We start from the raw sequence: 72,089 nt of genomic DNA on the forward strand, positions 1-72,089 counted from the left end.
GGGTGGTGGGGTGGTGGTGGCCCGGTGGTGGTGTGGGGGGTGGCGGGGCGGAAGGTCCGGTCGCGGGCATTTTAGTCCGATAGCTGTGTGACCAAGGTTGTATCTTAGTTGGTTGCCATGCCTCCAGACTGGCCCCAAATCTGCTCTGCTCATGACTGCCTAATGACCACTTCAGGACTGCCTCACAACCGGTCATGGCGTCCTCAAGAATGCGACAAGATCATGAGGCGACCACGAGGCGACGAAGCTACGAGTCTTCAAATGTGAAATTTAATGAATTTTTGTCAGCCACGACCGTGACATGACTGCCCACGAACGCAAGACGACTGCGTGATGCGTTTGGGGAATGCATCCCAACCCCCCCCACGACACCCCTACAACCGACCCATGGGGCAGGGCATCACACCTGAACCACCAATGACACCCAGCGCATCACCACAGACCAGGGATGTTTGGTGTATGATAATTATCGTATTTGTACGATAATTTGGGAGTTGTACAATAGCATTTTGTAGAAATAAGAAAGTTTTTTATGTAAAATAAGAATAATGAAGTAAAAATAAGAATTTTGATCATTATTTGCATGTAAAAACTTGCTTGTATGATAATTTTAGGGGAAATACGATAATTTTTCATGATACTGTACGATAATTCTGGTCTTTGGGCAGAACATTCCAGTCATGGACCTCTCTTGTTTCTAGTCGGTTGATGAGGGACACGCAGTCATAATGTTTTTTTTGTCGGTGACAGCATCACGACACGCAACGACTGCATCACGACGCATCCAATTGAGCTAAGACTGCTTCACGACCGAAGAACAACACTCCCGACTGTGATGCAACTGTGACACAGCTTTTGGCAAGTTGTGAAGCCCAACGAGTCGTCCCAGCAGCTCATGAGCACCCTAAAGAGTCTGGGCTTTGCCGGCGAATCAAAGGACGATCGATGAAAAAATGCGTTACGACCTTGCGTCATGCTGCGGTCGACCCTTGAGCTGCTTGTGTGTGACAGGGGCTTAAAGGAGTTGCTGGAAACTCCATGATGTCTGTGAGGGTTTCACTCTCAGCACCTGTTGGGAGTGTCGTCTGCGATGTCGACAGGGGAATTGGAACAGGTTGTGGAGTGGCTTCCGGAATTGGGATAGGGTTGGAACCAGATCATGGAGTCGAGACAGGGATCTTCATTGGAGTAGGCATTGCAGAGAGAGAGAGGGACGGGCGGTACGCATTTTACGAGCTGGAGGAGAATGTGAGGGTTTTGTGGAACCCTTGGCATCTGATGCAGTGGAGGGCAGCCCATGTTTGCCAGAGGGAGGCGGACAGCTGGCACCACGCTGTGGCAGAGGGAGTAGTCGTTGGTGGAGAGAAGAGGAAGAGTGAGAGGGAGCAGCAGAACGGGAAAGGTGATGAGGGGAAGAGAGAGGAGTGGACAATAAAGGCGACAGGGAAGAGGTAGGAATGGAAGAGTCTAGAACAGAGAAATTTGTAAAGAGAAACCAGAGGGGTCTGAGAGTAGAAAGCAGAACAAGACGAGGGAGAAGGGGAGGTGGAAGAGGGGAGAACAGAGACAAAGGGAGAGGAGACAACAGTGACAGTTGGAGGGGTAGGTGAGGAGGAGGTATGAGTAGAGACAGGAAAAGAGGTTGAGACACTAGAAGAGCTGGAGACTGGAGATACCAAGGGGGCAGGTGGGTCAGATAGGGATATGATGGCAGAAAAGGAGTTAGAGGTTGTAACAGCTGCAGTGCGACGGGACTGAGAAACGGCAGAGGTAGCGGGGACAGGACAGGCCACTCGAGTATAAGTAATACGGGAAGAGAATCCTAAGTCACGGGCACGGTGACAGGGTGCATGGAGGGAGAGACCTTCTTTCCAGTGAATCCTGGAGATTTCAGATTCAAAAACGTATACTGGACAGTTTTGGGACGAGGCAGCATGAGAGCCTTGAGAGTTCGGGCAGACTTGGATCTCTGCTACGCAGGCTGAGGAGGTGTGGCCGGGTTGGGCGCAGGTAGGGCACACTGCCCCTGACCTGCAGTATTTGGCTGGGTGGCCATAATGCCAACAAGAAGAGCATTGTTGAGGACAAGGTGTGTACTTTTTGACCCGGAGTTGTGTGCCACAAATAATCACAGAGGTGGGAAGATCGCGGTCCTTGAAGATGATTTTGGCAATGTTAGCGGAGTATTTGCGACGCCCCTGAGGGGGAAGCGTGTATCGCTGGACAGAAAGTACTGCAAGGTGTTGGGCAGACAAGATTGCTTGTATGTCAGCAGAACATTCCAAGAAGTTGTGGTCTCCTATGGATATATATGATAAGATCAGAACAGTTATGGTGGTAGAGTTTAGGTGGATATCTGGAACTGCCAAGATAGGGTGACCAGAGGGATCAGTAAGTGACAACGCCTTCTCAGCTTGCGCAGCAGTTTGAACGGTCAAGAGGTGGTCACCATTAGGACTAGATGTGAATGTGACATCCGGACCTATTTGTTGAAGGAGAGAGATGGAGTGTGAGGTTGTATGTCGTCGGCTGGATGTTAAAGTACTCGGGCCACGTCTGGCAACTGAAAATTGATGATAGTGACGGAGGATTCGGAAAGAGGGGAGGAGGAAGGAGGGAGGGGAGGAGAAGAAACAGAAGGATAGAAGGAGGAGGAAAGAGGTGGAAAAGTTGGGGAGGGGGGATCCACCTGACCAGAAGAAGGTTTTAGAGGAGCATCTCCCATTGCTCCTCGGATAAGAGAAGATTCATTACTGGCCATGGTGAGCCTAATTGTATAAAATGGGAATTAAACTGGTCCGCTCCTGAGAGCCCGAGTCAGGAGTAAGGGTGAAAGATACAAGGGCTACTGTGCCCATGGTTCCCTGAGGCCATTCGCAACTGACACAAAAAAGACAGCCTTGCATCCCATTAGCACAGCTCTAACACCTTAGGACGGTGAGAAGAAAAGAAGTTAAAAGAAGAGAAGGGAAGAAAAAGGACCAAGCAAAATTAATAGGGTCAAGGACTGGGACCCAAGGGCAGGGGAAGCAGGGCATAGCAACACCACCCCCTGCATCAGGCCCCAACCCCAGACCCCTGAGCCCCCCCACGACTGCAATGGGCTTGGTATGGGGGGGGGGGGAAGGAGTTAATTGATGTGTAAGTGACCTCTCCCATTCTAAAAGTCTTTCCTGAGCAGAGAAGAATAGCCTAAAGACAACCAAAATAGAGCAAGAGAGACATCCTTTTGGTTAAAAGTTAATGACATAATACCTAGTAAGTTCTTAAACATCACCCAAAATATTTTATCAACAACATGTAATTCTTTAGGGTCCTACTTGACAACACGATATTTATCCCACTATGTTTGATGGATAACAAGCTGAGATGGAATGTACCTCAGCTTCACTGCTATTGCTTAACCAACAACAACCTTACCTTCATGTGGGTTAAGTTAAAGAGGGAAATTGCAGAACTACACATAATTAAGAACTTCATTATTTTTCAGATAAAATACTGTAATATATTACTGAAGAATGTACAGAAAATATATAGTTGAACCAATTAATTCCTTACACAGCCTCTTAGTGTGGTAAAAAATCAAAGTGCCCTTGGCAGATTAATACGCAAAAATCAAGTAGACCGGGATATCACTACATCAGTTCTCTCAGCCATTAAATCAGATGGCATATTTAATTAGCTTACACTGTACCAAAACAGTATCAAAACCTATGAGATACTGGCTAAACTAATCATTTAATAATAATTAAATAATAATAATAATAAATAATAATAAAAATAATAATAATAACAATAATAACAATAATAATAAAAATAATCCATCCATCATCCAATTCAATAATAATTCCATCCAGCCATCCATCATCCAATTCAATAATAATTCCATCCAGCCATCCATCATCCAATTCAATAATAATTCCATCCAGCCATCCATCATCCAATCCTACATTACCCCATGAGAAGCGTAGGAGTCCAGGGCTAGGCAGTTGGTCCTGACATTTCAATATAATAATAATAATAAAATAATAATAATACATTCAAGTTTACTGGAATTTTGCTTCATTAGTTCAGAATCCATTGAATAAAAGGACCACTGACCATGACTGTGCAGATGCAGACAGAAGAAGCATCTTTCAACCAGTTTACCCTGCTGAATCTGTGGCAGTTTGCTGTTGCAGTCACCAACAATGATTTTATTGGTACAGTTCAGAATCCACAGCATGAAGGGATTATTGACCATGACTGTGCAGGTGCAGACATAAGAAACATCTCCCAACCAGTTCATCCTGCTGGATCTGTGGCAGTTTACTGTTGTGGTCATCACCAATCAAGTTACTGGTATATGTCTGACTGTCCTCTATGGTACTTTAGGTCTTCACTTCACAAGTACAACTAAATTTGTACAAAAAGGAATAAATTATATTCAGATACCAAAACTAGGCTAACTGTTATGATGCAGTGGTTATACATGAACAGGATGCAGCAATATACTGGTGAGAGAGAAGAAAGTGGGAGAGAAGTGTTTGAGAGGGTGAGTTGTGTGTGTGTGTGTGTGTATGTGTGTGTGAAGATAAAGTAGCCTTGAGGCAGTTCTGTCATGGTCATCCCCTGCTGGGTGGTTCCAAAGAGAAAGCAAGGCATTAAAGATGATGATGATAGTGAACAGTTTTGGCTTGACTCGTGTCTGCACAATACACACTATTTCAAGTCAGTATGTGAGCATAATTTCATCCAGTTACTTAACTGACAGAAATGCTTATTCCACCACCAGACGAGTGGACTAGTGTGGGTACTTTTCTTCTGCCTGCAGCTGTACATGGATATGTGGATGTGAAGAGCTTGGATATAACTGCCTCCAGAATATAACACACATAGCCAAGAATATCAATGTAAACTATTATATATTTCAATTAATCATTAACAGTATATTAAGGCAGCTTTAAATTTAACTCACACCCGCAATGACACTTGATACTTGCTTGGCTATGTATCAGTAGATAAAAAAGACATTCTTTTCATTATCCAGTCACTACATCGTGACAGAATTATATCGCTGTTAACACTGTAAAATCTAAATTAAAGCTATACTGTACTGATTTTCATCTACTGTACAGTAAACCCCCAAATTAATGGATACCACCCACTTTACTATTTTCACTGCAAGGGGTTCTCCTCAATAAAATATCTAGCAACAAATCACTTAACCATTTGTTAAACTTCACAAGTTTGACATTAACGCAGGCTTCCAGAATACCTTTATTACCATTAGAGCTAAGTTGTATATGCTACATTTAGCGTGAAAACCTTTGTTTGCAAATGCCCATCCTGACAGACACTAGTACAGTATTCTCTATATGTGTGAGGTGAGTGTCAACATTTAACAAATACAATACAGTAGCTTGGCGCCTGGTGGGGCTGGTCACTCTCATCTCAAAAGTCATGACCAACTTGCCTAGCCCCGGGCTCCTACGCTGCTCGTGGGGCAACGAAGGATTGGATGATGAATGAATGAATAAATGAATACAGTAGCTACAGCACAGTAAATATACATCAATAATGTATGTTCTTAAATTCATATGTGCTCTAAATAATGTGTATAAATTTATAGTTTGGTATAAAAGCTGAGTTTCTGTAACACAGTCATTTATTATTGCATTTTGGTATCATGTAATGAACCAAGTCAACTACAGTATATACTAAACGTCATTCACATCTGTGTAAACAGTAATGAACTTTTCAGCTTTAACCCGCGCCGTCCCGGCGACGTGAATTAACGCGGCAACATTGCAAGGTCCCTAATTTGCACAATTTTCAATTTTCGCGAGTGATTTCGCAAGTGATTTTTGGCACGTATACACGGGACACCTTCCTCTATTCCTCTACAAGATGCCAAGCAGGAACAATGCCTTACACTGCATAAGCTCTCCCCCCACCCCTGCATGCCATTGTCTCGGCAATTCACCTGTTACCAGTGACCTGGCCAATAAAGACATTCAGGGCCAGAGTGATTCCCCAATCGATGACAATGTGGAGGACAAACTTTACATAGCATTAGAGGAAGAAACAGTCAGAAGTGATGATCAGGTAATGTGGGAAAAAAAAGGTCATGAATGGTGATGAGTTAGTGAGTGAAACAATGCTTATAATGCCTATATTACTGTTTGAAAACCAATATACTCTTGTACTACATATAAATTCGTACCAAGTAAATAAATAAATACTGTTTATGAGTGGATAAAATAGTTACCCTCCCATAGAACTCATTTTCTTTGGTGCCAGCCTGTTAGAAAACCCAGTCAGGTAAGGAAGTACTCGTACCTAAATCTGGTATTTTAAACCTCAGGTGAGCGATTTCTCTATGAATTTTCGATGTTTCTCACCAAAAGCGGATGTTTGAGCCAAAAAAAAAAAAAAGGTCCAAAAACGTCGGGATGGGGCGGGTTAAAAACAGAATTTCCCTCATATTACTCCACCAGCTATATTGAAGGTTTACTGTAATTAAATTCAACAATGCACCCATCCAAAAGTAGTTCATCTCTTAGTTTTCTGATACTGGCAAAATATACTCCTGAAGCAAGAAATTACTATGGAGGTTGGTAAAATCACAATTGTACAATCAACAAAAACATCTCCAAGCCATCATAATAATGCAACAGTACGTATACTTTATATTCATGCTTCAAACACATACTATCTACTCATATATTATGCAATCAATTCAAAGCTAACATAACTGGAGATATCACAAGGTACATGTTAGATTAAGTGGGAAATCTTGTTTATGGGAACTTCAACAAACAGCAGTCATATAGTGTATATGATGATGCATTAAGTACAGTTGGCTCCAGGGGCCGTGTTACCCCCTGCCATCCCGTTCTCGCTCATGTAGCAATGGCGCACTACTTGTGTGGGTAGGAGGCAGACAGCAGAGATTTCTCTTATGCAGTAATCCCTGTATTATCCGGATGCCCACTATCCGGACTACCCATTTACCAGACATTTTGGGCCTGGGCCTTTGGAACCCCAAAATGGCCAAAAAAAAAAAAATCTGACATTTTTTTCAACCGTACTTTGAAATTGGCGCACTGTGCCAAACAGCTGTGTTTACGCTCGCTGCTTGCTTCCCGCCTTCCCCCATCCCTCCCCAGTTACCACCTAACTACCGTCCTGTCTAGACGCTCATTCAGTGGATGCCACATGTGCTCGTTTATGTGAACAAACAGTGAATAAACTGCAATACCTCGCCACTAGACCACATGGGAATTTACAGTGTTATGCAGTGTTACGAAATCAGAATTCAGAGTGCAAAGATTAAGTGCAGAGTGTAAACTGGGGGTTGAAACTGGAGTGGTGCAATCACAAACAGAACGTGCAGTGTTAAACAATTATAATGCACAGTGCAAAGGATTAAGTGCAGCACAACACTGGACTGCTGTACGTGCTTCAAGAGCATTTTCACCACTGTCAGAGCCTTAGAGGAGGCAGGTTACCCTTTGTAATGAATGGCCACAGACATGTTGTAAGTACCCTGTATACTGCTAAATAGTTTCCATACTCATTTCTAATTCCTCATTCTCTGGTTCCTTTACATTTATTTCATACTTTCTGTCCCTTACTTGTGTGAACAGGGTCTTATGTAGGTGCTATGCATGTCCAGTAGAGAGTTATGTAGGTGGTTTTCTGAGTTAGGCTGGATTAGGGTCCATAAGTACCAGTCCAGGAGGCAGGGGCCCACTATCCAGATGGACCCACTTTCCGGACATGCCTTTGGCTCTATTGCATCGGATAGTGGAGGGAATACTGTTGTTTGATACAATAAATTGACATATTAACGAGTGGTTGAATGATCCACAGAGGATATAATACGGAAACTCTGAAAGGGGATGTGGTATTACTTGCTGTACGGGAAGGGAGAAGGGAGAGAAGTCAGTAGAATGGTAATGCCGAAGTGAGAATGAAGTGGCAAAACAACTGAACTACCAGGATACCAATATCCAATAGTTTATGACTACTAGGGCTTTTAGCGATTTTAGGGCCTGGATGTCCACATAAACTCCTACTCTTCTACCCCTATAGGCATGTAAGACAATGACCAAAAGGAGATGGAATGATATTACTATTACCCATAATAACCCAGTTGAAACATAGGACAGCTTCATTCCCTTTCCCCTCCTCCCTTCGTCTCTCACTCACGATGCTTCGGTTCTTCACCACCATCTTTCACCTTCCCATTCCCCTGACTTTATCCCCTCCCTGTCTTCCTTCCCTTACCTCATCCCCACCATTGCCCTTCCTCGTCCACTCTGCCACCACTTTCTTCTTCAAAGGCAATATTATATACACGTCTCCCCCTCTATTCGACAGGGATGCGTTCCATTAAAAGTGGCTGAACAATGAACTGGTCAAATAACAAACCAATTTTTCTCATAAGATTGTTAAAAAATAGGAGGGTTAGGTTCCTGACCACCTCTGTCATTCGAAAATATTCAATAAAGATGGAAGAAATACCGGTAAATATGAACGAAAGTGACACAGGGAATTGAGCTGTTTTCTTATAGACCTACATTCTCAAGGAAAATTATTTTGGTACTACATAAATTTCAGATGACTGACATTTAATTTTCGATCAAAAAAATATTGGAGAATAAGCTAAATACAGTGTGCCTAGCCTACTTATCGATATTACGGAAAGCTGCCTCAATGCCTCCGACAGCGTGTTTACTGCTGATCTCGCCTGCTGATCTCGCCAACTGGACATGAGGCCGCCACACAAAAACAAATTCAAATAATGTACAGTATACAAGTTAAAACCATAAATAACAGTAGAAGCCTAACTAGAAGCGCTGAAACCTAACTGGGGGGCTTCGCCCTCAAGACCCCCCAATGATTATAACCTACCTAACCTAGTGAAAACTAAGATATGCATTACATAAGACTGGCGTCAAAACAGTATCCTGCATTAAGTGCGTTCGTTAATCACTGATGCAATCTTAACCCGACCATGCAATGGCAACACATTCACTCATGCTGGTGAGCACATGACTCCACCTGATGGGGGTAGAAGTAGGGGTCTTTGGTGGAGCCATGGTGGTGCTGTAGTATTCCACGTGGTCAAACAGAAATACAGTAACCTCTCAAATAACACGAGGGTTAGGTTCCTGGAGAGGTCGTGTTAGTTAAAAACGTGTTAAACATAATTTTCCCATAAGAAACAAAGGTAATATTGGGGGTTACATTCCTGGACTCTGGGAAAGTCTACCCATTTGGGGAGTTATACTACTCTAAACTTAAAAGCAACAATATTAATCTGAAAGAAAATCCACATAAAAAACAAAAACAGTATATTTGGGGAGAAATAAACAACATTTGAGCCCTAGTTGGGCTGAAGCATTGTTTACTTCTCCCCAAATACATACAGTACTGTTTTCGTTTTTGACGTGGATTTTCTTTCAATTCTGCTTCATTCACGGCATTGTGAAAGTTCAACATTATTAATGCATTAGTAGGTCATAAAAACACTACAGTAAAAGCAACATTTTCATTACAGTAAGTAGGTCACAAACAATAACAACACACAGCCTCACTTCATCTATGCATCACTCATCGTCTGCTGCTGTTCCTCCTCACCCCCGCTCCCCCACCTCCCGCTGCTCCCCACCCTAAATTTGTTGTCCCTCCTCGCTCCACTGTCCTTCCTCTTCCTCTTCCCCTTCCTCTGACTCCCGTGCTACTGGTGATGAAGATAACTCCCTAAAGTAATCTGTCTTCTTCATAAAGAACTGCTCTATATTGGTCTGAGTGGTTTTCTACTTTCTGTTCTGCAGCAACAAGTTGTAACAATTTAGATCTGCCATCACTTTTGTGGCCAAATTTTGTCCAAAAATGAGCCAAATTGCTCAGAATGGGGCCGAACTTCATTTTCGAATACCATAGTTCGAATAAAACCAGTTTAAGCAACAGGCAAAAGAAAAAAAAAATGTTCATTCATTCATTCATTGCCAGACACCATGAAAAAAATGTATTTATGCATAAACTGCCACACACGGTCTATTAGCTCAGGACTGTCCAAGGCGCGCGTGGCTAATCTGAAACCACAACGTATGTGTAACGTCACGTTAAATTGAGAAACCCTTGTTAGTTAAACATATCTCCTTAAATATTTGTTTGTGTTAAAACGAAAACGTGTTTTTTAAACTCGAGTTAGTTGAGAGGTTACTGTACAGACAGATGAAGAAGCAACCGATCAGCATGGCAAAGCGCAGGAGACTGAGGCAGCTCAGACGGTCCGTCTGGCGGTGCACAGTCTGAACTGTCGAAATGGCGAGGATAACCATGTCAAACAAAGAAAATAGGTATAGATTTATAAATGTCGAAACAACGAATTGTCGAATAACGATCGACTGAAAAATAAGAGCTTGGTGTACTGTAAATAACACAACATTCCCTTACAGAGATTCCATATCACAGGGTACATTTTATCCTCTGTGGATTATTCAACTGCATGTTAACGTTTTATCGTATCAAACTATAAGAAAAATCTCTGATGTCTGCCTTCTAGCCACACGAGTAATGTGTCGTTGCCACAAAAGCAAGAGTGGAATGGCAAGGGGTAACACGACTCCTGGAGCCGACTGTACATGACTAATTCGTACATGTACAGTATTAAGAAAGAATGCATGAAGAAAGTCTACAGGAACAGAGGGATGTTTATGATGAAACTAAGTAGCATATAGCATGGTCCAGCTGATATGGATTATCCATCCATCCATCATCATTAAAAAGACTATATTTTGAGACTTAAACTATTGTAACATGACCTACCTAAACTAAATTCATTTAATCTAACCCAACCTGACCTACTCTAATCTGAACCACTTTCACTTAATCCAGCCAGATGAAATATACTCTACTTTCACTTGACTTTACCTAAACTAACTTAAAACCTACCCTAACCTACTCTAATCTAAACTGCTTTCATCTGACCTATTGACTCCTATCCTAACCTAACCTTCACCTAACACAAAACAGATAACCAAACCCTTTATCTAAATGCACCTTTCTAAACCCTACCCAAAGCTAATAATAACTCCCTTCAACATGACCATGCTTAACCTAATCTAACCTTCAAACACTTCTTAACCTCTGGTCTAACTTAGAAGAGTAATCTGATTTAACCTAGCCTATGCTATTCCTGTCAAAACTACTCTCATTTCAACTAACTACATCATATCTAACTACTGAACTGAACTTCCTTCTGACCTGAGCTAACATGGTGAGCATGATGTGTATGTGCTGTATGATGAGGCGAGACTGGGGTATCGCAGAGCATAAACACCCCTAACCAAACGTGACAAACCTGAAGTTAGGTAAAAATGTGCTGTATGATGAAGCGAGACTGGGGTATCACAGAGAATAAACACCCCTAACCAAACCTAACAACAGGAACTATGCATCCCTAACCTGAAGCTAGCTAAAAAGGTGAGTGTGATTGTGTGTGTGTGTGTGTGCACACTACATATGACAACTCTAACTACTTCTCCTAACCTGGTGTTGGCTAGCAAGGTGTATGTGATGTAGGTGTCTGTGTATTGCATGCTGAAGCTAGACGGGAGTATCAGAGGTGTTCTCTCCCTGCCCGTAAAACTTCCTCATCCCTCGCACCAACTGGTAGTGACGACGACCATCCAGGTATAACATGGCCTCTGAAATGAAAAACAGAATGTAAAAAAATAAAGGAAATAAATAAATCAGTTCCATCATCATTATCTGCCTAATTCTCACCTGGGAGATGGGGTGCAGTCTCATGCAGAAACAATGAAAGGTAGAGCACACACATACGAGCACGAGCATTCAAAGGACCCATTTAAATGGGCCTCACAGTCATTTACACATCATCCAAGCCTTTGAAATCTTGCCTCCACCTCACATGTGGAAACCCACAACAAAGAAACATTCAAATAAATAATTAATTTCACTCTCTATCTAACTGGACCAATTTGCCTAGCCCCAGGCTCCTATGCTCCTCATGGGGAAACACAGGAATAGATGACGGATGGATGGATGGAATAATAAGATGAAAATAAATAAATAAATAAATAAAACTAAAAAATAAAAAAAAAGCTAATAGCTATTTTTGCATTACCTTTTATGAGTGTAAGAGTCTGGGGCCAGGCTATTGTAGTACAGACATTAGAGGGCAAATACGTAAAATTCAATACAAAATGAAGACAATTACAGTACTGTACATGATAAGGCATACTGGTACAATAATTTAAGTACTGTACATATGCATAAAAATATTGATAGGAAGGCATATAAAATCCACATATTATTGTACATCACTTACAGCATAACAAAATAATGCAAAGAAAACTAGTGAACAATTCTTTCACTACAGCCGCTAAGAAAATCGTGCTGACCATGATATGTGCGAGGTATGGATGCAGTGACGGGTTGGTCAACCTCATAGGTGAAGTGGAAGATGTTGGTGAGGCTGGTAACGGATGTGGCTGCATCCATCACGCTGGCCTTAGTGCTGATCTGAAGGTGGCATCCCTCAGTGTACACAACCTGCAAAAAGACAGGTGCTGGCAAGAGATACCTTCTTGAGATGACAATGACATAGCAATGTACCTCACTTCCTTTCCTAACCCCATGATGAAAAGGTTAGTGCAATGCAGGAGAGGGGCAACACAGCTGCTGTCAACTGGATTCATTTCAGATGTGTCTGAGGCCATACCAACAACTAAATAATAGTACAGTTTGAGTGATGTATATACAGTATCCTTCTAATTACTTAAGCATACAATCATCTTACTCTGTCTCTGCTGACAGAAAGATTCATTAGATGATACCTCTGTCCACCCACCTGTGAGTTTAGATAGAGCAGAGAACCAATTTCAACGGGTCTCCTGAACAGGATGTCATCAATATGCAGGACTCTTGGACGCTGCTTACTGTAGAGATGGTGACAGTGAAAACGGTAAAAAATGAGACAACGATAAAGGTGAAAAATATGGGAAATGGTGAAAGTGAAAGATGTTGTTGATGGTAATGATGAAAAGAATGAGTAATAGTGCAAAGGTGAACAAAAATATATATATATACATGTACAGTAATCCCTCCAAGATCTGACGTAACAGAGCTTAAGCAACGTCCGGGACTTTGTCTTATCTGGGACTTGGGAAAAATGCCCCTGGACAAGTACTTACAGACCCCAACCCAACCTAACTTTCAAAACCACCTAAATAACTCCTTACCGGACATGCACAGCACCTATTTAAGACCCTATTCACATAAATAAGGGACAGAAACCATAAAATAAATTAAAAGTAATGAGAAATTAGAAGTCTATCTATCTATCTATCTATCTATAGCCCGACGCCCTAATCCCGCAAAGGGCGGCCGCAGACAAAACGCCTCCAAGTCGCTCTGTCACCCACCATTTGACTACCCTCCCCCCAGCTCACCCCCCCCCTCCCTCATATACCTCTCAACTCCATCCCTCCACCTCATCCTCCGTCTACCTCTCCCTCTCCCTCCCTCCACCTCACCTACATACACCCTCTTAGTCAGTCTTTCATTCTCCATTCTCTTCACATGTCCAAACCACCTCAGTGTATTTCTCCTAAACTTCTCAACCACATTAGAAGTGAGTAAGGAAAATATTTAGCAGTGTACAAGGTACTTAAGACACATCCCTGGCCATCGCGAAGATTAACCCGCCTCCTCTATGGCTCTGACAGTGGTGAAGGTGCACCTGAAGCACATACAGTAATCCAGTGTTGCGCTGCACTTAATCCTCTGCACTGTGAATTATAACCATTTAACATTGCGCATTCTATTCTTACTTGTGCCACGCCAGTTGCAACATGCCAGTGTTGCACTCTGCACTTAATCCTTTGCACTCTGAATTATAATTTCTGAACACCGCACAACACTGTAAATTCCTATGTGGTCTAGTGGCGAGGTATTGCAATTTATTCACTGCCAGAGCCAGAGCCTGCAGCAGGTAGGGCACCAACACAAAAGCGAGCACGTGGGCTGCCATGGCGACGAGCGTGCAGTCACGATGGTAGGTAGGTAGGAAATGCGGGGGATGCAGGGGCGTTCTAGTGGACGTCACCGGAACTGCGTGCCAAACACAGCAGTTCGTTACCCTCGGCAAATTTAGAGTAGAGATGATTTTTTTTTTTTTTTTTTTTTTTTTTTTTTTTGTCCCAGATGTTCAGATATCTTACGGAATAATCTGAGACTTGGACTAATGGACCCAAGCCCAAAATGTCCGGAACCTGGGGTGTCCGGGTCTTGGGTGTCCAGGTCTTAAAGGGATTACTGTATATGGCCAATGTTGACTGTTAAAAATAATGTAGCAGGTGAGGTTGACACTGCTGGTAACAAACCATACTATAGATATAAAATGTACAGTATGTTAAAACTGTTCATAAAAATCATCAAATTACAGTACAGGCTACAGTCTAAATATCAAATCCCGTGCAAATACAATAACCTAATCTATTGGTCTATCTATTTATAATCAGATGCCATAATCCTGTAAGGGGTGGCCAGCTGACTTTGTGTTATCATAGCTGTTTCATGGGGAAGGGCACTAACTCTCACCCAACCCATGCTGACAGGTAGGGAACAGGTATGGATGGTTATGTGGTTACCACCCAGCACTGTAAATGGTTTCCTGGCTTACTGAAAATGAAAGAAGAGTAATAAAATGTGACAGGAATGATGCAAGAAATAGGAAGAGTGGAGGGCAGACACAGAAAAAGAATGAAAAAGGTGAAGGAAGAAGCAGGCAGCACTACATCAGGTGAGTGGATGATGATGATTACATTGATAACATGATAATTAAATTGTAGAGTATAACACTAACTACAACAAAATGAAAGAGATATCCATGAACTGAAGGTGTTAAGGGTTATGAAACCGTACTGTATCATTAAATAATACTTGTCACTCTACACTGAGTTACAAGCCAAATGATTTCCTGTACACCAGGAAACCATTTACTACACTGGATAGTAACCATATAACTAAATTATGGTGCCTGGTGGTTTAGTGGGTAATTAAGGAGCTCCAATCTGACTGAGCCTGTGTAGGTTTATATCCAACGAGTGGTTGGGGTTCATTGTTCACGTAATGCCACTCAGGGATGAGTGAGGCTGGTCATTCTCATCTTAAATATCAGGACCAACTTGCCTAGCCCCGGGTTCCTATGCTCCTCATGGGGCAACATAGGACTGGATGAATGGATGGATGGTTATCAAAAAAGCATCCCAAGACAGTCTGCTTTCTGACTGCAGTCTGGTTCAGCAGTGAGAGCTGTGCAAAGAATAAAGGTACAAAAAGTAAGAAATCAGAGTTTCATGCATATATATTTTTGATGATAATAATTTGAATGTTATTGCATCATGCAAAATAATATGAATAGCTACCAGTACTGAAGGAAAAAAAAAATAAAATAAATAAAAAGGGTAATTTGTTAGTATACCACAGGTAATAATGGTAAATGCTCAAAACTCTAGGAGATTACATGTGCCAAAAAATACAACCCATGAAACAAAAATTACAGGCATATGTGTATTAAACCTTTGGGAGTTCAATTAGCCACACAAGACTGTGGTATTCAAATTTATCAATCTAATTCTGTGCCGAGAAGAAATGAAAAACATAATATGTAACCAGATAAAGCTGCCCAAAGTAATTAATCCACAGCAAAGACCCATGCAGAGATGTGCTGCACAAACCCAAGCCATTCAGTGGTGTACAGTATGATCCCTTTATTATTACCTACTGATAAATGTATTCTGGTAGGTTATAGTACTCAATTACCCCATCCTTGGAATCTTTCACAATCATCCTATAATATGGATATCTTATTAATTTGACCCTTTCAGTACGACAACATTTATCTTAATCTGCATATTGCCAAAAGATTCCCTGTTATGAAGGCTAACAGTCACACAGAAATTTGAAAGGCATTTATAAATAATAAAGCGAACTATGAAATTACATTTCCAGAGGGCCAGCAAAATGTATACTGGGGATGACAACACTTAAAGGCATGCAGTCAGCAATATAAAATCAAGTCACATGCCACTTTACCTCAAGTCCAGCTAGTGGAATACTTCCTCAGTATTAAGAAAAGAACAAAAGGACCATTACCACAGCCTATTAGTATGCAGTAGAAAATTACGAATATCCCACTACTACATTCATGCACCGAGCCAGCTACTGAGGAGACCATGTACTGACCTAATAACAAAAGCAGTGGCCCAGGACAGCTCAAATGCTTTCCTCATCAAAAACCCACCAAAGATTTTGTTGAAGATATTCCGAGACTGAAAATAAGAGATGCCAGGTGGGAGGTTCTGTGATGCTGGGTACAGGGTTGGATGGGATGAGGGAGGACTACAGATGAGTTAGGACAAGTAATTCTTTTTGGAAGACTTCTTTTTATGGCTACCATGAGTGAAAAACAAGATGCTGTGATAGGAAGACAGACAACTTACCCTACTGTACAAAGACAGAGAGACAGTTTGAAAGCCAAATAGACAGATAGATTGAAAGATAGACAGAGAGAAAGAGATGTACAGACAGACATATATACTGCAGTACTGAGTGCGCGGATGTGAGGTCCATTTCACAGGTCAATCTGTTGATGGTTCTGATAATTCTGTATATTACCTTTCCAGTTTTGAGATCCTGCCGACCCGACCCACAAGACCTGTGTAGCGGAAAACTAGTTACTGATGATGAGGATGATATTCCCGCTTTCTTTAAAATGATCTACCAATTATTATGCAGACTCCATCCATTTCTGTAGTGATGGTACAGCACTGAAGGCTAAGAGAGATATCCCATGTCCCAGTGGCGATCCTGAAATACTGACTCCTGCAATATGATGTTTTATTTCAGATTCATCACCTTCCACACAACTTAGTTAAGCTTTCATAATCCCTCTTGTAATACGGGGGTTAAGACAGCCTACTGTAAAAATGAGAAAATGCCACATCCATTGTCAAGTTCTAACTCATACACTAATAAGGAAAGAGTGGATGTGGATGGAATGAATATTTATGGGTGAGCCATGCCCAAGATGCAAGCTCTCTTTCACACAGTCTTTATGGGGCAAGTTTATGGTGCTGTAATGGTAACAATCAGTGCCACATAAGTTCTGAACTTATCATGTTCCTGCTGGATATGGTCCTTACAGATCTGAGTCTGAGGGATGGGTGAATAACTGTGCACATGATGCCACACAGGAGAGAGAAAATGGTCACTCCTGACTAAATTGCCTACAGTGGGTTGTGTAGCATCAGGCTCTTACACTCATGATGAGGAAATAGGACTGGACAATGGACAACAGTTACTAATCAGGATACAAATGAACACCAGAAAAAGGTGTTAAAACATTTAAAAACTGCAAACTTACTTTAAACTCAAGTATTTTTGTATTCAGGATTAAAATGAAATAAAAATGACAAACTGGATGTATCTTACGAAAACTCAGGAACCCCCGTATAACCACTTAGAAGCTAAACTACCCAACTCAGAGCATTTAAAGATGAATGGCCAGCTCACATCCCAAGTAGCACAGCATGAATGGAAAGCCTCCTGTTGTCTCTTGGAGATTTGAACCAATGCATACAACAAATGACTTCGATCAGAGTGGCACAGTACACAGCTAAACTAAATAACAATGGATAAACAAAGAGAAGTGTATGTCAGTAATCATATGATAGGCTGCAAACTAAAGGAAATGGTGAGTACAAGCACATTTCAGCAGGATTCAACACATGCAACTCTACACAAACTACCTATCGTATGTGTTGCACCTGCAAATGTTATAAGGACAACTTGGAAAATTACTGCAGAGCGATAAACTCTATTAGTAAATTTTGCTTAACATTCACTTAAAAAGAAGGTGAGGCATCTGTAGAAATATTTTAACCCCATCAACATGATGCTCCTTTTGTATAAGTAAATTATTTTTGAGTCAATAAGACACATTTACGTGAAGCTACAGAACGTGGTGAATGTGTCTGGACATTGCTACTCCTCACCCTGCCCTATGGTGGGAAAGCAGGTCCGGATGATGATGATGATTTTATTTTTGCAAACAACAGATGACTTCGCCTAGCTTAAAACACTTTTCAAACAGATGATGTCAGATATTCGATACTCTACATTAACCTCTTCATTACTATAGGGAACTCCCAAGCTGAAGAAAATAATCTGTTAGTAGAAGAATAAACTAAAAGATAATGCAAAAGGCTAAGGGCAAAATATTCCATACCAAACCCACCTCCATCATCACCATCATCATCATCTGGAGCAATATTCACTACAAGAAGGGTACATAGTTAGTGCAGTACTGCCAACCTGACAACAAAGTACTTCATCTGCACTCTGCAGCCTGGTTAGTAAAATGATCTGGATGTGCTCATATATATCAGGAAGCTAAAGAGGAATGCTGGTATTTATGACAAAATGGTCTCACAATACTAAACGACAGACAGAGACACACACACACACACACACACACACACACACACACACACACACACAGGAGACACCAAGGAGTGCAGACACAGGCCGACAGCGCTCCATACCGAGCCAGCATGGCCAGTGGTATTACCTAAATTAGTATCTTTATATATGAGTCAAGCTCTGTACCAGGTTAGACTAAATGGTTTTTTATTATTAAAAAAAAAAAAAAAAAAGAAGTTTAAACAAGACTTGTTCAAACAGAAAAGAGAACCACGTAGCAAAAGAATGCGCTCAATCAGCTGACTGTTTGTTTAGACTACAACTGCCCCAGGGAATGTAAGTACTCTGTGCTTTTAGTATTGCAAAATGACCACATACTTTAGTAAAGCAAATTTGGAAAAGAAAAGGGATAAAGGTAGAAAGCAGGATGATGATTTCTACCAAGAACTGGTTGAAATGGAGACTACAATAAACTGGTAGAGCGTGTACACAGACTGGAGATGGCCTTCCAGAATGAGATTGATGAAATAAAGAAGCAGATGCACTTGCAAAAGGAAGAAATAGAAAAACTAGGAAGGGATGTCAACAAGAAAGACACAACCATATGTGAACTAACAGTGGAACTGAGTACACTTAGGAGGAAAATGATTGAAATGGCAAGTACAATAGTCAACCATGAGAATATTATGGAAGAGATCAAAAATAATACAGAGACAATTAGGCAAGTAAGCAGTCTGATAGACCAGAGCAGTGATATTGAGGAGAAGATAACACAGGTGAATGAAGCTGTGCAAAGCTACAAAAATGATATGGAAACCAATTATGCTGAATGGTGAAGTAAAGAAAGACTTAGAAACAAGGGTGGAAGAAAAAAGCATTAAAAAGAAAGTGAAAAGAATAATCCAATACAATCCAATGTTAGTCAGAGATTCAGTAGATATCAACAAATCTATAGTAATCACTGGTATAGAAGAGGAAGAAGTAAAAACAAGATTCATGAGACAAAACGGAGATGGCAAATGTAATGAGTCTATTGAAAGAAGTATCAGAGGAAATCTGTAGTAAAGACATAGGGGCGATTCCACAGTAGTTTTCATTTGTTTGCTTCCTCCCCAACCACACTTATAACTACATTTTTTTCCAAAAAGTTCAGTATCCACTTTCACTACCCCTGTCAAATGGTTAGATAATTAAGATTGCTACATAGTTTAGTCACCAAAATCATCATATAATTCAGTCATAAGTCATTTACACAGTTCAGTTTCTTTCATTTGGGTGCTTGCAAACCACTACAAACAACTGTGGAATTGGCCCATAGAGGAACACAAAAGGTTAGGGAAATACGAGAAAAGCAAGTCAAGACCTCTAAAGGTAACTTTCCAGAGTGTAAACACCGTGGAGGAGATACTAAAAAATGCAAAGAATCTTATGGAAAAAGAGGAGTTCAAAAATGTATGGATAAAAAGATGCCTAAGACAAGAGGAACTGGAATTACTGAAAGAGGAGAGGGAGGAAGCAAAAACAAAAAATGAGGGAAGATCAGAAAAAGAGAACACATTTTTTTACAAAGTAATAGGATTGCAGGTACGAAAGTGGTACATAAACAGGAGGGAATAAAACGGAGGAAGGTAGTAGAACCATGTCATGACAAGTATATAAACAAGATGATTAAGTTGATGTACTCAAATGTGGATGGAATGGTATCTAAATTATTAGAGATGAATGATTATGTCAGAGAAAATGAACCACATACAATATGCCTAACTGAAACAAAATAAACACCAAGGATATCAAATGACATACTAAACTTAGAGGAATATAATATATGGAGAAGAGACAGAAACTTAAAAAAAGGAGGAGGAATTATAATATTAACTAAGAAAAATCTAAAAGTCAATGAAATAAAACTAAATATACCCTCACAAGTAGAACTGATTGCAGTAGAGATCAACACATCTGAAGGGAAAGTAATTGTAGCCAATTTGTACATGCCACCCAGATCAAACACATAGGAAAGAGATGAATATAAGGACCTGGCAGAGAGTACAATTCAGAGCTTAACCCGCCCCATCCCAACCACTTTTCCACCACTGACTCCCCCCAATCCCGACCATTTTTGGATTTTTTTTTTTTTTTCTCAAACCTCCGCTTTTGGTGAGAAACATCGAAAATTCATAGAGAAATCAGTCACCTGAGGTTTAAAATACTCGATACAGGTAGGAGTACCTCCTTACCTTACTGGGTTTTCTAACAGGCTGGCACCAAAGAAAACGAGTTCTGTGCGAGGATAACTATTTCACACCACTCATAAACGGTATTTATTTATTTATTTGGTACGAGTTTATATGTAGTACGAGAGTATATTGGTTTTCAAGCAGTAATATAGGCATTATAAGCATTGTTTCACTCACTAACTCATCACCATACCTGACCTTTTTTCGCCACATTACCTGATCATCATTTCTGACTGTTTCTTCCTCTAATGCTATGTAAAGTTTGTCCTCCACATTGTCATTGATTGGGGAATCACTCTGGCCCTGAATTTCGTACCGTGGCATGACATGGCTTTACTGGCCAGGTCACTGATAACAGGTGAATTGCTGAGACAATGGCGTGCAGGGGGGGGGAGGAGGTCATGCTGGGTAAGGCATTGTCCCTGCCTGGCATCTTGTAGAGAAAGGTGTCACGTGTATACGTACCAAAAATCACTCGCAAAAATTGAAAATTGTGCAAATTAGGGACCTTGCAATTTTTTTGCGTTTATGTACGTCGACGGGATTGGCAGTGACAAAACGTGTGGACGTTAAAGAACGTCGACGGGACGCCTCGGGTTAAGAGCATTACTACATAAAATGGAAGAGAAATCAGAAAGAATTATACCAACTGGAGATTTTAATACAAATATAAATTGGAATACTCTAGATATAATAACCCAAGAAAGCTGTTGGGACCAAAAGCTCCTGGATCTCGTGCAAGAGTTTTTCCTAATGCAACATGTGAGGCAAACCACCAGAAAAAGAGGACTCGATGTACCTTCAATGCCTGATCTCATATTTACTAGGCAAGAAAATGATATTGACAGTTTAATATATCACTCCACTCGGAAAAAGCGACCATGCAGTACTAAATTGCAACTTCAGGATAGCAAATGATATAGTTAACAGCAATGAAAGTTACAAAAAGAGCCTAAACTATAAAAAGGGAAATTATCATGACCTAAAGAAGTATTTCTTAGAAGTTGATTGGGAAAATGAGCTTAGAGGACAAGATTTAAATGCTGTATATAAAAAATTCTGTGACTTTTATGAAATAGAAGTCCAGAAGTACATCCCACAGCACAAAGAAGCAGATAAGAAAATACAGAAATGGTTCAATACAGAATGTAAAAAATCAAAAGAAAGAAGAGATTTGTTGTGGAATAGATACAGAAGACACAATAGTGAAAGGGCATATAATAATTACAAACAGGCAAGAAACGATTATACAAGAATAAGGAGGGAAGCTCAAAAACAGTTTGAGGAGGATATCATAAATAAAAGTAGTGATCAACAGAAGTTATTTTACAGCTACATCAGAAGCAAAATCGAAGTAAAAGATATAATACAATCCATTACAGACGAGGGAATCACCTATACACAAGAGAAAGATATTTGTGAAGCACTAAATAAGAATTTCCAATCAGTTTTTACAGAAGAAAAAAATTTTGAGAGGGACTATGTGGAACATGCATGCCCACACATACTACCAGATATACAAATATCAGAAAAAGTAATACAGGAGGAGTTAAGTAAATTAGACAGAGGAAAAGCAAATGGTCCTGATGAAATTTCATGTTGGGTGCTACGAGAATGTGCAAAGGAGTTAATAAACCATTATTTTTAATTTTCAAGATAGAGCTTTGATGGACTATATGGCTGTGTCTAGGAATGTAATAGGAAGATTGTTGGATGTGAGAGTTCTGAGAGGGGAGGGTGGAGGTATGTCTGACCACTACCTGGTGGAGGGAAAGTTAAGAGTAGGTAAGAGATGGGTGAGAGCTAGGAGGGTTAGTTGTGACAGGGAGGTTTTGAATGTGAGTGAGTTGGATAAAAGAGAGAAAAATATAGAGTATCAGGAGAAATTGGAAGATGAGTGGAATGCAGTGAAAGATCGGGAAAATGGCAGTGTGGAGGAGGAATGGCAGTTGTTTAAGAATGCTGTTGTGGGGTATGCAGAAGAGGTGTGTGGTGTGAGACGTGTGGGTGGTGGTGTAAAGAAAAGGAAGTGAATGGTGGTGTGAGGAAGTAAGTATGGCTGTGGCTGAGAAGAGACGTGCATAGGAAGTGTGGCTGCAGAGGAAGGATGAGATGTCATATGAAAGGTATAAGGAAAAGAGGAATAGGGCGAGAAGGGCTGTGCATGATGCTAAAGTGGCAGTACATGAGATGTGGGGTAGGCAGCTGACAGAGAATTTTCAACAGAATAAGAAAATGTTTTGGAAGGAGGTGAAAAGGGTGCGAAAGGGAGAGTCTGGGAAGGAAGAACGAGTAAAAGCAGAGGATGGAAGGATGTTAATTGAGATGGATGCAGTAAGGAAGAGATGGGCAGAGTATTCTGAAAGATTGTTAAATGTAGAGGAGGAAAGGGTGGCTGAGATTGTGGCGGATGGAAGGGTGCAAGGAATAAATGTGTTGGGAGAGTTGAATGATTCTTTGATCACGAAGGAGGAAGTGGAGAAGGCAGTAAAGGAGATGAAAACAGGGAAAGCTGCAGGTATGGATGGGTGTGCTGTGGAATGCCTGAAGGGTGGTGGAGTGACTATTGTTGACTGGTCAGTAAGATTGTTGAATGTGTGCTTTGTGAAAGGTATGGTGCCAATTGACTGGGCAAGTGCTTGTGTGGTCCCGTTGTATAAAGGCAAGGGTGATAAGTATGAATGTACTAGCTTTAGGGGTATAAGTCTGTTGAGTGTTGTAGGTAAGGTGTATGGTAGAGTGTTAATTATGAGAGTTAGAGAGGGTACAGAGGGAGTGATTGGTGATGAGCAGTGTGGCTTTAGGAGAGGGAGGGGATGCATGGATCAGGTGTTTGCTGTGAGACAAGTGTGTGAAAAGTTTTTAGCGAAAGGCAAGGATGTGTTTTGGCATTTATGGATTTAGAGAAAGCGTATGATAGAATTGATAGGGAGGCTTTGTGGACTGTTTTAAGATTGTATGGACTTGATGGTAGGTTACTAAAAGGGGTGAAAAGTTTTTATGTAAATAGTAGAGCGTGTGTAAGAGTGAGAAATGCTGTGAGTGATTGGTTTCCCGTGAGAGTGGAGCTGCGACAGGGATGTGTGATGTCGCCTTGGTTGTTTAATATTTACATGGATGGTGTTGTAAGGGAGGTGAATGCATGAGTTTTAGGTGGAGGTCTGAGTCTGGTGAATGTTGATGGTGGAGAGTGGAATCTGAAGCAGCTGCTGTTTGCAGATGATACTGCACCGGTGGCTGATTCAGAGGAGAGATTGAGATAGTTGGTAGAGGAGTTTGGAAGGGTGTGTGAAAGGAGGAAATTGAAAGTAAATGAGAATAAGAGTAAAGTGATGAAGTGTACGAGGTTGGTAGATGGTAGGGGGATGAATATAGTTTTGAATGGCAAGCTGCTTGAGGAGGTAGAGTGTTTTAAATATCTAGGGTCACATGTTGCTGTGGATGGAAGAATAGATGCAGAAGTGAAGTTTAGAATAAATGAAGTAGGAAAGGTGCTGGGAGGTATGAAAAAAGTGTTTAGATGTCGTTCGCTTAGAATCGACATAAAGAGAAGGTTGTATGAGGGTTTTGTGGTACCGACTGGGTTATATGGGGCTGAAACATGGAATATGGGTGTAGCAGAGAGGAAAACTTGAATGTAACGGAGATGAGGTGTCTGAGGAGTATGTGTGGAGTGACTCGTATGGATCAAGTGCGAAATGATGAAGTGCGAAGGAGAACTGGAGTTGTTCGGAAGATGGCTGGTAGAGTTGAGCAAAGGGTGTTGTGATGGTTTGGGCATATGGAGAGAATGGATAATGAGTGATTGGTGAAAAAGATAACTAGATCTGACGTGAGAGGTGTAAGGCTGAGAGGGAGACCACGAATAGGATGGATGGACAGTGTGAAGAAAGAGTTGGATGCGAGAGGGATGTCTGTTGAACAAAGAAGAGTGGCTGTGCGTGACAGAAATAAATGGAGATAAATTGTGAATGAATAAATGATGATGCAGCCCTGAGGGGATATTCTCCCGCATTTGGTCTGATCAACTAATCAGGTCAGGTGCGGGTAAGGGGATGGATCTATTATGATTTGGCAGGGGTAAACCAGCTCTGCCGTCTGGCCCTGCTGCGGATGTCACTGATTGCACTGCGCAGTTGACCCTCGTCCGGTGTGGTGCGATGAGGATCTGTCCGTTCTCCCCTTTGGGGCTAAGATGCAAATGAATGTGTTTGAATGGATGAGTAAATGAGGAATGTGTCGTCCTGTCTCGGCTACCTCCTTTTCCTTGGGGGAAGCAGCCTAGGTATATAGATAGATAGAAGAAATCCTTGAGTCAAGGTAAACTACCTGATATTTGGAAGAAAGCAAATATTGTCCCCTTATTCAAGAAAGGGAACAGACAAAATCCACTCAACTACTGACCAGTATCACTGACCAGTGTTGTAAGCAAGGTATTAGAAAAGCTTATAAGAAAAGTTTGGGTAAATCATCTAGAAGAACAGTATGAAAACAGAAAGACAGTTTGGTTCAGAAAAGGAAAATCATGTGTTACTAATCTGTTGAGCTACTATGACAGAGTAACAGACACAATACAGGAAAGAGAAGGTTGGGTGGACAATATCTATTTAGATTTCAAAGAAAGCATTTGACACAGTACCACACCAAAGACTTTTATGGAAACTGTACCACCAAGGAGGAATTCAAGGCAAACTGTTTTGTTGGATGCAAGATTTTCTCATAAAAACGGAAATGAGAGCAGTACTAAGGGGAAACTACTCATCAGGGAAAGAAGTGACTTGTGGAGTACCGCAGGGCTCAATGCTGGCACCAATCATGTTTTTAGTGTATATAAATGATATAGACAGTAACAATGGAAATGAAAGTTATCTAAATATGTTTGCAGATGATGCAAAAATACAAAGGAGAATTACTAAACACAGACTCTTGTAAAGAGCTACAAGATGAATTAAATAAACTTCATGAATGGAGTAATACATGGCAAATGGAATTCAATGTGGACAAGTGTCATGTAATCAAGTTTGGAAAAAGTGGAAAAAGACCTGAATGGGAATATACGTTACGAAATAAAACCCTACACACATCAGAAATAGAGAAGGACCTAGGTGTGATTATCAATAACAGACTATCTCCGGCTGACCACATCAGTGAGAAGGTACGGAACATGTATACTTGCAAATACGAGAATAGCATTCACATACATAAATGAAGACATGCTAAGAAGGATAATAACATCATTCATCAGACCAACCCTGGAGTATGCATCAGTAGTCTGGAGTCCTCATCTCAAAAAACACATAGACAAGATTGAAAAAGTTCAAAGGGCTGCTACAAGATGGATACCAAGCTTAAGGGATCTAAGCTACAAAGAAAGACGAAATAAACTGAATCTACCAACACTACAGGAGAGAAGGAAAAGAGATGACATGATAATGCTATATAAATACATATCAGGGAAGGAGAAAATAGACATAAATGATTACTTAACATATGGGGAAGCATCAGCAAGACGACACTGCAAAAAACTGCATAAGAGAGGTGATAAAGAATTAAGGAAATTCAGTTTCCCAAACACAGCAATTGATCAGTGGAATGCACTACCAAATGAAATAGTGTGTGCCAAAACAATTCACAAATTTAAGGATATGTACGATAAATATGGTTTAAGATATGGGACAGTACGAGCTTGACTCATTCCTGAAAAAGATACAATTAGGCAAGAACACACACACACACACACACACACACACACACACACACACACACACACACACACCGCTCGCTGGTGCAGCGGTAACGTTCTCGCTTGCCAACTGGTGGACGGGAGTTTGCGCCTCGCTCAGGTTGCAAAAAGTTTCACTGACGAAGTGGGTGGTTACTGTCCCCCTTAAGCAAGGGGACGGGTGTGTACGTGTGTGAAGGTCACAGCCTTGCCCTTAGATCGGACTATATGAGCTCTCAGCTCCCTTCCGGGAGGGTAAAAGCTGACGATCACGACCATCAAGTGATCCTGACCAACCCGGTGAATTACACACACACACTCACACACACACAAATAACAGACCAAGCCTTGTTATTCTCAGAGGTGATGTAGGCAGACATGGGGTAACAGTAATATGTAATAGTAATAGTAATAGACTTACAAGATTTTCAGAGTAACAGCAATAGCTAGTAATAGTAACAGATTAAAAACCATGGCTTTAATAATAATAGTAATAGTAACAGAACGCAAAGTTATAGATAATAGTATATTACTTTCTTATTACAGACACTTATTTAAATAATGCAGCATTATACATGTAAAATATATATATATATATATATATATATATATATATATATATATATATATATATATATATACTGAATATATATATACTGTATATATATACATATGAATATATATATATATATATATATATATATATATATATATATATATTTTTATGCGAGGAAGAAGGAACCAAAGGCCACGAGCCCGCAGTAACAGTTCCCTCCAAGAGAAAAACAAAATACAATAGAGAGCCAAGTTCAAGATCCGATCATTTTGAGATGCCTGGACACACTGCGTTTGAAAGACTGGAGACCATAGGCAGCAAGAAATACAGACAGAGGGAGACAGTTCCAGAGTTGACCTGTTGCATAAATGAAAGACTGGGAGTAACGGTTAACTCTTGCATTAGAGAGTTGGACAGAAAAGGGATGAGAGTTTGCTGCCAGACGAGTGCTACCGCCCATCGTAGAGGTGAAGGAATGCAAGCAGACAGTTCAGAGGAGCAGTGACCATTAAAATTGCAAAAGAAAAGAGATAAAGATGCAACAGTGTGACGAAGAGACAGAGGTTGAAGGGAGTCAGTAAGAGGAGGAGAGTTAATGAGACGAAAAGCCTTTGACTCCACCCTATTGAGAAGAGCTGTATATGGGGAGCCTCCCCACACATGAGAGTTGTACTCCACACAGGGGCAGATAAAACCCCTGTATAGAGTCAACAATTGTGCAGGGGTAAAGAAAGAGCAGAGTCGGCTTAGCACACCCAATCTCTTGGAAGCAGATTTTACAAGAGATGTAATATGATCTTTCCAAGATAAGTCCCGAGTAAATGAAACCCCAAGCATGTTCAAGGATGATGCAGGATTAAGCCGAATATTATTAAACATTAGTGGGTATACCTGTGGAAGATTTTGTCGGGTTGATAGGTGTAAGAACTGAGTCTTAGATGCATTAAAAACAACCAGATTATTTTTACCCCAGTCAGAGATACGAGCCAAGTCAGACATTAGCTGTGCCATAGCCTCATCCCTTGTTTGCTGAAGTAACTGTTGAGATGGGCATTGCAGGAACCGAATGGAAAGGTGAAGGGTGGAGTCATCAGTGTATGAGTGGATAGGGCTAGATGTACAGCTTAGAAGATCACTGATGAATAAAAGGAAGAGAGTTGGTGATATGACAGAGCCCTGAGGAACACCACTATTGATAGATCTAGGAGAAGAACGATGGCCGTCTACAACAGTGGCTATAGAACGACCAGAAAGGGAGCTAGCGATGAAGGCACAGATAGAAGGATAGAAACCGTAAGAGGGCAGTTTGGAAATTAAAGATTTATGCCAGACTCGATCGAAAGCCTTTGAGATGTCAAGTGCAATGGCAAAGCTTTCGCCAAAGTCCCGAAAGGAGGATGACCAGGAGTCTGAAAGGTAGGTGAGAAGATCGCCAGTGAAGCGTCCCAGACGGAACCCGTACTGACGATCAGAAAGAAGGTTGTGATAGGAAAGATGCCTTAAAATTTTTCTATTGAGAACTGACTCAAAAACTTTTGAAATACAAGACATTAAAGGAATTGGACGATAGTTGGAGGGTTGGGAGTGGTCACCCTTCTTTGGGACCGGCTGAGTGAGAGCAAACTTCCAGCAAGAAGGAAAGGTACACGTTGACAGACAAAGGCGAAAGAGTTTGCCTAGGCAGGGTGTAAGCACAGAAGCACAGTTCTTGAGAACAACAGGAGGGACCCCATCCGGACCATATGCCTTGTTAGTACTGAGGCCAGTGATGGCAGAAAATACATCAGCTGAAGAAATTTTAATGTCAGTCATGAGGAAGTCAGAGGGGGGAAGTGATGGAGGAACAGCACCGGAATCGTCTAAGGTGGAATTGGAGGAGAAAGTCTGTGCGAAGAGATCTGCTTTATCAGTAGAAGAAATAGCTACAGAACCATCAGAGTAGAAAAGAGGAGGGAAGGATGATGAGGTAAAGTTGTTAGAAAGGTTTTTGGCAAGGTCCCAGAAGGAGCAGGAAGAATTCGAGTTGGAGAGTTGAGAGCATTTAGTACGGATGAAATTATTTTTAGCAGAGCGAAGAACAGACTTAGCACGATTCCGGGCAGAAACATAAAGATGATGTGATTCAGGGGTGGGTTGGCTCCGGTACCTTTTGTAGGCCCTCTCCTTGTTGCGGACAGCATTAGAACAAGCGTGATTAAACCAAGGCTTTCTTGCGTTAGTCAAAGGATATGAGAAAGGAATGTATGCTTCCATGCCTGAGAGAATAACCTCCGTAATGCACAAGGCACACTCAGATGGCTCACGGCCATGGAAGCAATAATCATTTCAGGGAAAATCAAAGAAGTACTGCCTGATGGCCTCCCAGTCTGCGGCTCCAAAATGCCACAGACGACGTTTCCCTGGAGGGTCCACAGGCCGTACCGGAGTGATAGGACAGGTTAAGGTGATAAGGTTGTAATCGGAGGAGCCCAACGGAGAGAAAAGATTAACAGAGTAAGCAGAAGGATTAGTTGTGAGGAAGAGGTCAAGTATGTTGGAGCTCTCTCCAAGGCGGTCAGGGATATGGGTAGGGCGCTGTACAAGCTGCTCTAGGTCATTAAGGATAGAAAAGATGTAGGCTTGTTCACCAGGTGGATCAGTGAAAGAAGAGGAGAGCCAAAGGTGGTGGTGAACATTGAAATCTCCTAGAATGGAGATTTCTGAGAAAGGAGAAATGGATAGAATGTGTTCCATCGTAGAAGTAAGACAGTCGAAGAATTTTTGATAGTCAGTAGAATTAGGGGATAAGTAAACAGCACAGAGCCATCAAATGATCGAGACATACTTGTGCATTAAGTGGGACAGCCTCCCAACAATAATGAAAATGATGACCATGTTCAATTTAAATTACTACTGTTATTCCAAATAATATATTAATAGTAATAGTAATAGATGACCAAGTACTACTAATAGTAATATAACAGATAACCACTAAAGTAACAGTCTATCTATCTACTGCCAGACGCCTCAATCCCGTTCAGGGTGGCCACAAACAAATCGCCTCCACGTCGCCCTGTCCCCTGCCATTTCACTGCCCTGCTCCCAATTCACGCCCCCCTCTCTCATATATCTCTCTACCCCATCCCTCCATCTCATCCTCGGCCTCCCCCTCCCTCTCCCCCCCTTCCACCTCACTCACATACACTCTCTTCATCAGTCTTTCACCCTCCATCCTCTCCACATGGCCAAACCACCTCAGTGTACTCCTCCTAACGCTTCCTATCACATCCACATCCACACCACAATGCTCCTTTATATCCTCATTTGTCAGCCTGTCTCTCCATGTGACTCCACAGGCTCCTCTTGAATAACTCATTTCCACTGCTCTCACTCTTGACTTGTGCCCTTCCAACAACGTCCATGCTTCACTTCCATAAGTTAGAGTTGGTATCACAATACTGTTATGTAGTAACTTTTTCACTTCCATGCTCAGTTCCCTGTTTCTTATCACTGCTTTCAAGGAACCAGCAACCTTTCTTCCCTGCTGTACCCTTTCACGCACTTCACCCTCCAAACTTCCACCCTTACTCATCACACTACCCAAGTACTTAAAAGTACTCACATTTTCCAATTCCTCACCATCCAACCTCGCTGTACATTCACTGACTTCACCTCTCTCAAAGACCATCACTTTACTCTTCCCTACATTCACCTGTAGATTCCGCATCTTACACACTCTCCCAAACTCATCCACCAAGCCCTGCAGTTCCCCTTCGTCTTCACTCAACAACACAGTATCATCTGCAAACAACAGTACAGGGAGTTTCCAAACACTATCCTCTCTCACCAGGGCCACTCCAACATCCACTACCCTACCTTGTACCTCTTTTATTACCCCATCCATGTACAGATTGAACAACCATGGAGACATGACACATCCCTGTTTCAACCCAACCTTCAAAGAGAAAAATTCACTCAGTTCACCATCCACACACACTGAAGCCTTAGCACCATCATACATACTCTTCACAGCATTCAACAACTTCCCATCTACTCCATATATTCTTAATACTTTCCACAATCCTTGTCTATCCACCCTGTCATATGCTTTCTCCAAATCCATGAAAGCCGCACACAACTTCTTTCCTTTCTCTAGAAATTTTTCCACTAAAGATCTAAGAATGAATATCTGATCTACACAACTTCTTCCCTTCCTAAAGCCTCCCTGTTCTTTTCCAACTAATTCCTCTGTTATTTCTCGAACTCTGTCAATAAGTATCCTACCATACACTTTTCGTATTATACTAAGAAGACAAATGCCCCTATGATTACCACACACTACTTTTTCCTCTTTTCCTTTGTACAAGGGAATAATTATACCTGACTTCCAATCCTCCAGGACTCTACCTTCCTCCCAGGCCAATCTGCACATCTTCCACATCCATTCTATTACTATCTCTCCCTCATGCTTCAACATTTCACCACACACTCCATCAATTCCTGGGGCTTTCCCTGATTTAACTTTCTTCATTTCTTCCACAACTTGTATCCTACTGATTTCTTCCTGTATTCTCACCTCTCTCCTTCTCCCAGCCATTCCCCAGCCACTTATACTCGCATCACTTCCATCCTCTATGTTCAACAATTCCTTAAAGTGTTCTCTCCATCTGCTCACTTTTTCTCCCTTCTCCACTAGTAATCTACCATTTTTATCTTTCACTCCCATGCTAACTTCACTTCCACCCTGTCTTACTCTCTCCACCTCTTTCCAGAACATTTTCTTAGTCCCTCCACTTTACACTCAAAATCCTTCCAAATTCCTTATCCACTCTCTTCTTTCTCTTACTAATCTTTTTACCTCTCTCTTTCTTTCTACATACAACTCTCTCTTCCGCCTCTCAACTTCTTCCACGCCCCTATTTCTCATCCATTCATTGTATGCTTTCTTCTTTTGTGTCACAGTCAGTCTCACCTCTCCATTCCACCACGCTGTTCCTTGCACCCCCCTCCGTCTTCTCTTCATCCCACACACCATATCACATGCTGCACATATTTCTTTTGTGAATATCCTGCACACACCTTCCACGTCCCCCATCTGCTCCAATTCATATTTGCCCAATCGTTCCTCCACTTCTCTCTTATATTCTGCCTTTTTCTCATCCTCTTGTAACCTTTCCACTCTCCTAGCACATACTCCTTCTTAATGTCCTTCCCTTCTTCTATTACTCCATCTTATTTGTATCTTGATTCTGGCCACCACCAAGTAGTGATTAGAAAGTCCACTCCCTCAACCTCTATAAGCTCTTGCATCCATTACACATCTTCGCATCCTGTCATCCACACACACAAAATCAATCATTGCCTTCCTTTCATTCAGTTCAGCACCTACCCTTCTCATCCCTTACCATGTATACCTGTGGATCATTTTGTGCCTGAAGAGGGTATTGGCTATCACCAACCCTCTCCCAGCACAAATGTCCACTAACGCACTGCCATTCTCATCTATCTCAGCAGGCACACCCTACTCACCAACTACATTCCATCCATCTTCACATTCCCTACTTTACCATTGATATCACCGATCAAAAACACTCTCTCATTTCTTCCAAACTTTTCCATGCACACTTCCACATTTGTCCAGAACTCTTCTCTCACTCTGCTTGCATGATCTTGCTTTGGCGCATACACGCACACAATCGCCCACATTTGTATTCCAACTTTCAATCTTACCCACACAATCCTTGACCCAACTGATCCATACTCTCTTATGTTCTTCTTCCATCTTTTACTCACAACAATACACACTCCTTCTTTTGCCCTCTCATTCTCACCTACTCCTGCACATATACCCCATCCATACTCCCATTCTCTCACACTCTCACCTCTCCATTTAGTTTCAGTTACTCCACATACATCCACTTATGCATCCTCAAGCACCTGGACAATCTCTCACTCTTTCACCTCATCATTCGCACCTCTTACATTCCACATTCCGATTACCATGTCCCTTGTCCGGTCCTTGGTCGTCATCTTTTGGTCAGTCCTTGTCCGAGGCTTCTTGTTTGTCTTTTTAGTTAGTTGTTTTCCGGGGAGGGGCACTACCCCTCCGCCAACCCTTCTAGTTGCCTTATACGACAAGCAGGGATACTGGGGGAGTATTCTTGAAAAAAAAACCCTAGCCCCAGGGGGCAAGTAATAGTAATAGTACAGTAATAGTAATATAATAGAGAACAACTGAAAGCAATAGTAATTGTAACAGTAATAGAAACCCAGTAATTGACCCCATGTCTGGATGTAGGAGGCACTTGGATAGGCTATAATGAATGTGACATAGCTACTGTTTCGCTGCTTTCTTTCTCTCTGCCTGTCTGCCTTATTACTGTGCTGTTTGTAGGTGTGTGTACTATTTAATATATCTTCACCACAACATGGAAAATCAAGTCACTCAGAACATTCCATATCTTCAACATTCCTGCAATAATTCAAAAGCACACCCAGCTCACACTCCTATAACTGACCTAAAGATGTATGCACAGGCCCATCCCAGCTCATACGCCTGCCGCATTATGAACCCACCGAACACCTTCTTGAACCGATTCCTGTGCTGTGGGGCCGGCAAGACAGAGCTCAAGGGTTAGTTGGTGTACTCATGAGATCAATATGGGATACTGGGATTAACAATTACTGTACTACAAAAAAGCAAGGAGGTCTATGGCATACAAAATACTATACGAAAAGTGGGACCTATGACGAAAAAATGCTATATAAAACATAGGGACTATGAAAGAAAATACTACACTTAACACTAAATATACATTATACTAGATAAACCTCAGTACCAAGCTTGCTTAAAGAGGAACATGGCTCTGCACTGATGATGTAAATGTCTGATTATATCTATAGCAATCAACAACTGGTGAACAAGACACAACCAAATAAGAGTAATTTCAACAATTATTTCCACACCAACTTTAAAAGAAGGCAATGAAATCTCCAGCTAAATTTCCTTCTAAACATCTGCCACTTTTGATGACACATACCTCCGGGTGACAGATGATAAGGTTCTTAATCTTGGTCTCCTCCATCCACACTGAGTTCTCTGGCCGCATCTTGGAGGAGAAGGACAGCTCCTTTGGGTTGGCCATGGACATGAAGAGCTGGTGGACAAGGGTCTTCTCTGGAAGTGATGAGATTGACAAAATAATGAGTCTCAATGCTGGAACTAAGGTGACAATATATCAGTACACAGTAATTAATTTAGAATATAACAGCACCTGACCCATTTGGTGGTATTTAGTGCTTTCAAAGTTTATATCATAACAGTAACTATCTGATCCATTTGTTGGTATCTTAACCTGTTAGCAAAATTTATTGCATCATAATCCCTGATTCATCATCTTAAACTGTCAGCAAACTTCATATATCACAGGAAACTTCATATATCATAACAGTACCTGACTCATTTGGTGGTATTTTAAAGAGGCTCTCCTCTTGGATCAGCCTGCGATGGAGTTTGTTAACTTCACCGGCCTGAAATATCTTGCGTTCCTCTGGGGTCTCGCACACCAGGGGGTTAACTGGGGCTGAACCTTGGTTCAGTGGGTCTCGTGCCACCATCACAAACACAGCACGCGTCACCTGCCCGTAGGAATTTTATATCTAACATTTTTTTAATCCTTCCATGTATGTGACTTTTTCTAGCTATTTCTGGGTTCTACCAAGTTAGTTTTTGGGTGGAAATAAGGTTATGATGATGATAAGGGTGCCAAGTCTAAAACAGTTACTTAAAAACAACACACAGCCCACTTAAAAAGAGTTTTCTAAATCAGAGAATACTGCATTCTTCAAGCTTGACTGGGATGCACACCACTAGTACATTTATACAAGAAATGATTACAAACCACCAATTCAGCATCATATATCACACACATATAATGCTGACTACACACTACCACTTCACACTCAATAAAATTCCCCACCACCAAAAAAAATACTGATACACAAAATATACCTGTTGCCACACCCCATCAACATCCTGCTCGACAGCAATAACAGTCTCCATTGATGACTTGCCAGCCCAGGACACATGACCAGAGAGGCGTATGTCTTTGTCTGGCCTAATTGCTGCTCCTTGGTTGAAGTCGATGCGGTCCACCAGTGCTGTGACAACACTGTATGGACTGGGCATGTCTGGAGTTTGGCGAGGGTTATGGATGTGTTTGTAGCACAGCCAAACTGAAATGTTTGGCAGGTGAGGTGTCAACATTTGGCAGAGTGGGTGCACCTATACAGTCTTAGCTCAGACTAGAGTCCAGTAATTATGGTACAATTATGCAAAGGGTTGTGACTGACTATGATTTTATTAACAATTTCTTGGTCGGAATACCATACTGTGACTATATTCTACTCCAGCTAATGCTAGGTGATAATATTTAGCTGACAGCGAGCCCCAGAAGCCTTTGTGAGAATGCAAAAATTCTACTCTACTCCTCATCCATCAATGACTCTCTCATTATTACCAGCAAACACATCGAGGTCTTCCAAAAGGCGTCCCACCCTGACGCCACCCATAAACGTGACATACTTCTCCCGCAGCCGCTCCTCTGACCCCAGAGGGATGAGGGCACTGTCCCAGCTGTCCTGTGAGGCATGAAGGCGGCAGGTGTTAAGCTCTCATCTAGTGTCATCATTATCTTTAATTTTAAGCCTGTTTTCCACATAGCACCAGTCAGACAGGATCATATGATAGCACTCCTCCACCTGGGTCTGTTCTGTGTCCACTCTCTAGCAATACCTCTAAATCTAAGGTCAGCACACACCACCACCCACCTTGTCCCATGTCTTCCCTGGTCTACCTCTCTGCTGGCACCCCAGTATCTTTATATTTCTACACTTTATCACCCAACTCCCCTGGTAAGTCTGAATAAATGTCAAGTTTCAACATCACTGTGAAGGGATTACAGGGTTCAGCTATTGTTTAAGTTAATCACATTTTTATCACTTTGCTTAGCCATCTTTCACCTGGATAATATAACCTAGTTTTAGAAAGTATGAAATACTGGTAGGTAGATGCATCTACAGCAGTGAAAGAATCAAGGTAGTAACTAGCCCAGTGACTGGTAGGATTTCTCTTTGACATATAATATTGACTTTAACATGACTAAATTATTTATAGTAGTAGCAATGGGATTAATGTTTTCTAATTACTGTAGCTACTATCTTATTCTTTCATTAAGTGGACTTTCCTAAATGAACAAAGCTGTCTGGTTGCAACAGGAGTAAACTAAAAAAATGACATTTCCTAGATTCAAAAGTTTACTAATACATAATAAAGCTTCATTACCATCATCTTGCGTGGTGGCAGTTCATCCTGTGACTGAGGCAGCAGCTTCAGTAGGCTGCTGCGGTCTGTTGTGTGAGTGAAGCTTTTGGCTGCACCCACTTTCTCTGTCAAGCTGCATATTACTGCAAAGAAAGACAGTGCAAATTTACATTCACTGTCATCCATCACTTAATCCTGTAGTCTTTAAAATCAGTAGTGTACGGACCATGGGCTAGGCCACTCAGTCTAGAAATTTAAGGCAAGAATGACCAGCTGCTTATCCCACAAATGCATTTTTGCAGCAGCAAACCCCAATCAACCTTTAAGCACAAAAAACACATAAAAAGAAGACACACGTACACACAAAGGCAAGAGTTTGAAAATCAAGAAGAAATGGAAGGAATGTATCAAGGAATGTGTCTGGACTGTGAAGGCAGGATTGGGATATTTGCAACTGATGAAGGACACAGTAAGGGAGTCTACTATTCACACAGAGCTCGCCTTCTCAAGCTGTTTCATCAGAGTTGAATAGTATGGATCAGTATACTGCATCCATCTCACTAGTCCCACTGCATGCCACCTAGCATCTACACTAGCCCTGCTTCTCGCCTCAACAATTTCTTTCTTATGTTTGTCTCTCATGCATCATTAATCTTAATATCTCTCTCTTTTCTCACCTTCCTTAATTGTCTTGTCAGAGTTGCTGTGGTGTGGGGGTGCATGTTGTATACATCTCACCCCTGCAGCTGATGTAATCTTCCACCATCCACCACCCATCATCTTCGTTAACCCCCGACAGCCAGCCCTGGGAAATGAAAATGGGTTTAGTTTCTGGAGTCTTTGCTTTCAATAATCAGATGTGGGTATGGTGATACAGTATTCTGAGTAATTTTGGAGGTTTCAGAACACCTCCTCCTTCCAATGTTCTTTTGCACATTACACCTCAATATCTCTTGTGTATTCCTCTTCCCTCTGCCTCAGGTTGACTCTACATTAAGCGACAAGCCAAATGGCTTCATGTACACCAGGAAACCATTTACTACACTGGGTGGTAACCATATAACCATATTATGGCACCTGGTGGTTTTGTGGGTGATTAAGGCACTCCAATCAGATTGAACCTATGCAGGTTTCCATATCCAAGGAGTGGTTGAGGTTTATTGCTCACGTATTGCCACTCAGGGATGAGTGAGGCTGGTCACTCTCATCTTAAATGTCAAGACCAACTTGCCTAGCCCCGGGCTCCTATGCACCTCATAGGGCAACAAAGGATGAGCTGATGATGATGATAATGATATTACTGATGCAAATTGTGTCGATATTAAAACAATTTAAAAAACATGCATGTGAATACAGTATTCAGATTCACTGCACAATTCACTGCAGAGGACAAGGTGGCACAAAGCTTCCAATGTCACCAAGCACAGCCCTTACAACAAAAATGCATGTAGAAATTATTTATTAAAAAATAAAAAAATAAAATAGGTGCTCAGAAGAAATGTAAAGAGGTAAGTGCAAAACAGAGCTGTGTCAAATTAGGAAAGAGCCAAAAAGTTACCTCGTGAAATATCCATTAACTTGCTGTTACTTGGTAATTCCAGTCTGAATGACTGAGCAGACCCATCAACTGCTGGCAAGCAACTGCCCCTGCAGGGCCATCACATACAGTGAACTAATGAACATAAAATGAAGAAAATAATGAACTGCAATTCATGAAAAAGAATTACCTAAGAAGGTGATTAACAGTTCAGCATTTGGTCTTTGCTAACAACATGTAGTAAACACACACACACACACACACACACACACACACACACACACACACACACAAATTTACTCTTAATTCCAAAGCATTACTGAAAGTGGGAAACAGGGTCTGAATGTTAATGATGATAAACCTATATAGATTAATACATACAAACATTCTACAATTATCATTCAATCATTTATCATCATAACCCTATTGCCACTGTTTTACATGTAGTAGGCAAGATCCAGAAATAGACACAGGAAACAAAAATACAACAATGGAAAAAAGCTATAATGATCCACCCATCATCCAACCCTATACTGCCCCATGAGGAGCGTAGGAACCCGGGGCTGGGCAGTTGGTCCTGACATTTAAGATGACAGTGACCAGCCTCACTCATCCCTGAGTGGCATTACATGAGCAATCAACCCCAACCACCCCTTGGATATAAACCTTCACCGGCTCAATTCAACTGGAGCGCAATAATTACCCACTAAACCACCAGGCGCCAAAATTTGGTTATATGGTTACCATCTAGCATAGTAAATGGTTTCCTGGTGTACAAGAAACCATTTGGCTTGTCACTCAGTGTAGAGTCACCCACAGGCAGAAGGAAGAGGAAAGAATGAAGGAAAGAAAGACAGAAGAGGGAGTGTAAAGTTACCCGTAGGCAGAAGGACATGGAAAGAATGAAGGAAAGGAAGACAGAAGAGGATGGAAGGAAAGAAGGATGGAGAAGAGGAAAGGGCAGACACCCGACAGCAGCACTACATCGAGTCCTCAGCACTGTTATTATTTTTGGTGATGCTAGTGCAGGTGTGATTGGAATTGCCTGTGATGAAGCCAAGAATCCGATGATCTGATTAATGAGTGAATGGAAGTCTGATTCATATTCATTAGTTATTTTGCAGGCCTGGCAGGTCTGCTTTTGTGTCTCCTGTTTCTGACATCAGTAAGCTACTTACATCAACCTTGTGGTGCGAATGATACTATGCGGGAACAACACCGACATCTTGTGTGGCCTGGAAAGAAAAGTATTTACTGTATTACACTGAAAGACTGAAAACAAATCGTATGTTACTATGAAAAACCTATTGAGCATCTAAGCTAAAAATAACAATGAATTTCTATTCCACTGCAGGGCCAGACATCACATAAGTATTTTATTCAAAATGATTAAATACACAAACAAGAAAAACAAGAACACAAAAACTGAATACATTAGGAATGTGGATTCCTAAGTCAGGCTGAATTTGATTTAACCCCTTGGAGCAAGAAGACGTGATCTGCGTTCTTCAGGTGTTTCCTGGTAAAAGCACAGAGACATGAACTGAGTCCCAAAGCAGAAGAAAATTTGCCAAACACCAAGTTTTCGGCCAATTTGCATCAAATTTTGGTGCATCCTAGCAGGCCAGTCTAGTGTCCAAAGTAAATACTTGGCAACACTGTTGGCCAAGGCATGGGACAGTGCATATCAGAAATCTACTTTATCTCACCACCAGCCAGGCAGAAGAGTAGCGTTCCATCATTCATCCCTTTAAACCCCTCTATTTTCCCCATCCCGCCCGAGGCAGAAGCCACGATTGAAATATCGTTAATGTATTGTGTTTGTGACTATATTGTGAAGTGATTGTGTCTATGGAACATACATGTATTGTTGGTAAAGCACTGGTGCCATTATCAGCCGTTAGGCCTAGGGCAGAAGTCGTGTTTGTTATACTGTACCGGGTTTCCTACTGTGCTTCACCCTGCCCCAGATGATGTATTTTACCAATACAGTGAACCCAATGCTTACACTGTGTGAAACATATAGTGTCCGGATTAGTGAAATAACTGATCTACCTTAGCAGGCGTTGCGTATGCCACAGAGATACGCCATAGTCAGGAAGGAAACAGGCGTCACATACGCCATAGTCGGGAAGGGAATAACAGAGGAGGTTGGGATGGAATCACTGTGACAGTGATATTATCGTGTATGGTTTAGTGTGAAATATACATACATAGTGCGCACACACTCACACAACAGAAAAGAAAAAAAGGGAGGAGGAGTGATGATAGCAGTGAAGAACAACATAAATGTAGATACGGTACTGTGGAAATGGGAGAAGGCAGGGCTGAAGTGATATATATGAAATTAGAAACTGGAGAGAATGTTAAGAGAGATATGGCGGTAGTGTATGTTCCCCCTTAGACGAGAGCATGGAAGGATGAGGCATACCATGAGATGTTGTCAGATATGGCTAGCTACTTGCAAAAAATAATTGAGAAAAGCAATAATATAATTTTGATGGGTGACTTTAATTGTAAAGAGGTGAACTGGGAGGAATGGTACTCGGGAGGCGGCGAGGATTCGTGGGGCACTATGTTATTAAATATAATAATGAATAATGTGATGACGCAATGGGTCAAAGAAGAGACACGGTTTCGAGGTGAGGACACACCAGCAAGGTTAGATTTACTGGTCACCAAAGAACCCAATGTAATAGAATCATTGGAATATCTCTGTCCTTTGGGAAAAAGTGATCACGTGGTCATTGAGTTCCAGATGTTAATAGGAAACGTCGAGCCAAGAGACGAGCTTCATAGACAGGGAAGATACAACTTTGGGAAAGCAAATTTTACAGGATTGAGAAACTTTTTTGAAAATGCGGATTGGAGAAAATTCAGAGAAACAAGAGAGATACAGAGGAAGTGGGATATTTTTCTAGACCTCTATAATTTGGGAGTGGAAAAATTTGTACCAAGAGTAAGAGGGAAAGAAAACAGGAAAAAGGAGTGGTTTAATAGAAGGTGTATGATAGCAAAAAAAGAGAGAGATAAGGCGTGGAACAACTGGAGAAAGAGAGGTAACGACAGAACAAAGGAAGAATATAAAAGAACAAGAAATGAATACAGTACACAAGAATACGTAGAAAAGAAGAAAGGAATTTTGAAAAAGGTATAATTGACAAATGCAAGGATGAACCCAAACTGTTTTATAGATTTGTTAATGGCAAACTGAAACAAAAGGAAGGAATCACCAAGCTGAAAGTAGAAGGAGAGGTCTTTAAGGATGCGGCAATGCTAGCAGAAATAATGAACAAACGTTTCCAGTCAGTTTTCACTAAAGAAAAGGAGCTTGTGGAAGAGGAGGGAGTGATTAGAAATGTTCCGGTGATGAAAGATATAAAAGTGGAGGTACAGGAAGTGTATAAATTACTGGAAACTCAAGATGTAAGGAAAGCCCCAGGACCTGATGGAATTTCTAATTGGGTACTGAAGGAATGCAGAGAACAACTGGCGGATAAAATTCACAGCTTAATTGTATGCTCACTGGAAGAGGGGAAAGTGCCAAAAGAATGGAAGAGGGCAAATGTGGTACCAATTTACAAGGGAGGAAACAGGGAAGAACCCCTGAATTATAGACCAGTGTCTCTAACCAGCATGGTCGCAAAATTGTGTGAGAGAATCCTGAAAGACAGATGGATAAAATATCTGGAAGAGATGAATATTTTGGCTGAATGTCAGTTTGGATTCAGAAGTGGAAGGTCATGTGTTTCTAACTTGTTGAGCTTTTACTCAAGAGCGATTGATGTGGTACAGGAGAGAGATGGTTGGGTGGAGTGTGTGTACTTAGACTTAGAGAAGGCCTTTGACAAGGTACCTCATAAGAGACTAATGTGGAAACTAGAATATATAGGAGGACTAAAGGGGAAACTTCTGGAATGGATGAGAGACTTTTTGAGAGACAGACAAATGAGGACAGTAATAAAGGAAAAGATGTCTGGATGGAGGGAAGTAACAAGTGGAGTCCCTCAAGGCTCAGTGTTGGCGCCAGTAATGTTCCTGATTTACGTAAATGATATGGTAGATGGAGTGAACAGTTATGCAAGTCTGTTTGCTGATGATGTAAAGATCTTGAGGAAGATAGAGGTTGAGGAGGATTGTAAAATACTGCAGGAGGATTTGGATAGGATACACAATTGGAGCCGGACGTGGGAAATGAAATTTAATGTAAAGAAATGTAAAATATTGGAAATGGGTAAAAGTACCAGGAGACCATCACTGAATTATTTTTTGGGTAATGAATTAATCACAAAAAGGAGAGAAGAGAAAGATTTGGGAGTGCTGGTCCAAGATAGTTTGTCACCAGAAAAGCACATTAACAAGACAGTTGGAGAGACTTATAAACTCTTGATTAACATAAGAGTAGCATTTCATTATATGGATGAGAAAATGATGAAAAAATTGATAATGGCCATGATCCGCCCCAGGTTAGAATATGCAGCAGTAGTGTGGTCCCCACACAAAAAGAAAGATATAAACAAGATTGAGAGAATACAAAGAACAGCAACCAAGATGGTCCCAAGTCTGACAGACCTGTCATACAGAGAGAGGCTGGAAAAACTGGATTTGCCTTCGTTAGAGGAAAGGAGAAAGAGGGGAGACATGATTGCGGTGTTCAGGACCATGGTGGGAGTAGATAAAATTGACAAAGATCTGTTTGTATGGGATAAGAGAGCAACAAGAGGACATGGAATGAAATTGAAAAAGTCAAGCTGCTTGAAGGATATCAAGAAATATAGCTTTCCTTACAGAAGTATAGACTTATGGAATAGCCTGGACAAAGAGATCGTCCAGTCTAAAAACTTAAACGAGTTTAAAGTTAAATTCAACTTATTGAGAAACAGCGACGGAAACCCACGAGCATAGTACATTCCGTGTATATCACAATTAGGTATATTAGGTAAATACTTAAATATTTGGAACGACTTAGACAAAGAGGTGGTGCATGAGAAAAACATTCATGTGTGTAAAGGTAGACTTGATAAATGTGGATATGGAGACAGGACAACACGAGCATTGCTCAATTCCTGTATACTACAAATAGGTAAATACACACACACACACACACACACACACACACACACACACACACACCACATAACTCCTCATCTTCAAACCCCTGAAGGTACTGCCAGCAATTCAACACCTCTGGAGGAAGTGAGTTATTCGTATTTTGTTGATTTGTATATTGACCTATTTCTATATTTTACACAAACAAGTATTGTTTTTTACATACACACATATGAGATGGAAATAAGTCCAGCTTCAGTATCAGTAGCTAGCAAAAAAAAAGACTAGTGGTCATATCGAGTTTCTGAGAGCACTGAAAAAAAAGCTTATGATATTTTACATGTATAATTTGAATAAAACAAAATAAAACTAGTGAGCGAAATATGTTGGTGTGGGTGAGGTGGGAAAAACTGAAAGCACGCTAGGAATTATTCCATTCATTCATTCATTGCCAGACGCCATGTGTCCCAGACGGGGTGGCCAATGGCTTAGAGTTAATTGTTTTACAGGGAGGGGCACTAATCCTCCACCAACCCCACTTGACACGTAGGGATGCCAACAGCATCTGGTGTTCCCAGGCGGTCACCCGTCCAAGTACTATTTACTCGAAATGTATTGCATGTATCGATTTCTTGAAAGAACCATGATAAAGCGTGTAAAATTCTACGTACGTTAATGAAATAATGATGTAACATCTTTGATCGAAATTTGTTGTTACATAGGGAGGAATATAACAGTGGTGTGCACGCATGACGAAAGTGCAGCACGTGCATGAAAAATCTGCTGATACCATGAAAAAGTCCATGAAATTCTACATAAGATAATGAAATAAAAACATAACCTCTGCAAGAAAACTTTTGCGCTAGAGCTCCCTGAACAAAAAATCAGTTCCCTGTAGGAAATTACTTTTAGTTTTTAGCTATTGTCTCAAAAACTAAAAATCGCATAAAAAAGCTGCAAACTTTATTAGAAAGCTGATAAAATTCTCTTATCTATCTATCTATTGCCAGATGCCATAATCCCATAAGGGGTGGCCATTTGACTTTGAGATATTTGTTTTACGGGGAGGGGCACTAACCCTCCACCAACCCACTTGTTGACACGCAGAGAGCACGTATGGTTTGGTTATACAGTACAGTTACCACCCGGCGTTGTAAATGGTTTCTTGGTGTACAGGAAACCATAAAGCCATCTAAACATCTAATAACAATTTGAGGTATGATGGAAAACATTCGAGCTATGATGGTGGGAAGTGAGATTGACGTTCTGAAATGTTTATTCATGCCGGCCTAATGTACTGTACTTCTATTCGTACTTTTTTTTTTTTTGCTTATCGGCTAGAACAAACATCAGTGAATATGATGATGTAGTTTTTATGGCAGTATATATATGTTTGGGCGGCAAAAATAAGGAAAGAATACATGTTTTCATAGGCGCGCAGGAGGGCTGGCAGAGAAGGGGGTGGAATAAAACCATGCGCCAGAAAACTTACCAAAACTTATCGTGCGCAAGAGGATTAATACTGTTAGTACCCAATGCATGGACTTACATCAAGGGATGAGCTCCAGTTGCTTGATAGCATCTGCAGTGGAACAGCTCCCATTAATTATTCAGAACACTGCCACTTTGGGTTAATTTACAGTAGGATATGATGAAATGGGTGAGGTTAGGTTTGAAGATAATTGATTTTCATTTTTGGGGGGTTAGGCCAGGTTCAGTTCTGAACTGCTTTTCTTGACAAAACTAGTTGATACCTAACTTAACCGGTAAATTTTTACAAGTGGACAATACACCCCCCCATGTAGTGCAATATATTTTTCTGGCAGTTTTTGATGCGATTCGAATGTTTCTGACCTTCATTTTTGTCGGAAATGCCCCTCACCGAACACAATAAAACTAACCAAACCAAACCCAACATACCTAACCTATCTTAGGGGAGTAATAATCAATTTCTGAATGGGATAATGGGGGTTATTTGTGATCCTTAGGGACTTTACTATACGATAATGGTGCTAAAATTCCAAAACTGCATTTTGTCCACTTGTAAAATAATACCACTTAACCTAACTGACAGGGCAGTGTTGCTATCAACAGTTACCCTAAGCTCCTTGCTCAAGTTTCATTTTTTGTAGTCTGTCATTTAAATAGCTACCGATACTAACTTCTTACACAAATATTTGACAGAAATGCTTGGTAGACACATGAGTGAACATGTACGTATGGACGTGTAATCATAAGCATAACTTCAGCTTAGGAGTTTCATTTTGTATACAATTTTACGGTATGCCTAAATCAAGTTGTTGACACAGTCACTTCTCTTACCCCTAATCAGCAAGTCATCTCTCGTATTCCTTTAAGACATTTGTTGTAATGCGACTTTAATCGTGCTACACGCAGGATATATTTTACCTGATGAAGGTGTCTTCAGTAAACTAAACTTGCCAAACTTTTCATAATCATGCATGAATACACAACAACTACTACAAGCTGCTGTGAGACCGTCTGATCATTGGGGATAAGTGCTCTGAAGCGAAGAAGCATTATTATATTCAATAACTTAAATGAATTTATATGTTCTTCGTAAGAAATAGTATAAGTAGAAAGCCCCAGTATAGTAATGCTCTTTCTGTTGAAAGAAAAAATAAATCCTAAAATCAAGACCAGTCTGCAGTGGAAACACTCATGTAAATTGGCGTTTTCGCCTACTTTTAGATATCGTCACTTATGTGTAATTTAAGAGGTCTATACATCTTTCCTATGTATCTTGAATGTTTATGGAATGAAGGAGAACGTTTTATACAAATATGGGATTTTGCTAGGCTGCAAAAAGAAAATAAGAGCGTATGAAAAGTGAGTGGTGAAATGTCGTAAGCATCGAACACTACTTTGCAGCAACAACAAACTTGCGTCTTCTCGCCCATTTAATCGGAGTCGGACAATTTAACCTTTTGCACACAACTTGGATCTGTGTCTTTCAGCATAACGGAGAAAGTGAAAAGTGTTGTGCGTGACTTTGACGATGGTTACCACGGAAGACACAGTTGAGGAGAAGGAGGAAAAGAAACCTCCAGTGTTCAAAAATCCAGAGTTCCAGGTGAGTAGGCCTATGAATAAAGATCATTGACAAAAATGACTTTCAGAGGATTGGTGCAGTACAGACTGAGGCAGTAAGCTGTATCCGGACTATATCAGGCCATATGTAAGGCATGTACGTGTGTGAGTGGCAACTTGAGCAAAGATATGGAAGTACAGTATATACTGGTATGTGTTATTTCATCCTTGTGTGAAATGACATTACCCTGTGTGGAATGACATTACCCAATGAAACCTTTTTATACCTCAGACTGTGGTGCCCTGGGTGTGAGATGAATTGTTAGAAAAACTATTGAAGGAAGCACTCATTTTATTGTTATGCTGTTAGATATCTTTCATTGCTTTATGGACTATTTTGAGTTATTTTTTTGTACTAAAATGAAAGAAAATACACCAAGCAGCCTAGGAAAATATAAAAAGAGTGACGTCCATTGAATTAAGCCAGTCTCCAGGACCAGGCTTTAAAGTGGAGAAGAGAAAAAAAATTACAGGGACACCAAAACAAAAGAAAGTATTATAGGAAGGAGTTCAGGAGAAAAAAAAAATGTTTAAGGATAAAAACAGGTGGAACAAATCAGATGAACATTCTTTTTTCTTTTTTAATTTTGCTGAAGTCTAAAGTTTTGATATTTAAGATAGTGAAGAGGCTCAGAAATTCAATTCCTTTTTTCACTAAAAATCTATCTATCTATCTATTGCCAGACGCCTCAATCCCGTTTGGGGTGGCCACAAACAAATCGCCTCCAAGTCGCCCTGTCCCCTGCCATTTCACTCCCCTGCTCCCAACTCACACCCCCCTCTCTCATATACCTCTCCACCCCATCTCTCCACCTCATCCTCGGCCTCCCCCTCCCTCTTTCCCCCTCCACCTCACTCACATACACTCTCTTCATCAGTCTTTGACCCTCCATCCTCTCCACATGGCCAAACCACCTCAGTGTGTTCCTCATAACGCTTCCTATCACATCCACATCAACACCACAACGCTCCTTTATATCCTCATTCGTCAGCCTATCTCTCCATGTGACTCCACAGGCTCCTCTTAAATAACTCATTTCCACGCCTCTCACTCTTGACTTGTGTCCTTCCAACAACGTCCAAGCTTCACTTCCGTACGTTAGAGTTGGTATCACAATATTGTCATGTAGTAACTTTTTCACTTCCATGCTCACTTCCCTGTTTCTTATCACTGCTTTCAAAGAACCAGCAACCTTTCTTCCCTGCTGTACCCTTTCAAGCACTTCACCCTCCAAACCTCCATCCTTACTCATCACACTACCCAAGTACTGTACTTAAACGTACTCACATTTTCCAATTCCTCACCATCCAACCTCGCTGTACATTCACTGACTTCACCTCTCTCAAAGACCATCACTTTACTCTTCCCTACATTCACCTTTAGATTCCGTTTCTTACACACTCTCTCAAACTCATCCACCAAGCCTTGCAGCTCCCCTTCGTCTTCACTCAACAACACGGTATCATCTGCAAACAACAGTACAGGGAGTTTCCAAACACTATCCTCTCTCACCAGGGCCACTCCAACATCCACTACCCTACCTTGTACCTCTTTTATTACCCCATCCATGTACAGATTGAACAACCACGGAGACATGACACATCCCTGTTTCAACCCAACTTTCAAAGAGAAAAATTCACTTAGTTCCCCATCCACACGCACTGCAGCCTTCGCACCATCGTACATACTCTTCACAGCATTCAACAACTTCCCATCTATTCCATATATTCTTAACACTTTCCACAATCCTAGTCTATCCACCCTGTCATATGCTTTCTCCAAATCCATGAACGCCGCATACAACTTCTTTCCCTTCTCTAGAAGCTTTTCCACTAAAGATCTGAGAATGAATATCTGATCTACACAACCTCTTCCCTTCCTAAAGCCTCCCTGTTCTTCTCCAACTAATTTCTCTGTTCTTTCTCTAACTCTGTCAGTAAGTATCCTACCATACACTTTTCCTATTATACTAAGAAGACAAATGCCCCTGTGATTACCACACACTTCTTTTTCCCCTTTTCCTTTGTACAAGGGAATAATTATACCTGACTTCCAATCCTCCGGGACACTACCTTCCTCCCAGACCAATCTGCACATCTTCCACATCCATTCTACTACTATCTCTCCCCCATGCTTCAGCATTTCACCACACACTCCATCAATTCCTGGGGCTTTCCCTGATTTAACTTTCTTCATTGCTTCCACAACTTCTCTCCTATTGATTTCTTCCTGTCTTCTCACCTCCCTTCTTCTTCCAGCCATTCCCCAGCCACTTATACTCACATTACTTCCATCCTCCACGTTCAACAATTCCTTAAAGTGTTCTCTCCATCTGCTCACTTTTTCTCCCTTCTCCACTAGTAATCTACCGTACCATTTTTATCTTTCACTCCCCTGCTAACTTCATTTCCACCCTGTCTTACTCTTTTCACCTCTTTCCAGAACATTTTCTTACAGTCCCTCCACTTTACACTCAAATTCCTTCCAAATTCCTCATCCACTCTCTTCTTACTCTCTCTTACTAATCTTTTCACCTCTCTCTTTCTTTCTACATATAACTCTCTCTTCAGCCTCTCAACTTCTTCCATGCCCCTATTTCTCATCCATTCATTATATGCTTTCTTCTTTTGTGCCACAGCCCGTTTCACCTCTTCAGTCCACCACGCTGTTCCTTGCACCCCCCTCCGTCTTCTCTTCCTTCCACACACCACATCACATGCTGCACATATTTCTTCTGTAAATATTCTACACACACCTTCCACGTCCCCCATCTGCTCCAACTTATATTTGCCCAATCGTTCCTCCACTTCTCTCTTATACTCTGCCTTTTTCTCATCCTCTTGTAACCTTTCCACTCTCCTTGCAACTACTCCTTCCTCTCGTCTTTCCCTTCTTCTATTCCTAAAAATGATAGTGATATAAATTTGAAATGTCTATGCTTCTGCTGTCCTAATATAGCCTCTTTTCATCCATGCTTCAGCACACAGCTTTCCGAAGTAGCAAAAAGCGAGGATGGCGAAACTTGAAGCAGATAATCTCCCTGGAACGCACATACAGCTGGCCCCATGACTGTGTTCACTGTAAGTAAACAAGTTCTGGCAAAGAATTGTATGTGCAGATTGGCCTGGGAGGAAGGTAGAGTCCTGGAGGATTGGAAGTCAGGTATAATTATTCCCTTGTACAAAGGAAAAGGGGAAAAAGAAGTGTGTGGTAATCATAGGGGCATTTGTCTTCTTAGTATAATAGGAAAAGTGTATGGTAGGATACTTATAGACAGAGTTAGAGAAAGAACAGAGAAATTAGTTGGAGAAGAACAGGGAGGCTTTAGGAAGGGAAGAGATTGTGTAGATCAGATATTCATTCTTAGATCTTTAGTGGAAAAGTTTCTAGAGAAGGGAAAGAAGTTGTATGCGGCTTTCATGGATTTGGAGAAAGCATATGACAGGGTGGATAGACAAGGATTGTGGAAAGGGTTAAGAATATATGGAGTAGATGGGAAGTTGTTGAATGCTGTGAAGAGTATGTATGATGGTGCGAAGGCTGCAATGCGTGTGGATGGTGAACTAAGTGAATTTTTCTCTTTGAAAGTTGGTTTGAAACAGGGATGTGTCATGTCTCCATGGTTGTTCAATCTGTACATGGATGGGGTAATAAAAGAGGTAGAAGGTAGGGTAGTGGATGTTGGAGTGGCCCTGGTGAGAGAGGATAGTGTTTGGAAACTCCCTGTACTGTTGTTTGCAGATGATACTGTGTTGTTGAGTGAAGACGAAGGGGAGCTGCAAGGCTTGGTGGATGAGTTTGAGAGAGTGTGTAAGAAACGGAATCTAAAGGTGAATGTAGGGAAGAGTAAAGTGATGGTCTTTGAGAGAGGTGAAGTTAGTGAATGTACAGCGAGGTTGGATGGTGAGGAATTGGAAAATGTGAGTACGTTTAAGTACAGTACTTGGGTAGTGTGATGAGTAAGGATGGAGGTTTGGAGGGTGAAGTGCTTGAAAGGGTACAGCAGGGAAGAAAGGTTGCTGGTTCTTTGAAAGCAGTGATAAGAAACAGGGAAGTGAGCTTGGAAGTGAAAAAGTTACTACACGACAGTATTGTGATACCAACTCTAACGTACAGAAGTGAAGCTTGGACATTGTTGGAAGGACACAAGTCAAGAATGAGAGCAGTGGAAATGAGTTATTTAAGAGGAGCCTGTGGAGTCATGTGGAGAGACAGGCTGACGAATGAGGATATAAAGGAGCGTTGTGGTGTGGATGTGGATGTGATAGGAAGCGTTATGAGGAACACACTGAGGTGGTTTGGCCATGTGGAGAGGATGGAGGGTGAAAGACTGACGAAGAGAGTGTATGTGAGTGAGGTGGAGGGGGGAAGAGGGAGGGGGAGGCCGAGGATGAGATGGAGAGATGGGGTGGAGAGGTATATGAGAGAGGGGTGTGAGTTGGGAGCAGGGCAGTGAAATGCCGGGGGACAGGGCGACTTGGAGGCGATTTGTTTGTGGCCACCCCAAACGGGATTGAGGCATCTGGCAATAGATAGATAGATAGATAGCTATTACTGTTAGATTGTATTAGTGTCATAGTTATTTCAACATGTGCTCGTGGGCCCTTCGGGCCCCTCGCACTTGCTCCTGTGGAGGGCTTTCGCGTTCATGTGCTGTTCTAATGTAATGTTGTTACTTGGATTTTTTGCAGCTAACCAATTGATCGTGTTATTTGCAGCTTCGGGAATGGAACTCAAGTTGTCCGAACACAAGTCCGAAATACTTTAGTTGTACCTGTGGGCAAAAAATTCTATGGAGATCCTATGCCGGGCGCTAGGAGCGGCATTTTTTTTTGGTCAAAATGTGATTGCACATTAAAATATAGTACAGCAAAACCTCAATATATCAGACTAATTGGGGCCCAAGCCAGTCCGATAAAAGCGACATCAGGACTCCCCCCCTGGACTTCCTCCTCCTCTTGTTATGCAGAGAAGCTTGCTTGTCATTCATGCATTTATTCTCTGTCTGTCTGTCTGTCTGTCTGTCTGTCTCTCTCTCTCTCTGTCTCTCTCTCTCTCTCTCTCTCTCTCTCTCCCTATCCCCACACTGGGCACTTTACTTCACATATTTTTGTCTTCATCTTCACCTTCCCATTCATTTTTACCTTCACTTTCAGTTCACTCTGACATTCATATTCACTTTCATGTTCTATTCCATGCTCATTTCACATTCACCTTCACCTTCACACTCACTTTCACTATCACTCATTTTGAATTTCCCTTTCACCTTCATTTGCAACGTTACTTTCTCATTTTCTCATTTACCTCTACAAGTAGGTGGTGGCAACCATCATCCACTCACTTGATGTAGTGCTGCCTACTTCTTCCTTATCCTTTATCATTCTTTTTCTGTGCCTGCCCTCCTCTCTTCCTATATCTCCCATCTTTCTTGTCACTTCTTATTGCTCTTCTTTCCTTTACAGGTGGCTTTACGTTGAGTGACAAGCCAAATGGTTTCTTGGAAGCCAAGAAACCATTTACAGTGCTGGGTGGTAACCATATAACCAACCCATATGTGCTCCCTACATGTCAGCAAGTGGGTTGGTGGAGGGTTAGTGCCCCTCCCCATAAAACCAATAGCTCAAAGTCAAATGGCCACCCCATACGGGATTATGGCGTCTGGCAATAGATAGATAGATAGACCTTTACAATTATTCACTCACCTTCACTTTTGCCCTCCCTTCTTTTACTATCACATTCACCTCCATCTTCACCTTCACTTTTACTTTCTCTTTCACCTTCACTTTCACTTTCATCTTCATCTTCAGTTTTATATTAATTTTCACCTTCACTTTCACCTTAATTTTCTCCTTGGCCTTTACTTTCACCTTCACTTTCACCATCTTCACTGTTACATTCGGTTTCACCTTCACTTTCACCATTTTCATTCATTTTCACCTTCACTCGCCCTCACTTTTGCCTTCACGTTCAACCTCTTTTTCACCATTCACCTTCACTTCTGACTTCACTTTCACATTCACATTTACTTTCACCTTCACCTTCACTTTCACCTCCATCTTCACCTTCATTTTCACTTCTGAGTTCACTTTCACGTTCACTTTTACTCTCACCCTCACTTTCACCTTCACTTTCACTTTTGTCTTCACTTTCACCTTCACTTTTACTTTCACACTACCTTCATTTTCACCTTCACAGTGCCTTCACTAACCTTCACTTTTTCATTCACTTTCACCTCTCTCTCCTGGAGACAGAGAAAGGGAGGAAATATACTGTAGGAGAGAGAGAGAGAGAGGAGGGACCAAGGTTATGCCTCTCTCTCTCATTTGTTTATGCCAAGGTGACGCCACTTGTTTATTCTCTCTCTCTCTGTTGACTCTGACATTCCATATTCACTTGTGTGCTCTCTTTCACCCTCACTTTTACACTCATTTTCACAGTTATTTTCATTTTCAATTTTACCTTCTGTCTCTCTCTCTCTCTCTCTCACCAGAGAGGGACGGGGAGGAGGAGAAGGTATGGAGGAGAGAGAGAGAAGAGGGACCGGTTATGGTATTTCCTCCGTTTGTTTGTTTATTCGTTTATTCCAAGACCGATGTTATGGTATCACCTGCTTTTGTTTGTTTATTCATTTATTCCAAGAGAGGACTGCTTCTGGCTTTATTAGACTTTTCCTGACACACAAGAATTTAGTCCACTTGGCTCCTCGAGTCTGATAAAAGCGAATTCCGCTATATTGAAGTCTGTTATATTGAGGTTTTACTATAAGTTTTTCAATCATGATGGGACCAAGCTTTTTCAACGTCAGTGAATTTTTTGAGATTTCTGTGCCAATTTTGGTGCGATTTGAATGTGTAGTTTCAGCTGTCCAAACCACACACACACACACACACACACACACACATGGCTACTGCTATAGCATATTAGATGGAGGTAGAGGGACACAAGGAGAGCTTCAGCTTGCAGACCTTTAGATTCACATTCAGATAACACAACAACAACAGTTATATATCTACTGTATTGTTTTATATAGCTAAATGTTGTGCCACAGTATAGGTACTGGTATTCTTATAAATACTGTGAATGACAACTCATACCAGTGTTGTGAGTACATGCTTATGTCATGTTTCAGTTTATGCAGATTTTTATGCTGTAGCTACTGCTGAGTTGGCTTTGTGAGTTTTAAGGAGGTTGCTATTGTCATTGTAGCTGCTATAATGTATCAAGAGCTTTCTGTCATTAGAGAGAGGAGTGTAAAAATTGGGATATAGTAGTCAATACTATATTTTTTTGATGTATGCACAGTAATGTACCGGTATTTCTTTTTTAGATGGGAGTATTGATGCACCTCCAGCCTTCACACCAGCTAAGAAGTACTCAGATGTCTCTGGAATGCCTGTAAGTGTTTGTATAAGGCACCTGATTTTACAAAGGTCCTTCAGCTTCCTCCCTGTCCCCTGAAAGGGGGATGATGGATTGCATGAGATGGCTGATTTTAGCCTGCTGTTCACTGGGTTCACATCCAGATGAGCCTTGGACGACAACAACAACCCACATTAGCAATACAGTATCTCTTCAACTTTATATTAATTATAGTTGTTCATCATCATCATCTGGACCTCCTTTCCCACCCTAGGGCAGGGTGAGGAATAGCAGTGTCCGAACAACTTAAGTTTGCCAGAGTCAGTGGGTTACACTTCCATTCACTCATCATTCAAGCCCACGGATTCCTGGCTCCATCAGATAGGCCAAAAATATTTCATCACATTCTGTAGCTTCAAATATACCTATATCATAAGAGTCAATCCAAACGGTGTCACGTTAAAAAGGGGTGCCAAATCCCTGGTCATGCGCTTCTTCACACAAAATTCATCCGGCTGGCTCAGTCTCTTGTCAGTCCCTTAGCTTCACCGGCTTCCTTACCTCTTTTCCTCACACACTCACCCACCATATCCCTCCATCTTCTTGGCCTGCCTTGCCTTCTCCCTCCTTCATATTCACTCTGGTATATCTTTTTCACCACTCTATTGTCATCCATTCTCTCCACATGACCAAACCATCTCAGTACACTCTCCGATTCTGGTGTTCACAGACTGCTTCACTCCACATCTTTCACGAATCACATTATTCTGTATCCTATCCACTCTCTGTACTCTACATACATTCCTCAGCAATCCCATTGCTTTATCTGTCTATCTATTGGCGACACCATAATCCCATGAGGGGCGGCCATTTGACTTTGAGTTATTTGTTTTACAGGGAACGGCACTGACCTTCCACCAACCCACTTGCTGACACGTAGGGAGCACATATGGTTTGGTTATATGGTTACCACCCAGCATTGTAAATGGTTTCTTGGCGTACAGGGAGCCATTTGGCTTGTCACTCAATGTAAAGCCACCTGTAAAGGAAAGAAAAGCAATAAGAAGTGACAGGAAAGATGGGAGAAATAGGAAGAGAGGAGGGCAGGCACAGAAAATGAATGATAAAGGCTAAGGAAGAAGTAGGGAGCACTACATCATGAGTCTACAATGGTCACCACCACCTCATGCCACACCTTAGTCTCACATTATTTCTGTTATTATTAGGTATGATGACATTTCCCTTTAGCTCTTGTGTTAGACTAGAGGTCAGTGAGAAACCATTCTTCCTTTGCAAGTGAATTAACAAAATATCTCCATACCAGGCCAACTACACTGACCCTCTCACCAAGCTGAGATTTGCTGATGCATCAGAATTCTACCGTGTCAGAGATCTGCCAATGGACATCGTCAATGGTCTGCTTGAGTTGAGGAAAGCCAACAGCATTGTGGGATGAGTTTATAGAGATCTTTCTTTGTAATACTTTTCATTAAGTAGTGCATGGATGGAATAAAGAGATATATGAATGAGGATGGTCTGACTAGGAGGGAGGGGAGCCTAAACGTGGAAGGTAAATGAAGTCCGAAATGATACTGATTCTGGTATAAGCTGTTTAGAATAACTTGTGATATCCAGAAGTTCTTAAATCTGTTGTTACTTCATACAGTATTTGTACTTAACCTGTAGCTCATTCAAGGCATAAACCATCAACCCATTTGAGGAGATAGCTAAAATATATTAAATTTGTGTGATGCAAATGATTTCCACTGGCCTTTTGTTTTGTCCAAGAATGTAGAAAAAATATGAAAATATGCATTTATTTTTTTTTTAGCTGGCTTAAAAGAGAGGAAGAGGGAGAAAGGAACTATTGTACTTGTATTTATAGCTATAAAATATTCATGTAAGATAGAAGTTTGGCAGAGGAAGAGATAGGTTTGTGAAATAACACTGCTGGTACAGAATTTGTTCAGTACCATATAATGTACAATGAGTCTTCGAAATACGAAAACCTGAAGTACGAATTTTCGATGGTAAGAAAACAATGAATATGGGACAAAATCCACAATACGAAATATTTGTCTCGATACGAAAATCGATACGAAAAGAAATACAGAGATAGCCCTATTATCCAGACTATATAGTGTGAGGAGGTTTCTGAATAGTCTGAAATTGCTGTTAATTCGGCAGAAACAAAACACAAGTACTGTTAGATTGATTTGTTTACTGGTAAATGTACAGTGAAAGACCCAACTATCTTCCCAGTTCCGTCTGAAGAAAATTTACACCAGGCGAAATACAATGAAAACCCTGTTTCTACTAGTGCGTGTTCCAAATGGTTCGATTTTTCCACGCGATATTTGTCAGACTTTGGGATGATACTTGTGTCTTTCATTGTACACTTGAAGCAGCAGAAAGACCTTACCAATTCAATTCATAATCCTCCAGCTTGTTTCTGTAAATTTCTGACAGCTTTCAGTTTGGCAAATAACTTTCTTGCTGAAAAATTTCCTCCCTCTTATTATCGTCACTTTCCCCTACGATCGTTTCTCAGTTGAAGAAATTCAGCATGGTCAAAGGTGGATATCGTTTTCCAATTTCCCAGTTGGAGGTTAGGTTAGGTTAAATTATTCATCCATCCATCCATCCATCATCCTATCCTACGTTGCCCCATGAGGAGCATAGGAGCCCAGGGCTAGGCAGTTTGTTCTGACATTTAAGATGAGTGACCAACCTCACTCATCCCTGAGTGGCATTATGTGAGCAGTAAACCCCAGCCACCCCTTGGATATAAACCTTCACCGGTTCAATCCAATTGGAGCACAATAATTACCCACTAAACTACCAGGCCCCAAAATTTGGTTATATGGTTACCACCCAGCGTAGTAAATAGTTTCCTGGTGTACATGAAACCATTTGGCTTGTCACTCAGTGTAGAGTCACTCATAGGCAGAAGAAAGAGGAAAGAATGAAGGAATGAAAGACAGAAGAGGGAGTGTAAAGTCACCCGTAGGCAGAAGGACGAGGAAAGAATGAAGGAAAGAAAGATAGAAGAAGATGGAAGGAAAGAAGGATGGAGGAGAGGACAGGGCTGACACCCGAGAGTAGCACTTAGTTATTAGTTACAGATAAGCTCGGTTAGGCCAGATTTAGTTAAACACTTAGGGAAGAACAGTCCTTTCCTCCATTATGTTAACGAAATAAACAAGAGTTGTCACACCAGAACAGCTAAAAACAACGGGGAAACAGATTTAACAAGAAATGTTTGCTGTATTTACCAACCCAGAAATAATTTGAAAAATATAACAGACTATCAGGAAGAACTGATGTGATAAGGTGCTTTTACTGCTTAAAGTAAAGCGTATGTTTAGCCCCCTCAGTGGTTGTGGGTTCAGAAATTTGCGTGCTCCCATGGTCGGCCTTGGGACCACTTTTTCTATCTATCTATCTGTCTGTCTAGCCCGACGCCCTAATCCCGCAAAGGGTGGCCGCAGACAAAACGCCTCCAAGTTGCTCTGTCACCCACCATTTGACAACCCTCCCCCCAACTCACTCCCCCCTCTCTCATAAACTTCTCAACTCCATCCCTCCACCTCATCCTCGGTCTACCCCTTCCTCCACCTCACTTACATACACCCTCTTAGTCAGTCTTTCATTCTCCATTCTCTCCATATGTCCAGACAACCTCAGTGTATTTCTCCTAATCTTCTCAACCACATCCACATCCACCCCATAACATTCCTTCACTTCTTCATTTGTCAACCTCTCCCTCCATGTCACTCCACATGCTCCTTTCAAGTAACTCATTTCCACTGTTCTCATTCTTGACTTGTTCCCCTCCTGCAGGGTCCATGCCTCGCTTCCATACTTCAGTGTAGGGATCACAATACTATCATGCATTGACTTCTTAACTTCCATACTCACCTCCCTATTTCTCATCACTGCTTTCAGTGAACCAACAACTTTCCTTCCCTGCTGTACCCTTTCACGCACTTCATCCCCCGAAGTTCCATCCTTACTCATCACACTGCCCAAGTACTTGAATGCAGTCACATTCTCCATATCCTCACCATCCAACCTCACTGTACATTCTGTGACTTCATTCCTCTCAAACACCATAACTTTACTCTTGTTTACATTAACTTTCAGATTCCTCTTCCTATACACTGTCCCAAATTCATTCACCAAACCTTGCAACTCCCATTCATCTTCACTCAACAATACTGTACCATCAGCAAACAGCAACACCAGAATCTTCCAAATCTCACCCTTATTCATTAGAGCCACCCCCACATCCACTGCCTTACCTTGCACCTCCTTTACAACCCCATCCATGTATATATTATACAGCCATGGAGACATCACACAACCCTGTTTCAGTCCCATATTGAGATCAAAGAATTCACGCAGCTCACCATCCACTCACACCATAGCCCTAGCTCCTTCGTACGTACTCTTCACAGCGTTCAACAATTTCCCCTCCACTCCATATATTCTTAATACCTTCCACATACCTTGCCTATCTATTCTGTCATAAGCTTTCTCTAAGTCCATGAAGGCAGCATACACTTTCTTTCCCTTCTCTAGATACTTCTCCACCATTTTTTCAGAATTCTAAAATCAATTTCTTTTTCTTACATATGTGAAAAGACTCATCTGGCACATGTGGATTTTTTTTTATTATTATTATTTTCCCCTAAACCCATCCTGTGATTTGCTATGATTCGTGTACGAATTAATAAAATTAGGATGCGTGTTACATTAGCATGTAAACTGGTGAAAACATCTGGGATGAAGTGAACTGTGACCGCCTTGACTGCTTGGGGTGGTGGAATAGGGTCGTGTAAACACACCAGTGACCTTTGTTTCCTTCCCATAATTGCTCTCAGTTTATTATAGCTCACCCTAACTCAACGTCACTGACACCGTTACAGTAAGGCGTTGTTCAAGGCCAGCAGCTATGAAAGCGATAATGGAATACATTATTGTTTGTATCAGTCCTCTCTCTTTCACAGATACACATAAGAACGAACAAAAGAATTAGCAGTAAATGCACACTAACTTTAAGGAGCAGAAATAACTGTGCTCAGTTGGTCCGAAATAAATTGGGAAGGGTGATACCGAACGAAGAATGTGGAGCTGAATTCTAACCTATAAGAACATGTGGGACAAAAGAGTAATTTTTTTCTGATTAGCAAACATTTTTGTTCCATATCTTGTCTTAAAATTGTAAAACCCATAATCTTTTGTGTAAGCATACAGCCTAAAGACCTTACCAATTCAGTGCATATTCCTCTAGTTTGTCCTCTGTATTTTTCTGATTATTTTGAGGGTGGTAAATTATGTTCTCTTGCTGAAAGAAACTTACTCAAAATTAGGGAGCATGTAATCATCGGCGAATACATCTGGAGTGAAGATAACGCCTGACTGCTTGGGGTAAACACACCAGTGACCTTCGTTCCCTTCCTGTAATTGTTCGCAGTTTTTTATAGGACGCCCTAACTCAACACCACTGACACCGAAACAGTAAAGTGTTGTTCAAGGCCAGCAGCTATGAAGGGTGTAATGGAATACTGTATGAAAAATTCAAAATGGGCACGGTGCACAGCTCGCTTGCCGAGAGAAAATGAACTAACCCCTCTCTGGTAAACAAATTTTTGTGCGCTTCTCAGTTGAGTCCATGTCCCTCCTATCCTCGCAGCTTCGCTGTACATGAGGATATTTTCGCAGCTCTTCATCTTTTAGTATTGTTTCGCCATGCCTTCCAAGCACCTTGCATCATCACCAGCTTCAGGGGAGCTTGCTGCAAAGAAGCAGTAGCACTGTACTCTAACTCTGGAAAGGAAACTGGAAATTATAAGACCCCATGAGGAGAGGCAGGGAGTCTCGGAGATTGGGCATGCTTTAGGCCTTGCAGCTTCCACCATTGGAACTGTGACAAAGAAAAAGGAGATGTACAAGAATATGGCCACTCCTTCTCTACAATTGTATACAGGTATTGCTTACTTCAAAATGGGGAGGGGGGTAAAGTTTAGGTGGGGGGTCTGAGGGGGTCCTGGGACGCATCCCCCCATTTATGTGTATACAGTATTTCAGTGGGGAAAATCATTCCGGTATACGAAATTTCGAATTACAAAAAGTTTTTTGGTCCCTATCCCTTTCGTATATCGAAGTCTCACTGTATCTGAAGACAAGAAAGAGGAAGTAAATCTTGTAGGCTTCACTAGTTGATATAAAATAAAGGGTAGAGAGGGAAACTGGAAGAGCTATTATATACTTGGAAGGACAGGAGTTAGAGGAAGAAAAAATTTGAAACATGCAGCACCAATAAAGTTAAATGCCTGTTCTAATGAAAACTAGTGCAAACTGAAATGAAACCAGCAGGTGTTTGGTGTAAAACAAGGTTGTGGTGTCTGGTGTAAAACAATGTTGTAAAAAAAAAAAAATCATTTATTTAGTTCAAAATTGTGAGCCCTGATACAGTGTACTAGAAAACTGTCTAAAGATACATATTCATACACAATAAATAATTCTGCATGTCATTTAGTTTCGTATTAATTTTCTTTGTGGACTTACTGATACAGCCTAAGAAATTACAGCACATGGTTCAGAATCACAAATAACTTAGTCAGTTTTCTGCCCAAACTGTTTTTTTTAAGGGAGGTTCAAAGCAAGGAGAGTACAGAATCTGTCCATATCTCTTGTTCTTCCTCCAAAACCAAATCAAAGTTAGGGCAGGTCACTGATTATAAGGTGTTTGTGAATTTCATCCAAGTTATTAATTATTTCACACTGCATATATTGCCAGTACCAGAGATACAATACATGGGTACTGTGTATTACTTGGACAACCTGGTGCATTTAGTGGAGTCTAGCCTCCTATTCCCTCAAATTCTGTCTACTGGGTTTTAGTGTTGGAAAACAATCTTGCTCTATGTCCACATCAATCAAATAAAATCCTCTTCATCCACATCACTTACATAAATTACTGTACATTCACATCACTGATATAAATTAATAACAATAAAAAATACACCAGCAACTGGGTTCACATTAATTTACCCTTCTCATTATCACATGACTGTTTTGATGCAGGGGGGAAATTAATCTGTACATTATACACTCAAATCAGACTTAGTGAAGGACTCGACTACCATCGTTGTGAAGCTGCAAGAATCATATTTATGTTACAACAGAGAAGGCTGTGAATTTACAAGCTTAGTAATATTAACCCCTTCAACCAGATGATGTATTTTATACATGCTGTTAGCAGAGTTTTATTCAGCTTAGAAGCCTTTTCCAACTGCAAGCACTAGATTTAGCCTTCATTAACTCTCTTACTGCTAGATACCATAAAAATGGAATAAAGTAATTCAAAGACAGCAAGAATAAAATGTCATCATGTTGAATAGGTTAAGGGTGCCTCAGGAAGAGTGTTCTGGTCATCTGCAACACTAGCCTTCTCAGTACAATATGAGTACTGTACACTCTTGTTTTAGTATATTCTTGCTACCTAGATAATAGTATGCAACACTGCTTTCTTGAACCTGAAAGGTTAAGGGAGACAAATGATCATCATACACAGATGATTAATATGGTAATTAACCCGCCCCGTGCCAGTGCCGTTTTAAAACGGTTTGAAATAAAAAAATTCACTGTGACTGCATTTTTCAAGATTTGCGAGTAAAAATTGGCAGGCATGTATGGTAACTGTTCCTCTACCATCCTTCAGGCTGTCAAGGCCATACACTCGCTCGCTCCCCCCCTCACGCTCGCTCTGTCTCACTCTGCCCGTGTGCCTCATCCAGTGCTGTACATAGTGAAAGCATTTTGTAATTATTTTCACATAAATGTAAGTTGTAAATATTTTCTTGTATGTGTTAGGACTATATAGTGAAGTCAAGTTGTACATGCCTTCTTGTAAGTGCCAGGACTGTACTTAATGAGGTCAGGTTGTACCTATCTTCAAGTAAGTGTAAGATAATGCATTCACAATGAGGAAGACATGCAAATTGTGATAGATGTTGAAGTAATAAGTAGAGTGAGTCCTTGAAATATGAAAATTCGAAGTACGAATTTCCGATGGTACGAAAGCGATAAATGTAGGACAAATTCCACAATACGAAAGAATCTGTCTTGATGGTTCAAAAAACGATACGAGGAAATATGAAAAATTCAAAATGGGCGCGCTGCACAGCGCCGCGCTCACTCGCGGCGAGAAAACGAACTAACCCCTCTCTGGTAAACACATTTTCACGCACTTCCCAGTTGTCACGTCCGTTCTCTCATCTCAGCTTCGCTGTACGTTACGTTGTTTTTCACTGTTCTTCACCTTTTCGTATTTTCACCATGCCTCCCAAGTGCCCTGCATCATCTCCAGCATCCGGGGAACCAGTTACAAAGAAGAAACAGCATCTTACTCTCACTTAAGAGGAAAATGGAAATAATAAGACACCACGAGGAAGGGCAGGGAGTCTCAGAGATTGTGCGAGCTTTAGGCCTTGCCCACCTCCTTCTCTTCAACTTCAGCCGCCTGCCAAGCCATGAGGACCCACAGCTGTCGCATGGACTTAGCACCATATCAACGACACGAATCTCCAGCCACAGCACAGGTCTATATTTAACTGTACAGTATACTAATACTACAGAAATTAGTTGTATGTTTTATTTTTTTATGTCTGTACAATAGTATAGTACTGTATACGTGTACTGCATACTTCTAAATAGGAGGGGTAAAGTTTTAGTGGCGGTCCAATGGGGTCCTGGAATGCATCCCCCCCTTTATATGTATATTTCAATGGGGAAAATCGTACCGATATACGAAATTTTGGATTACGAAAGTTTTTTTGGTCCCTATCCCTTTCGTATTTCAAGGACTCACTGTAATCAGAAAAGTGTACTGAACATTGTTATACCTTCCCAGCATAAATACCTGAGTTTACCTTACATAGAAAACGGCTTTCTCTCACCTATGTGGTAAGCATGAGAGAGCGGGTATACCTGTATACAGGTATGCAGGACTCAATAAAACCCATTTCTGAGTTTCGGTGAGCATTTTAATGGTGAAATTCGTTGTTTTCACATCAAAATCTATCATTATAGCCAATAAAGAAAAGGTCGAAAAATGGCCGACACTAAGGCGACCCACAGGGCTAAAAATAGCTGGCACGCGGCAGGTTAATAATGAACTATGGCGGGTTAAGTCATATGTGCAACATCATAATACAGTCTTACTAATACAGTAACTGGTCAAAATATAAATTCAGCTCTGGAGATATCTTTCAAATTTTATTCCTGCCATCTCCTGGTAAGTTTATTCAGCTTTGATAAATTTTTACAGCAGGATGGATAGATATAGAAAGCACATACAGTACGTCCATTACGGCAGCACCATTCCACCCACTCCCCTTTTGTTTGTTTCATGATCCCAGGCTAATCTCTGATCTTTTTCACCAAATTTATTACTTGTTCTCTTGTTTCGATCTTTGTATCACATTTGGTGCAAACTCCATCCAATTGCCAAGCCATAATGTTGCTAACAGACTGGCAAATAATTTGAGCCAAAACATATCCCTCTTGGAAAAGGTGCTGATAAATTTCTCCTGAATGAGAGGCCTTTTAAAGCTGAACGGAATTATCAGGTAGCAGGATGAATAAACTAAATAGGACGTCACCTGGACTCAGTGGATAAATGAGGCTTCTGGAGCTACGTGAGCCAAGTTCGTGTCTCGACAAGTTACAAAACCTGATATAATGGGAGTTTTTATGCAAGCACTCCTCTCTCTGTTGAAGGGCTAAGGTGTTACTCCTATTTACTACAGAGAACTTTTGCTGCAGCACATAGGTTGGTCTCCTACCCTTAAATGTTCTGAACTAATGAAATACTAGCCTCAAGCCCCAAATTCTCTGAAGGGTGCAAAATGAGATTTGGTGGTAACCATTTACTTCAAGACCAGATACCCTTCCTGGCAACAAGCATTGGTCCTTGAATGAAACTGAACACTCATCCCTTCAGTTAATGACACCCACTCGAACCCACTAAACTGTGGCGGCTACTTACAAAATCTGAAATCTATTGGACTAAGTTTAGAACCACACTGTTATACCACCTATGTATTGTCCAAGGCTGCTTACATGCACCTCACACAGCAACAGCCCATGAGATATCTATAACGATGAGCAATGTTTTACCATGTGTTGTTTAGGCCCTTCTGTACAATTATTTTACAGCATTCTACTACCAAATGCATTTATTTAACTTAGGGGTAGCCTCTTGAGCGAACAGACACTATCTCTGTTAACTCTTACAGAATGAGGAATGAGTTTTTATAAACAGCATACTGTGCTGTATATATATATATATATATATATATATATATATATATATATATATATATTTTCATTCTTCCTAAGGACAAATGATTTTAATTGGCTTTGAGGAGACCTCTCACAGTGAAGAGGTTAATAAAGGCTCTGTCTAACCCATTCAGTTTGTAATAATAAAATAATGATGACATCATCACAGTAAAGTGACTAAATAAATATTATACAGCCACAGAACCATACTTTTTTTGAATATGACTAAGCCCTCTCAAACCTGAAGAGGCAACAGTCACAAAAATAAATATAATAACTGAGGACAAAGCAAGTATATGTTGTGTGTGTGTGTGTGTGTGTGAGTATATATATATATATATATATATATATATATATATATATATATATATATATATATATCCAGTCTAAGCATAGCAGGTCACCATGTAATCCCTTTATACCTATTATGCCAACTAAAAATCTTATAAGCCTATTGGGCTTCAAGTTATATAAAACCTAGTACAATATTAAAATATATGCACTACAATATATGGAATGGAATTTTATCTAAACTGAATCAGACATACCAAAAGATCAAAACAGTTTAGATTTACAAATGGTTTACCATGTGTCTTTTAATAATCAGGAAGGATGGGATACTCAAACCTTTGCAATAAATAATGGGAAAACTAAAACCCCAAAAGCACTGAGACATCGTAAGATCAAAATTAATAATGAACAATATAAATGAAAACACACACGCACACATAAACCATAATATCAAAATGTGAAATTAAGATTGCAGAGATAAGCCATAAGATCAAAATTATTAATGAACAATAAAAGTGATAACATGAAAAGCCAGATAAATCATTCAGTCAAAACTAACTGGATTTACAAAGTGAAAAAAAGATTAACACTGCATTTTCAGAGACGAAGAACAATAACATTCAAACGCATTATAATCTAACAAACATAAAATCAGAAATACAAGAGCTCACATGCCACAAGATCAAAATGTATCATATTTACAAAGGACTGTCTTTTTTGTCATCAAGGAACCACATATATGCAAACCTAGTATGATATGCACAGTAATCATGAACACTAGCGATTCCAACCTAATGTCTAAATAAAGGCAATCTACTTCAAAAACTAGTTCTGTACAATGGATACAACACCTCAGAACTAAGCCACTCCTCAGTCAGCTCACTGATGCACCCCAAAATATTGCACTATTCTTCAAACAATTAGTACTATAGTTGCACAGACCAGAAAAAACTTGATGCAGCAACAATATGATATTAACACAAGTTCTTCTGTAAATTAACTGAAATCTCCCTTACCTTAAAACTTGAACTAAATAACCTAGTCTCAGACGTTTATGTTCCTGATAGGGGAGAAAAAGATTGAATGGTGGATGGATGGATGGAACTACATGATATGAACATAAATTCCTCTACAGCTGAATAAAGACTACAGTACTGCCCATACCTGTGAAGCCATATCTTTATTCTTGCTACCTGCACATAATACTGTATCGGTATTTGGTTCAGCCTCTTCAGTCTAATGATGTATTTTTCACTTTATTCCTACTGCTACAAGATGATCTTATTTAGATTTAGAGTTTAGGTTAAGAGTGCATTCTAGTAGTCAGAGGGGTTAATTAGGGTTGTATCTAATCTCTCCAGCTTAAAAAAAAAAAAAAAAAAAAAAAAAAAAAAAAAAAGGCTGGGTATGACAGTTTGGAGACAGAAAGAATAATATTAAAAATACATCATAAGACTGAAATGGTTGAAAAGATGTCTCCAAAGCCCTGTTTTTGTCACCTATGGAGGCTCCTTATCACCTTTTCCTGACCAGTTTATATCTGCATTTGGCATGTTAATGTTGTAGGTTATTTTTGCAATCCATATACATATTGAACAGACAAAACAGCACAAGCAGAATACGGGGAGATGGGGAGGGTGAGACTGAGGATGTGATGAAGGAATGGAGTTGAGAGAGATATGATGGAAGGGAATGTAAACTGGAGGGAGGGAAGCCAAATGGTACAGGACAGGGTGACATGGAGATGATTTGTGTATGACCACCCATTATGGGATTAATGTGTCTGGCAACAGACAAATAAACTGAGAATATTAATGTGTAGTCTGCATTATAAATCACAAAGGAAGGGATGTTAGACAGCCTCCTAAGCTCCTGAGGATATGGGCCTTAGTAAAGAGTTGAATAATTTCAATAAATTCTGCCAGTTAGGTGATGCTGTTCTTTTTAGTCTACTTTTGCTACAACTCCAGATGCTTTTATTCAGCCTAGGAGAAGCACACTGTTGTGATGGGATAAATGGTACTGTACTCTGGGCTTAGTAACATCTTAAAAGATGGAAGTATTATAGAAGTGCTTCAAATATACTGACATTGAGATGCCTACTGCAGTACTGGTGGCAATAGTGGACATTACTGGTCCTAAGGATATGATTTTTTTACTCACTGTACTGTACAGTACTGTATATTCTACTGGGAATTACCAACTAATGTGTTAAGTTCCTGCAACACTGAAACCTAAAAGTAGTGAGTCTTCTCAACCATGATCAACAAAGTATTATAGTAACTTATAAATCATATAACAATACTGTAATATGAAACAATAAATCACATAATTATCTGAAACACATCCTAAGACTATACAACACATGCAGTCACAATACAGTATATAATATTGCAAAAAAGAGCAAATTATGAGCCTGAATATCCCTATCAACTTATTTACGAGTGACTAGTAACATAGATTTACGGTTGTGTGATGATAAAACACGAAGGATCACCACAATGTAACTGAGGGCACAAAACACGCAGAACCATATTGTAGGGGACATACGAAGCTTTCCAACACCTTTTCTGCTGTGATTTACATTGCACACTACACCTTAACACTGTCTTGTATGTTACTTGTTTCACTTTACTATGGGCAGAATTTGCATCGATAACATACAATACTAAAGAATACCTTGGTGTACTGTGCAGGATAAACTGCTGAGGAATAGGTATTTACTGTCTTCAAAGTCACTTAGGGTATGAATATTGTTTTGTATGTTATTTATTTAACATTACTATGGACAAAGTTTTGCATCAATAACTTCAAAATGGTACCAAGGTGTAATGTACAGAATGAATCACCAATGAAAAAATGTAACAAAGTCCTCAGTGCCAACAGAATACAAGCCACAAACCTATATCCAGGCATTACAGTGACCCCTTGATCATAGTGATAGCCTTTTTATCTCATTCTTACTCGAGTCCAATTACTGTATTTAATTCAGCTTTAAGAAAACTGCCAGTAGTGAAGAGGTTAGAAATACTCTCCATTAGCTCCAACAATATGTTTATAAAACTGACACCATGTTTTCACGTAATGAATCCCTGTATTTGGGTTGGCCATGGTACAGTTGATGTTTTCTGTCAGGTGGAAGATACACTGAGTGGCAAAACCAGCTAATTACTTCCTTTAAAAAAAAAAAAAAAAAAAAAAAAGTTTAATATTTGTAATAAAATTTGTAACAATGTTGCCACTTTTATTTTCCTCTTGCTACTACCAAATGACAACCACAGGGAGACCTCTTGTTGTGATGGCATTCCAAATCTTACATAAAAACTTAAACAACTACAGTAGACAGATCAAAACATGGCATATGTTCGAGCTGGTGAGTGGGAATGACTGCATATTGTGGTCATGATAACTGAAGCATCAACATTCTTTGCTAAACTCAGTGAACTTCATCTAATGGGAAACATGCTGGACAAAACTTCTGAGTATGATGAAATATATCTTTCTCATTCATCCTAGCCTTCAATCAGTCATTATTTTGTAACTGAACCTTTACTCAAGCAAATTCAAGCCAAGAATTTTTGATAAATTTTTAAAACTAAACAACTCTCAGCACAGTACAAATATTGATATCAGATGGCATGTAAACTTTTATAGATTACATAATATCATGACTTCAGGTTCTAAATATCCTGAATGACAGTATATCTGAGTGTACATGTTCCAACTTTGTTCTGTAACTATGCACTTTAAAAGATGCTGTGATTCCTGATTCTAATAGACACCATGGGCTATAATTTTCATTTTATTTTTACCAACTCCTGACAATTGTATTCAGCTTAGAAAACTTTTTGAAGTGGGAGGACAGATACAGCCTTCATAAACCATTTCATTACAAAAGGACTTTCCTAAGCTGACTGAAATCACCTGGTAGATGGAACAATAAAAAAAAGAATGAAATCACCCACATCTGAGTGGTTAACAAAGGAGATACAGCCATGCCTATATTAACATTAAATTCAAATTACAAATTTGCTTCTCTTCTCGGGTAACTTATAAATGTGCTCTCCAGACTGACTGTACATACCCAGCTTGAACCCAAATGTGTCAAGAGTCGTAAATAATGAGAGAGAACAAGTACAGGAGGCCAAGATAAAGGGAGACAAGGATCTGTATGCAGCAAGGAAGGTGAGCCTGAGTGAGTAGTGAGTCTGGAAAAGCAAAAAGAAGAAAAATTCATGAAGCTTACCATCAAAGACAGAAAATAATCAAGAACATAAATTCAAGAGCACAGCAATAACTCTGATTATATGCACATAGAAAGGTTTCTAAAGTCTTTTAGATAAAATGAATTCTGAAGAACAGAACAATGCCAACAAGAATAATATTCAATAATTCATTGGGATTTTGGATGCTCATAATCTTACCAGTTGGCTTCTTAATGCCTAGAATGGGTCTAGGCATCATGTTACTTTAAGCAAACAACTTTAACTGATGCACAAACTTTTCATTCACGAGAAAAAAAAAAAAAAAAACTTCAAGGCAATTGTAAGGTAAATCATTAACAACATTATGTGAAACATACAAGTTCACTCATCAGCAACTGAAAAGTAAAACAACTTCCAAGTGCAACAGTTTTTACATACAGACTATCTGTGACTCGATCCTCTGATGATGAGAAACCAGAACTCTTTTATTATTATCTGTACTATGACTCGGTTTTATTCAACTTAGCCTTGAGACCATACATGGGTCAATACAGGATTTAAGAAAGCAATACTATTATTATGCACTGTTCCACAGTAACAATATGATATCACCTGATGGCATGAGTTATTTTCTGGAAGATATGACCACAAAGTGAAGAAATATTATATGAAATATGCATGAAAGTAGGCAATATCTTAACAGACACGGACAGGCAAAAAAGCATGGAAGTCAGCCTCTTCTCAAATGATAGGTAGAACACGTATGGATTTTATTTGGACCATTTTGAAAAGCAGTGTTCATGATGCAATACCATCAAAATTACAGGCAATGAGTGTAAATATACATGTGGATAATCAGGGTCCTGCTGTACATGAAGAACAGTATTTATTACATCAGAAAGTACTGATCCACTAGGCTTCCCAATATCCAAATTTCAGCTATGCAATGTCTTTTCAGTCTCAGTTTAAGCAAGCTACACTTAAAAAAAAAAAAAAAAAAAAAAAAAAAAAAAACTGTCCAAGATAATTGTTTTGCACGGTTACCATTACATAATGTTGCAAATTTCACTAAAACTCAGTACAGTATAGCATACGCTGCTAATCAACAGCCAAAGTGTAAAATGATAAGCCCCCCAAAACACAACAATTACTCACCAAACAGATACTTATTTTGCATATCTGGAAACACTTAAGATCAGAAACAAGTCACAACAAACTGCACCTTAATCAGATGTTGTACAGTACTCCTAATCATCTACCGAGATTACACAAAACCAATACAGTAGGAGGTTTCATTGTCTTGCAGGAGATGTAATCAGCTTTACTTAGTACTGTATAAAACTTACAATAGCATAAACTTCACATCTTGGCTAACAGGCTACTATTATTTAAAGCCTGTCAAAGTCCTGCTTACTCCCTAACACCACTATCCCCTATACACATCACAGCCAAAAGGACATCCAAGTACTTTTAGTCACCCTCTCTATGAACAACTTCACCTAACCTTACTTATTATACTATTTCCTTCTTCCTTCATGTCTTCTACCTTTATCCTTCTATTTGTATGTATTATTAACTGTCTTCCATCTACTGTATTTCCTTCAGACCACTTGCATACAGTGCTTTGTGTTTTGGGTTACCACAAGATGAATGAGGAAGGACCTCTAGTAGTCAAGGGGTTAATCAAGGGTATAGCTAACCCCTCCAGTATCAAAATTCCTCTCTGTGATGAAGAAAATTGAATGGCAGTGTTTAAAATAAGTAAAAATAAAATAATCAGAAGGTAAGCAATAACCTACAGTACAATCACTAACCATTCCACTACAAGCAGGCACCATTAACTCTTTTTCCTTGTATCATTCCAGTTTGATCTGTTTATTTGATTAACTTCCACCTGTATCAATCAACTGATCAAATTATATGACACCATGCTTCATCCCTCATATATATTTCAAAATACCAATAACACACCTTGCACTTTCACAAAGTCATGATACATCAGACCACAATGTTGCATGTCTGTAAATGTATCCTGGATTACGGTAAGTTAGTTTCAGGTTCCTACACCTTGCACATGATAATATGGAACTGGCAGATACTATGAATATTCTACTGTATTAGGCATTAAACTCCAGCAAGAACTGGCTAATAATGTATGAAAGGGGTTTGCATACACAAGAAAACTGGACATTGGAAGTCTATCCTTGGGCCACATGGGATTGGCTGTTACTAAAAACCATTTGTGAAATGTAATCAATGACTTCCACAAGGACCTGGACGTAACCCTACACATTAGGATGTCAAAACGTACCATCTGTATAAAACTACTATATAACGCTGGTAGTAGGCTGTACAATATTGAGTGAAAACTACAACAAAATCAGGCAATGCCATAATCAAGACCGGCTGTACAAACACCTTTCATGTGAATATGGTGGTCAGCGGTTTAATAGGTGGCACTTTAAAACCTTCTGTCTTAGGACATACAGTATGCTTCATTTAATTCTTGCTACCTCCTGACAATTTTATTCAGCTATGGGAGATGCACAGTGAAAGAGTATATGCAGGCTATATTTAACCCCTCAGCTCTCCTTACCTGAATAGAATATTTTAAAGACAGCAGGAATAAAATACAAACTACGCTGTCACTAGCCTGAAGGAGTTAACTTCTTCATCTTTTAACCTGTGATGTATTTCCTATTACTCTTCTTGTTTTCTTCATTCATCCTTGAGTTATCAAATCATTCTTTTTTAAATATGAACCTTGTGACTGGTGAGGATTTATATGCTAAACTTTTTTAACCAACACAAACATCAGATAGTTAATGCAGATGTACCACAGTGTTCAGTAATTTAAAAAACACCTGTCGATCTATGAAACTGCACTGAGACAAAGAATAGCTTCAGATGCCATTATAAGCTATGCAGTCTCTGTAGTTCTGGTCAAATGGGTGTATTAAATGAATGCCACTTCTCCATGTCATTCTTCAAAGCAATAAGCATGATGTACTGTACTCTTGCCAAACACACACTTCAGCTAAGCAACAGAACCGACCAGTCACATGAAGGGGTCTAGTACTAATAACAACACTGGTAGTGCAGACTGACAGTCTTTTTATGTAAAGTGCCAGATAATATAGAAATCCTTACAACAGATGCAGTGCAGAGTGGTTCAAGTGCTAAATTGTGTAACATAAAGTTGTAATCCACTGCAATAAAAATTTCATTCTGTCACATATCACACTATTTGACATCTGTCCATTCCAATTTTACTTCCATCACCCGCAAATACAATTTTAATTTAAAATGGACCATAATTTCTGGTGAAGGACAAAGAATGAAGGTGTATGTGCAGGTGTGGCACTGTGTGAGTTCTGGTTAGAGTGTAATCTAGATTGGAAAAGATTAAGCTCTCCGCCAACTGTTTCATTCATTCACCATACAATCCTACATTGGCCCATTAGGAGTGTAGAAGCCTGGGGCTAGGCAAACTGGTCCTGACATTTAAGTTCTGAGTGGCATTACGTGAGCAATAAACCCCAACCACCCCTTGGATCCGGTGAATGAATAAGGACTGTGAAGAAGGTCCTCATCAAAAGTAACCAGCTGATTTTTTTTTTTTTTTTTTTTTTTTAAAAAAAAAAAAAAAAAAAAAAATGTTTTCATTGTTGCCTTACAAGATGAGTTTGTCATTTCCTCCAATTTACAATAACATGTGCCTGGTAAAAGTTGTGAAATTTTGAAATGTGTCCTAGACTTTTAATAAGGACTGCCTGTATTCTGGGAACCTACTTGGGGTCCTTTAACTGTCCACTTGTTTTCACATGACCACATGGATGACTGTCCTCATGTCTTCAAATCCC

General features: G+C 40.4%; 2 protein-coding genes across 3 annotated transcripts; one reads left to right on the top strand and one right to left on the bottom strand.

The window, feature by feature from the left end:
- Positions 1-10,867: 10,867 nt before the first annotated feature.
- Positions 10,868-37,100, bottom strand: LOC145401069 (acyl-coenzyme A thioesterase 9, mitochondrial-like). Its single transcript, XM_080273440.1, has 11 exons — positions 36,998-37,100; positions 36,342-36,463; positions 35,518-35,638; positions 35,010-35,233; positions 34,453-34,636; positions 34,039-34,175; positions 33,517-33,602; positions 12,872-12,959; positions 12,423-12,573; positions 11,400-11,705; positions 10,868-11,313 (listed from the first exon to the last, which is right to left on the bottom strand). Exons 1-10 carry the CDS (start codon positions 37,098-37,100, stop codon positions 11,605-11,607), a joined length of 1,317 nt encoding a protein of 438 aa, XP_080129566.1. The 3' UTR covers positions 10,868-11,313; positions 11,400-11,604.
- Positions 37,101-45,810: 8,710 nt separating this feature from the next.
- LOC145400935 (INO80 complex subunit C) lies at positions 45,811-55,165 on the top strand. 2 transcript variants are annotated; one of them, XM_080273300.1, is made up of 4 exons: positions 45,811-46,000; positions 48,999-49,098; positions 53,346-53,413; positions 54,702-55,165. In XM_080273300.1, exons 1-4 carry the CDS (start codon positions 45,926-45,928, stop codon positions 54,831-54,833), a joined length of 375 nt encoding a protein of 124 aa, XP_080129426.1. In that variant the 5' UTR covers positions 45,811-45,925; the 3' UTR covers positions 54,834-55,165. The 2 variants fall into 2 exon arrangements, with proteins under 2 accessions (XP_080129426.1, XP_080129427.1); XM_080273301.1 differs by lacking the exon at positions 45,811-46,000 and adding an exon at positions 46,100-46,152.
- Positions 55,166-72,089: the final 16,924 nt, after the last annotated feature.

This window comes from Coenobita brevimanus, chromosome 54 (assembly GCF_032717465.1).
Source record: "Coenobita brevimanus isolate Jiangsu-jjx chromosome 54, ASM3271746v2, whole genome shotgun sequence".
Lineage (NCBI taxonomy): Eukaryota > Metazoa > Arthropoda > Malacostraca > Decapoda > Coenobitidae > Coenobita > Coenobita brevimanus.

What these genes read in the sequence shown, in the direction of transcription:
- LOC145401069 (XM_080273440.1), bottom strand. Translation starts at nt 37,100, where the DNA reads ATGATGGGTGGTGGATGGTGGAAGATTACATCAGCTGCAGGGGTGAGA. An exon ending in TTATCATCTGTCACCCGGAG is followed by an intron (nt 33,603 to 34,038) that starts GTATGTGTCATC and finishes CCGGCCCCACAG; the next exon opens with CACAGGAATCGGTTCAAGAA. An exon ending in TGCTCTATCTAAACTCACAG is followed by an intron (nt 12,574 to 12,871) that starts GTGGGTGGACAG and finishes GTCTTTTTGCAG; the next exon opens with GTTGTGTACACTGAGGGATG.
- LOC145400935 (XM_080273300.1), top strand. Translation starts at nt 45,926, where the DNA reads ATGGTTACCACGGAAGACACAGTTGAGGAGAAGGAGGAAAAGAAACCT. An exon ending in GCCCCATGACTGTGTTCACT is followed by an intron (nt 49,099 to 53,345) that starts GTAAGTAAACAA and finishes TTTCTTTTTTAG; the next exon opens with ATGGGAGTATTGATGCACCT. An exon ending in CAGATGTCTCTGGAATGCCT is followed by an intron (nt 53,414 to 54,701) that starts GTAAGTGTTTGT and finishes TCTCCATACCAG; the next exon opens with GCCAACTACACTGACCCTCT.